General features: G+C 28.2%; 2 protein-coding genes across 17 annotated transcripts in view; one reads left to right on the top strand and one right to left on the bottom strand.

The window, feature by feature from the left end:
- Positions 1-1,296, top strand: part of HUWE1 (HECT, UBA and WWE domain containing E3 ubiquitin protein ligase 1) — a 294,173-nt gene extending 292,877 nt beyond the window's left edge. For all 14 annotated transcript variants that reach the window (XM_087154722.1, XM_087154721.1, XM_087154731.1 and 11 more), the window contains one exon: positions 183-1,296. In XM_087154722.1, coding sequence (XP_087010848.1) covers positions 183-285 — 103 coding nt within the window. In that variant the 3' untranslated portion in view covers positions 286-1,296. The remainder of the gene's footprint in view (positions 1-182) is intronic.
- A 14,409-nt stretch (positions 1,297-15,705) lies between these two features.
- LOC107455457 (L-asparaginase) lies at positions 15,706-60,694 on the bottom strand. 3 transcript variants are annotated; one of them, XM_016073033.4, is made up of 14 exons: positions 59,990-60,694; positions 58,163-58,283; positions 56,397-56,508; positions 51,152-51,277; positions 48,745-48,828; positions 41,325-41,451; positions 37,051-37,163; positions 33,174-33,359; positions 26,962-27,075; positions 23,594-23,704; positions 20,788-20,883; positions 17,940-18,187; positions 17,771-17,870; positions 15,706-17,686 (listed from the first exon to the last, which is right to left on the bottom strand). In XM_016073033.4, exons 1-14 carry the CDS (start codon positions 60,210-60,212, stop codon positions 17,528-17,530), a joined length of 1,920 nt encoding a protein of 639 aa, XP_015928519.1. In that variant the 5' UTR covers positions 60,213-60,694; the 3' UTR covers positions 15,706-17,527. The 3 variants fall into 3 exon arrangements, 2 of the variants coding, with proteins under 2 accessions (XP_015928519.1, XP_042906093.1); XM_043050159.3 differs by lacking the exon at positions 59,990-60,694 and adding an exon at positions 59,215-59,345; XR_001585572.4 differs by having other exon boundaries at positions 16,663-17,686; positions 17,771-17,865; positions 59,990-60,425.
- Between the last annotated feature and the right edge of the window lie 11,395 nt (positions 60,695-72,089).

Raw genomic sequence — 72,089 nt, 5'->3', positions numbered from 1 at the left:
GTCTGTTCACCACTTTATAAGGCAAAGTTAAGATTACATTTAAATTTTGTTTTTCTTTTTTTCTATTCAATTACGTTATGATATACTTAATAAAAATGTTTTTACTTAAATATCATGAATCAAAATGGTAAAAAGGTTTGTTTCCTTTAAACTATTTTTTACATCGTATGTTTTTTTTCCAGCTTCAATCAGCTTGATCTTCCTGCTTATGAGACTTACGATAAGCTCCGGTCCATGTTACTGAAAGCCATCCATGAATGTTCAGAAGGATTTGGGTTTGCTTAATTTTTCAGGAAGGGGAAGCTCTTCAAATTAGAAACTTGTGTATTTTTAAGGCATTGAATATCTTAGGTTAAAATGTCACTATAAAAATTTTCAATTCTTAAGTTTTCAAGGCAAATTATCATTTTTAAAACTTTCTTGAAGCCTAATTTGAAATGATAAAAATCTTAACTTCTCTGCTTATTTGTGAAAGATTGGATCTGGTAATTTAATTCCTCCATTTAATATATCAATAAATAAGTAAATTATTTTTTCCAAAGTGCATTTTATACTAGTTACAATGTCATTTTTATACACAAGTCTTTATTCCTTTTGGTGCCTATGTGATATGAGTACTTGCCAATCTGTTGATTATTGTACTCTAAATAGCCACTTAGTACTATCACAATTTATTCGCTGTAATTATACTTATAGAACATTTAAACAATATGAATGGCTGAACTAAATGTACAGATATCTGCTTAAAGTTTCCTATGATAACTAGCATGTAAATTTCAACTTATTTTGAATTTCAGACAAACCAGAAAGTGTTTTATACTTGTAACTATATTTCAAAAGTGAACTTCATTTGTAAAGAAATTTGTGTGGCTTAAGAAAGGAAAGAAATATTTTATTGATAGAAATTTTAATGTCAGTTCTTAAGGGCAGGTTTCTGTTGTATATTTTTAATATGTTAAGCAATGTCATTTTTATATATTTGTAAATTTCTTTTTCAGTGAATTTTTCGGAGAACTAACAGTATTTATGCACACCTAATTTATATCTATATATTAATCCTATCAAATATCTATCTGGAGTTAAAAGTCAAATGACTATATCATATCTTTAACAAAATTATATTTCATGTGCATTGTTAAAAAATACTATAGTTTTAATTTTACATTTGTAACTTCTTTCTTCAGATTTAATTTTGTTTCAGCATAATTTATTTTTTCTTAAAGAAAAATATGATTAATTAAAAGTTGATTGAATATTTTATATTCTTAAAACAAATATTTTCAATTTTAGCAAAAATGTTTTTCCTCTTTCTTTTTTTTTCTTTTTTTTTTTTTTTTTTTTGTAATTGATCACATTTATTCAAACCTACTTTATTCATTTTTGAAATATATATTCTCTCTTTAAGTTTAAAGTGATCTAAATATTTTAAATTTTTAGTAAAATATATTTCGTATTTTTTAATTTGTATGGTAATTGGTGATAGCATTTGTGTTCTAAGCTATATGGTTTTAAAATTTTGTAAATGTCCCATGTAATTCACCATACTTATATCAACTAAATTTATTAATCTCTAACAAATGGAAAAAAAATCCTCGAAGTTAAAAACAGAATATTAAATTTTTATAAGATAATTTTCATTTAATGTTTTTAAATTAATATAAGAATTGGTGTTAGTGTTTATAAAAAGAAATCTGGTTTTTAAATTTTTTGTAAATTTCTTGAATTAATTATTTTTTTCTTGTTATTAACTGTATTTATATAAAATCAGGTTATCTGAGTGTTAGTAAAACTAAAAATTTATCCTAAAGTCAAAAACAAATTGAATATTTAATTTGACTTGATTGATTACCTTAAATGTAGTTTTTAATTGTCTTTTCTGTTAAGCAATATCATCAATAAATCTGTTTAAGCAATATGGTTTTTAAATTTTATGTTCCATTTCATTGAATTTTTTTTTTTAGTTAACTATATTATTCTCACCTAATTTATTCATATGTAACTAAAACAACTGAAGATGTCTCTAAAATGATAATTTGTTGATAAGAATATTTGTTAATTAGAACATTTAAAATTTGTAATTTATCTTAGTAAAATATATTTCATTTGATTTTTTTTTATAAATTAGAATGCCTATTATTTATCTTAAAGAAATTTTATATATATATATATAAATACTTTAAGGTTGTTAGTGTTTATGTCAACCTTATTTATTTCTGTGCACAAAAAATAAAAATCCTTAAAATTATAATTGATTTGAATATAGTGGGACCCCAATTTAAAGAATTCATTGGGGCTGAAACTTTTATTTGTTAAATCGTGTCTATTCATATTATTGGGGGACAAAACATTTCTGCCCTTATTCTAATAGGAAACTACATAAAAATACCCATAATCTTAAATTTTGTACCCATAATTATGTTTGATTCTATTATGCGAAAATTAAAAGTGCAAGGAATAATTATGCTCTAGTTAATTTGAAATTTTAAAATTTTTTATTGAGTAATGTTTAAATTTTCCAAAATTTCTCACTCTAGAAAGTTTTATTTCGATTTGAGAATAACTCTGCTGTAATAGGTATGTTTACGCTTTCCTCATGTGAAAAATCACAAAAAGTAATAGTTTTAATGGTAGTTTTACTATTTTTTTTACATCATTATTGTTTAAATAAATCAACTATTCTATTGACACAAATTGCACAGTTAGAGGCAGTTTGTCATTACATGTGACACAATTGTTAATTTTAACTGTTTCAGATACGATGAATAATTTAGTCATTTACAGAGCAATCTAATATTTTTCTAACTCAAACTAATAATAAAAAAAAAATTGAAGCTTTTGCAATAATTAAGGTTTAAATAATTTGAATTTAAATAAATCAACTATTCTATTGACACAGATTGCACAGTTAGAGACAGTTTGTCATCACATGTGACACAATTCAAACTAACAATAAAAAAAATTTTTTGAAGCTTTTGCAATAATTAAGGTTTAAATAATTTGAATTTAAATAAATCAACAATTCTATTGACATAAGTTGCACAGTTAGAGACAGTTTGTCATCATATGTGACACAATTGTTAATTTTACCTGTTTCAGATATGATGAATAATTTAGTCATTTGCAGAGCAATCTAATATTTTTCTAACTCAAACTAACAATAAAATAAAAAATTTTGAAGCTTTTGCAATATTTAAGGTTTGTTACTTCATTTATTAAAATGGTTGAAAAAGAAAAATTCATAATTTCGCAAACTTTTGTAAATATGGATTTGTTATTTTAAGACCCGACTGATTTTTGAAGAGCTATATATATTTAACATGATTTTTTAAAATTTCATGAAAAAGAATTTCAACATGAAATTTCAAATCTATTTAAAAAGTAACTGACCAGTTTAAAGTCCAGTTTAATCTTTTTTCCACCTGTCTTTGAAGATTTTTTTTTTTAAATTAAAAATGCTTTTGTAAGTATAGTTCAGAGTGTTCTGATAATCCTTACCTTTATGGTAAAATGTCAAGTTTTAAAAGTGAACATGCATCATGTATAGACTCATTTTATATTTGAACATAAATATCATTTTTATTTTCAATGTTGCTCATTAGTGTAATAAGTAAATCTATTTTTTTATAATTTATTACTTTCAATACAACATTTGTGACTTTTAAACATAAAGGTAAGGAAATTATTATTTTTAGAGTTGCTCTCAATTTCATTACATCTCTGACTATGCTAATGTATATTTGTAAGTATCTTTACGAATGCATATAAATACTTAAAACTTTTTTCTAAAGAAGCAGATGTATAAATCGACATTCAGTACCATTCAAAATTCTATAAATTAAATTTCTTATTTCAATAAATTAGAGCAATAAATTGATTTTGCTCTGTGTAATGATTTGTAGTGTACATAATCTGCTAAGTCTTATTAGTTTCTTATTTTAGTTAAAAATGGTGTGTGCAATGTCTGTTATTGGTAGAATAGTATTTTCCCCCTTTCCTATTATATGTGATGTAATAAAAGATAATACTTATATTTTATGTGAAGTACTTCAATAAAAACTTTTTAGCACTTCACATGCTGAGATTTTCTTGTGCAAGAATATTTTATTTGTGTGTAAAATACTCGTAATAAGTTTTAGGAACTGTAAATAACTATATCTTTTGATAGTTCATAATTTGTTTGTAAAAGCTATAGTAGGTAAACAGTTAAGTTCTTAAGCATGAACATATCTTGTAGTTTAAATTATTTTTTTTTTTATATATATATTTTTCTCCCCTGTGATAGGCATTTTGAAATTTTCTTCATAAATAGTAATGTTTGACATTTTTTCTTTTAAACCACACTTAAATTTAAACCTTGTCTTTGATTTTAGATGCAAATTTGAACGTGGGGATAAATAATTTTTTAATGAAAATTTAGTATTTTATTTTTACCGTAATTAACACTATCAATTTTTCTTGCGAAGTTTAATGTGATATTTTGCATTGTTAGTTTCATATAAACAATTATGTAATTAAGTTAACTTTTATTTCCTCCAGTACTCTTAGCTTTTTGTGTATAATACATCATTGTTTCATTGCTGGAGTTTTTTAAGTTGAGCAAATTATGTTAATTCATTACACTGGCGAAATCAAAAGTGCTCATTTGTCATCTATTACATGTACTGTACTGTATATTACTATATTTCATTTAGTGAACTAAAATGTTATTGTTAAATGTTTCATGTCAAGTCTGCTCGCTTAATAAAAGATTTCCATTTTCAATTGACTGATGAAAGGATTGTGGTGCTGGCATTTAAATGTAAATATTACGTTTCATATGCAATATTTGTTTGGTTGGCTTTGTTTATCCTGCCCGAATTATTGCTTATGTTTAAAATCTCGAAAGAATTCTCAGCATAAAGAAAAATATATATATTGCTTAAATAATTGATACATTTTCCTTTGGTATCATTTTGATGACATAAACAAGTCTTTTCTAGTTGAATTCAAATTGTTAATAAATTTTGTTGTCACATGGGAGTTGTTTTCTATGATTAACATCCATTGAGGTTTTAGTGAGATCATGAAATTGTCTATAGAACGCTCAATGCGTTCATATATACAATAACTTTGTATTGTGCTATAAATTTTATTAAATAAATTATTAAATAAATGTGCTAGTTTGTTTTAAATTGAATCCTTTTTTTAAAATGTGCAATCTGCATTATAATGCTGCTGTTTAGAACATGCTATTTACAAATAAATATGTAAGTCTCAAGTAATGTCTTGAACTTTCAGTTTGAAAAATTCAAGATGAAGTGTGATTATTAAGTATGATATTAAGATGTTTAAAAAAATAGATGAAAATCATAATTGAAATTTATCTTTATAATAGATATTATTAGTCTACAAATAAGTAATATTTTGCAAATCAAACAAGTAAAAAAGTAGTATTCTTTGCATAGGCTTAGGTCCCTGAGGAAGGGAGACTTATTCACCATTAAAATCTCTGTTTTTATTCTTAAACTGTAATTTAATTAATTTTAATTTTTAGAAACTAGTTTTAGTAGTCCTTTTTAGTGAACAAAAAATATACATTTATATATATATGCATAAAGTTTTGCCTAATTTGTTATTAATACAGAGGTGAAAGACAAGATGCTGACAGCCTGTTACGAGAATGGTACAAAATTTTGTAGAAGACGTTTTCAAATTCCCTGACTTTCCTCTATATTGTACAAAATTTTCCCCATGCAGACAGGACCAGAAGTCCAAAAAATAAAATTCATGGAAATTTAATATATATATAATATTCACATGAAAACTTGTCTTTATTCTCCAACTTGCAAAATAAAACAACTAAAATTAACCTTCTAGCATTTTCTTGATAATAGCCTGATAAATAAGGGGAAACGAAATGCTTAGTTAAAAATTCAATGAACTATCAATGATATTACATTAAATATCATTTTAGAACTTGAATAAATTATAGGGGAGAGTCGGGTAGCCCCGCCCACTGTCAAAAGTCAATGAGCCATCGGACATTAATTGTTATATTAAAAAAAGATTATTTTCAAAGTTTCAAGTATTTATGCAGCTGGTAACATGGTAAACAATAGTTTTGAAAATATGTTGAATACAGTAGTCATGAAATTAAGAAAAATTGGTTGAATGTTTCGATTAAACTTCATTTTAATACTAAAAAAATAATTTTTTCTCTACATACAGCATTAAAGTATGTAGTCTTAAGTTTAATTTGCACGAAGAAAAAAGTTTGTTTGTAAAAAAATGTTCGAGTAATTACAAATTTACAAAAAAATTGGATTTCGGGTAGCCCCGATCACATGAATGTCGGGTATCACCGCCCAATTTTATTTCGTCGATAAATGTACGGTTGCAAAGATTATTATTTTATTGCTTCAAATTTGAATGTTATATGCATTTCTAACAACAAATATATGTTTTAATATAATATGAAACATAAATTTGTATATTTAAAAATGAAAAATTTAATATTTTTAAAATGTAATTGATATATCCAAATTAAATTTAATATCAAGAAATCATAAATATTATAAGCTATTTGCTTACTTATTTATTTTCACTTATTTGTGAACGAATCAATCTACAGAAGCATTTGAATGCAATCAAAATGCAAAGCGAATTTGTAATTTTATAAGAAGTATTTTATATTAAGTTTATAAGAAGAGATCAACCAAATAAGTTTATATTGAAAAACAACTATTGTTATTAATTATTGTTACTTAAATTAAATTATTTTCGTTAAATATTTAATATAAATATATATTAATATTATAATATACATTAATAATGATAAAAAGTATGACATTTGTTGTTATTTAGTGATAAAAATGATAAATGAGGTTTATCTATTGTCAATACATTGGTCATTTTCATTTACACCTGAAAAAGTAGCCAAAAAACACAATTTTTGTAACTGGGCGGGGCTACCCGACACATTTTGAAAAGAACTGAAAAACATGTTTTTTTAAATTTCTATTTTTTTAAGTTTAACTATTCTTTTTTGGTTTATTCTTTTTGCATTATTTAATTAGATGATAAAACAATAGAAACATACAAAAATGTTGATTATTACTCAGTATTATACAGAAATCTAAGCAATACTCCTTAAGTGAGCGGGGCTACCCGACTCTCCCCTATATGTTTTTAGTTTAGCTCTAACATGGTGAATTTTTGTCGCATCATTTGAATAAATTTGAACCCCTTTTGAAATTGAACACTTTAATTTTGCAGCATCCTCTCCTAGCAAACAGGCAACATTTTTCTTCAATCAAACTATTTTGTGTTAGCTCAACTAATTTTGCCTTCTTGTCGTTTTTAATTTTAAATAGCATGAATAGAAATTGCAATATAAGATTTTAAATTGTGTGAATACTAATCTTAGTGTGATTTTAAAATCACGTAAATATGAATTAGGATATGTGGTTTTCAAATCGCTTGAATACGAATCTCGATGTGTGATTTTTTAAATTGTAAAAAACTGAATTCAGGGATGAGATTTTTCTGCTTTTTAGCGGATTTCCTCCTTTTTCGCTTTTGTCTCTCGAATTTCAGCCTTTTTATCAAAAACTCCGACTCTCTAAAAGTTTATTATTTTTTTTTAAAAATAAATATTCCGTTTTTTCTGAAAATTCAGCCATTTAAATTAAATAATTATATTTATTTCCGATTTTCAAAGATAAACAGAAAATTCAAACTACGCAGCTGCCAACCTTTCCCCATTTTTAATTATTTTAGCTATTTTCTCCGCTTTTACGCACAGATAATAAGATTTTCCGCATTTTACCAGATGGCTCGTATTTTCGTAATTCAGACATCGCTGCATTTTACAATCAAACATCAATTTTTTATTTACCTGATTTAAAAGTTGCGCATTGCGATTCTTATTGTGATTTCAATATCGTACATTGCAATTCTCATTTACGAGATTTAAAAATCTAATATCGCGATTGGTATTTACACATTTTTAAAATCCTATGTAGCGATTCATGCAAGTTTAAAATCCAATATACGGTTATTATATCAAAAATCGTTTTTCGTAATTATACGTGATTTTAAAATTAGGCTTTGGATTCATATTCACGCGATTTAGAAATTATGCATCGTGATTCGTATTCACGCAATCTAAAAATTACGCATCATTATTTGTATTTTCACGTTTTTGAAATTCTATATCGAGTTTCATATTCACGTGATTTCAAAATCTAATATCGGGATCCATATTCGCACGATTTTAAAATCCAAGATCACAATTCTTGTAAAAATTAAGTTTTTTTCTTGAATTAGTTACTATAAAAGTGGCAGTTGTTCTATCAATGTATTGGTTTGTATATAGGCATTACAACATCAGCAAAACTGGATGAGAATATGTTACTGATACTTTTGCTATAAATCATGTAATAGTATTTATTAAAAAAAATTGAATATTTATGTATATTCTCAGTAGTTTAATGAGATAAACTAGACACTTTTTCAAGTAATAATTAACTCCTTTGTGACTGCAGAAAAATATAATTTCTAGCTTTATTTTTTTAATTTTACTTTTTACTAAATGTTAAGTGATGTAATATTATTCGTATATTAATAAATTAGTACACAATTAATTTTATATCAATACATAGTTATTTATTATCTTAAATTGTCAGGAATTTATTATTAAACGATTGCACGCACATAAGATTTACGCTCGAGAAAATTCAGCTTTTTTGCCAATCTCATCACTGAATTACAGCGTATGATTTTTAAAATACAATAATGTGACTTGCGATATAGGTGAACATGTATACATAATACAATACAATCCCTTCTGATGAGGCAGCTTAAAAAGGTTCCACATGACTCTGTTAAATAGCAAACGTCAGTAAGGACTATATCTGGGAAGAAAGAAAACTTAGTGTCATTCATTGTGAAGCGTCGATTGCAGATTAAAGCAGTTTGATATTACTTGTTTTAAAATTTTCCCTGTTTCATTAAGATTATTGAGAAGTTCCCCGATATTTTCCCAATCGCTGTACACCCTGAATTAATCTTAACTAGTGTTTTTGCTTTGTTTTAAAACATTTTGTTCCAAATTATTAAGTATATAATTGACCATTTTTGGAATTGAAATATTTTTCTTAATCATATAACGTAAACACACCTGGAAAGGCTACAAATAATATAAAAATTTAGTATTTTAATTTTTTTTGTCTAGGTTTAAACCTTTCAGTTTTGTGTATGCTTGCGTATCATTCAGTGATGCAGATTTTTCGCCCCCATACAAACAATGAGTATTATGCTAGTCTGTTATATTGCAAATATTTTTCTTTACATAGAATGAACAAAAAATATACACTTACTTTACTTTAGATATAAAAGTACAGAAAACAATTAAATTTCCAAGATTAATGAAGGAAAATTCTCTGATCAGAGAAAAACATTTTGTGAGCATTTTAGAATCTTTAAAGAGGATTTTCACTGGTAGAAATTAAAATTAAATTTTCTTTTAATATGAGTATTGAAAAGCGCTCCACCCTAGTGTATACGCAGCAAAGTGTATGTTTAATGTGTCCGGACTGAAAGTCCCTTTATTGGTTTTGATGGAACGTGCTCCAGCCTTGGCCATTGAAAGATAGTAAGAAGTATTAAAATCGCCAAAAATTAGTACTATTTTTTAATTCTTTTGCAATAAAATTTAACTTTATTATACTAAGGTTGAGCAGATATATATTTTGGTTGACTGCATGCTTTCTGAAATGATTCAAGTATGTATATTACGTTCCAAAATTTTTTTTGATTTTTTCCTCTGGCCCTAACTTTTCCCAATTACCTAATTTCAATCTCTTGTAATAAATTAATTCGTTACCCAAAATTATCTTAATAATAGTTAGCAATAAAGAACAGAATAAATGCATATTAAAGCAAATGTGTCACTTGATAACTTCCAGAAACTATACAAATTTATCATCAAAATTTATTTATTGTATGGACTAAAAACTAAATATAAACTAGGCTCATTGCCTGATTTGCTTTTTCAGATTTGTCAATTAACATTGATATTTTCAATTCTTTCTGATGTTTCATATTTTTATGAAAGAGATGGGTTTAGAAAAACCTTATTTATGTATTATGATCACTTGTTATTTTAGTTCATATTTCAGGAGAGGTACTACAGTATTTAGGTGCCAATTTTTAATGGCAAATAGCAAAATAAAAGGAAAGAGTTTTTTATTATTTTTTAATCACTACCTTTCCAAAAATCTTTTTCTTTATATCCTGTCTTTTCTTTGAACTTTTAAAAAACTAAGAGTATGTAAAATAGTATAATAATTTTTCTCTACCTAATGATTTCGAAGAAGTTGCAATAACTAATACAGAGTTGTGCAACGTCGGAAAATTATCACATTTTTCAAACTCTCTTCATTAATACCAGAGAAATATTGATTTAACAATTGTGAGAATATAGATTGCGTAGCTCTTGAAATTACTTAATTTATGCATTTTTAGAAAGTTTTTAACAGTAAAATGAGACATAATACATAAAAATCGAAACAATTTATTTTTAAATTTAATACAGCATAAAATAGTAGAGCTCTTAACATTAATAAAAATCACATGAAAATTTAACAATGAAACAAAAACAGTGAGATAGAGTTCAACTTACAGTAATATAACAAGTTATTTTAGTCAAGTAGAGAATGATCTGTTCTAAGTCAGAGAAGAGAAAAAATGGTATAGCATAAAACTGAGGCAGGGGGGGGGGGTATATTATGAAAATGTAATTATAGGCAACATATGGTAGTTCACCTCAGATATGCTAATTAAATAATGTAAAGAATATTTTTAGTCATGAAATAGCACACAAAAACGTACTTTCTCTGAATAAACACACCTTTTTTTCCCACAGGTTTCGATTTTTGATATTCAAGATATTAGGGGCAGCTACAGTCTTGTTGATATACACTGACAGAAAAAAAATCCAACATCAAGAAGTTGTGCAGGACAAAATGCTTGTTTATACAACTAAAACACGATGTCTATTCAAATTTCGCACTTGGCGCATAAGTTTACGCTGTGAACAGGCAAATCAGGGTTGCTATAAATACGTTTCCTACAGTTCGTAAGCATTATTTTTCGTTACATTTTGACGTAGTGAGTTGCAGTTAGTCAAGAATGCATCAACAGCTCATTGACTTTGAATGTGGTCACGTAATAGGGCTGCGAGAAGGCGGAGTTTATTTCTGCAATATTGCAGAACGACTGGGAAGAAATGTATCCACTGTGCATGATTGTCAGCGGCAGTGTTAAGGGAAGGTACAGCTTCAAGAATACTGGGTTCTGGGCAGCCACGCATATTACTGAGGGTAGACTGCCTGCATCAGAAATTCCAGCTGCAGTTTGCACACACAATTAACTGTTACAAATTGACTACTTCAAGTACAGCTCCAAGCAAGTTTTTAAAGTACCAGTACTTCAAATTTGAAATGGTTTTTCTCTTAATTAAATTAACCTGTGAAATTTCATTACTCCATAATAATTTTTTCTTGGTATTGGGATTTTTTTTCCATCAGTGTAGATAGGTAGGCTAATTTTAGGCCTCTATTATTTTTACTTGTGACATATTTCTCCATATCTCTAGAAATAATTGAACAATTTTTATTATTTGCACTAATAAAACTATCGTTTAAATGGTTCAAGTCATCCTATACATACACAGGTGTTAGGCAAAATAATAAGAACACCCTTACCCTCCAAAATGTGAGTTTTTTTTCCCAGTGATAGTTAACTTAGGCAGAATTTTTTTTTTTAACTAACTTTAATCGCAAATTAAAAATAAACACTATTGATTATCTGACCAATATCTCTAACATTATTCTAATTTATTAATAAATTACCATTAATACAAATATTATTTTCTAAGACTTTGGAAATTCCGTTCAAGAGGTATGCATTCTGAAAATGCGTCAAACAATGACCGTTCAATACAGTTTTGTCACCTGTGACAACAGTCTGCGATAGTGGCAGTGAATAGGAAGGCTTCAATCAAGTATTTGATGGTGCGAGTTGTATAATAAAATTCTGTTCCTAGTGAAACACCATAATGTCTGACCTGCCCAATCAGCAAAGAAATGCAATCGTTGGAACGGGCCTTGCTGGAGCATATGTGCTTTGAACAACCAATTTTAGGGTGTTTCAGGGATTACTGTGTTAAGCGTTATGAAAAACCATACAGAACTACGAAAGGTGCTCCCTAAGAAGCAGAACAGTGGACGGTGTAGGAAACAATATCTTGGCTTGGGGACACTTGTAGTCTTGAGAATGAAGATCAAGAGGCAAGCATTATCACAGTATCACATTTTTTATACCCTAGACTTCAGATTGTTCCCTGAAGAACGTCCTTTCTTCCAAAAAAGAAAAAACTATTGCAGATTGTTGTGTTCAAACAAGGTTAGATAAACATAATGATGAAGTGGAACATCTCACCTTGTGTTGTTAGTCCCGATCAACAACATTGATATTTTGTGGAGTTTTTTAGAAAACAAAGTCTGGGTTTTGTTTTCTTATCCATGCTCTGCTACCTAAACTTGAGACTGTTCTGCAAGAGGAATGACTGAATTCCCTTCATCATTATGAACAATGTTTGTCCCAATTTGGAGCAAGCTGCGATTGGGCCAACTCCCCGCTAATAAAAATTTTGCATTCTGTCACAGATTGCTTCAATTATTTTGTCCCACATCCCGTATTTTAAGCAAGTAAAACAAAACATTCTACAACAGCATGATGTGGGTTAGGGGGCCCCAGAGGTTAAGGCTCTGCAATTTTGTGACAAACTGCATTAGAGTGGCTATGTAGACACATAATAAGAACAAATTTAAAAGTTTATATGTCTGATTAACTAACTTATACAATAAAAATTTAATTTCAACAGTTAATAACTTTCATCTGCAATGCCATGTCAAATAACATTAATTTTATATCAAAATGTATAATACTGTAGATAAATATCATAATTCTAATTCAACAAGAATCACGTAAATTTAAGAACAATAGCTTCTATTTCATAATATATTAATGGCTTGTTAATGTAATGGATGTGAAAAAACAGCAGCACTTGCAAAAAAGGTATGTTCAGTATAACTCACCGGTCTATTTACATTTAGGCATACATATATTTGTCATTACAGCTTTTGTTTTGCACGGGGTGGAAATATATATTGGTAATCTGTTTAAATTATCAATGTTCATAATTTTGAAGAAAATTTTTTTTCTTAACACATTGCTGCAAATGACAACTATAGCCATCCTCAATGTATCTACTCTCTCCAACCTTAAGTGGATCAGTTAATTATCACTTCTTTTTTAAAAACTAATTCCTCAATATCAGATTCATTGAATATCAAATTTGGAATAAAGAATTTTTGTGAAACCCTGTTCCTGCTTATTTAATTAATGAAAAAGGATCATTATTAGTATGGAGAGTATTAAGGCATTTATTTGTTAATTATTCAGCAATACATAAAAAAAAGATGTAATATTCAAGATAACATAGTTTTTTCATTTGTTTGGGAAGAGAAAAAAATATGGTGAGCAAATGACAGTTACAGCCATCATAAGTTTCCATTGAAAAGCTGTGACAAAATGTAATAATTTTTACTTTAAAATATATGACTGACGCTTAATTTTATAAGGCAGTTATAGAAAATTGGACACAAAATGTGTTTCTGAGTACTATTGGCATACTAAAAAGTGTGTGGCAATGTTAAGCAGGGCAAAATAAAGAAAGGATCTGTATTTCTTAGGAAGCATAGATAAACAATAGTTCAAACGATATGAAAAAATTAGTTAAATACTTGAAATATAAGCTATCATAATATTAATCTTTATAGAAACCCCAATTTTAGAAAAAAAATACCATCAAAGGCGACCCAAAATTATTATTTGGCTTTCAATTGAAATTCCAATGTTCAATATCTAAACACAAGGACCTTTTTTACTTAATGTGTTGAATTTGTAAACTTTGCACAGTGTTTTGACCTTCAATCAATGCTCAATGGGTTTACTAACAATTTAAAAGTTAGAATGCTGATAGTGAAAAGTAAGATTTATTTACTAAAAAATTTAGCTTTGCAATTGAGTAACTTGCTGTTATTTTAGGTGGATAAACTTTATAAAATTATGTTTACATACACCATTCTATTCTATACAATGTTTCATATAGAATAATTAACAATGCTAGTTTGTTCTGTTGAGGTAATTGTCAGAACGTGCAGGTTTTTCAGTGGCTCTAATGTATAAAACAACTAAGTACACTTGAAAAAGTGGAGAGGATAGTGACACTAAAGCCTCAAGTATATATTATGTTTTTTTCTCATAAGAGAAGGGTAACAGGAATTCTAAATCAACGGAACTGTTATCAATTTAGATCACTTAAAATATCAAGCAGATTTATTAATCATACAATTCATGATTATGCAGATTTTACATGCAAATAAATATAGTAGCTATTCATGTCAGAATTTAACAAGAAAGAGGTATGTTTAATGATAATAATTACGTTTGGTAATTTTTTTTATGTTACACTAAGATCTGTTATTATTGATTGGACTTTTAAAAAATTTAAATCCACAGCTAAATCTCAATTTCTTTTGTGACATGAAACGTTTTGAAAATGCAATAACGTTCCATGGCTGTTTGTAAAATATTATGTAATTGAACAAGAACTATCAAAAGTAACTTCTAGATTGTCGGAACACTACTATATTTACAATAAAATAGTAAAATATTTGCTCAATTTATAAATAAATTTCAATGGAAATTGTTGGTTAACTCAATTAAAAATGTATTAAAACTGGATCAATCATTAAATGTAAAAATTTTCTAATCAAATTTTTTATTATTTTTTTTATGTATAAAAAAAAAATTTCTAATGCGTATGATTTTATAGAGTAAATATTTTTTTAAAAACTGAAAGTAGGAAACGTGCTCCTGCAATTTTTAGAGTTCAAATACTAGTTAGATTAGAAGAAATTTTAAATAACAGACTAGTAAGTTATTACTTCCTGTTATAGTCACTGTTAACATTTGCATCTCACAGAAATAATATGAAGCTTTTTGACATTAAAAAACTGTATACGTATTAACATAACTAGATATTTATATACTAAGATTAGAAAAGTAAAAGTTTTTTAAATTTTGCTTGGCAGTTTTTTAATGGTATGGCTAAAAAACATTTATTTTCGGTGATGAAAGTATTAAAAAAGGAGGATAAAAACAAAATGCATTGATTTAATTAATTTAAATCTAGAAGTGCGTAATTGCTTAATATGCAAAATATTTATGTGTAGGTGTATAATTTTAAAACCTAACAAACATTTTTATTCCGTTAATTTATCCGAAATTTCACTAATTGTTAAGATTAAAATTTTCAGTTTAGCATCAACACCAATTTTATATCAACGACAAAAATATGCCCCCAAGAAATAGTGACTATTCAACTTTACATGTCTACTCTAAACCACCAAAGCTTTTTTACTGTTCTAATCATATGTCTGCTCTCTGCCACCACAGTAATGAGCGATACTTATCTTTCAGTACTGAACATAAGTTATGTTATTATTGTTTACTTAAGTCGACATGCTATGGAAAGATTTAAAATTCAAAATAATATTTTTCAAATTGTGTTTAAGAGTAATAAAGGCTTTCGTCTTCGAAAAAGAATAGTTTTATTTTTCATTCATCATCTTACATATTATGTTTGTCCAACAAAAATTAATTCAGATCAGAGTGCAACTTATATATAAATTGGATACAACTACAAAGGATTTATTTGATTAATTCTGTTCAATTTATAAGTTTCAAAATTAAAATTTCAATAGAGATTTTTATAAATTTTATATGAATATCTTATTCTAAATACATTATTTTTTGTTAAGTGATTGAGCTTAAAAATTCAGTATGAAAGATAGGCTTAAAAAAAAGAAAATCAGGTTTTTTCATTGTCAAGCAAATACAGTAGAACCTCCTAATAAAGAACACGTTTATTACGATTTATTCCTTTTTTGATTAAGTAATAATGTTTTTTTAAATTCTTCTGTATTCTTTAACATATTACATACTTCATTTTTACTTATTTCAAACTTCTGTATTAAAATCACTTGAACTAAAACTACACTTCACAACCTTCACACTACATCACAGCCCACGCAAGAACTAAGAATGTTAGAAATTTTCACAATATGCACGTTGGAATGTTCTTTAGTACTAGCAACCAATCATTTTCATCAGATGGACTAGTCATTTGAATTTTGACCGCTGTTTTTACTAATTGATCCCTATAACCCACAAAGGCAGTTCCTGGGTGGTTATGCATACTCACAATTCTTTGAATGAGATATTCCTCTTAATTGCACCATGTCATGCTTTTTTTCTAATGTATTGTTTTTCTTTCTTCAGAAGCACCAGTCATCAAAAGGGAGATATAAATTAATAAAGAGTATTTTGTTCCTTCAATAGAGGGTGTCTCTTTTTGGAATTGTCCTTAACAGGAAGTACTATTGTAGCTACTCATGTGTTCAATATATTTTTTTTTTTTGGGGGGGGGGGGAATCATGATGCTTAGAATAGGGAGAAAAAGATGAGATATAATAAAATATAGCAAATGCATTGAAAGCAAAAACTTTTTTATAAATCATTTAGATTGATCCTCAGATTCTAAAGGTAAATTTCTTTAGTCTAAAAATACTCAAGCAAAAACGCATAAAAATAAACTAATTAAAAAAATGTAACACTAATAACTGAGGTTAAAAGACATATAATAGACAAATTTCAACAAAATAAGCAAACAAAAACAAGTTTTCAAAATAAATCTTTGGTTCAGATTGTCCCTATAAAGAATATAATATGCCGATTTCACTCATAGCAAAGGGGTGTAAGGAAGCATATGCAAATATGGAGATGCGAACAAAAACCTGATTGGCTAGTTTATAAATCATTTTGATTGACCCTCAGATTCTCAAGGTAAATTACTAGAGTTTAAAAATACTCAATCAAAAATGCATAAAAATAAACTAATTAAAAAAGTGTAACACTAACAACTGGAGTTAAAAGACATATAATAGACAAATTTCAACAAAATAAGCAAACAAAAACAAGTTTTCAAAATAAATCTTTGGTACAGATTGTCTCTATAGAGTAATATAATATGCTGATTTCCCTCACAGCAAAGGGGTGTAAGGGAGCATTCACACACCATGTTAAAAATCGCCTATGCAAATTTGGAGATGCGAACAAAAACCTGATTGGTGAGTTTTTCCTGAGTAAACTTATTTCATTAATCAGGTTTTCGTTTGCATCTCCCACTTCGAATATACGAATTTTTTGCATGCAGTGTGAATGGCAATTAAGCCTGTCATATTTTCTACAAAACTGGCATAGCATATGCTATTTAGTAATAATTCAAAACTGGTAAATGAAAGACGCTTTTAGCATTTTCTGACTAGAGACAAAACTATAGTCATTAAGAGGCAGATCAAATATTAACATGCTTCTCAAATATATCTAGAATCTTATTATGTTTCAGTATTTTTGCAACATCAACACATGTATTACCATATAAATCTTGAACAGAAACATCAACAGAGTATTGTAGCAAAAATGAAACTGCTTCTTCAAAATTCATTTCAGTAGCCTAGATTAGAGAAATTTTCAAGGTTAAAATAGAAAAAAAAAGAAGAAAGAAACAGAAAGTTGTAAAGTATTTTTTAATACTCACATAGTGAAGAGCAGACCTTTTTGTGAAGTCTAGTTCATTTAAATCTGCCCCAGCAAGCCGAAGTGATTCAAGTCGGCGTAAATTATTTTCTTTGGCTGCACTAAAAGAAAATATTATGTTTAATGGGCATTTTTTTACTTACACTCATTTTAAATTAAAAAATTCTTACCGACATAACATTTCTCCTACTGTGGTAGAAGGTAAATTTAGGTAGCCACCAGCTTTAATAACTAATTCAATAACTTCGTGATGATCATTTTCAACTGCATTCATTAAGGGAGTTCTGTGTTCTCGATCCCGCATATGAACACTAGCTCCATGCTTTAGTAAGTATTCTACAATGCTTATATTGCCATCAGCACAAGCAATATGCAATGGAGTTCTGTAATCATAATCACATGCAGAAAGGTATGCTCCCTAGAATTGAATCTTAAATTTAAAAGAAGCAAATAAGCATACATGCAGAAGGTACAAAAATGTCAAAGTTGATTCATCGTAATAATCAATTTAAAAAACTATAAATTAATAGTTTCAACAGTTTGGAGAAAAAACTACATATTGTAGTATGGATAGATTTTACTTCCCGAAGTCTTTCTTTTTCATACAAAGCACTTGAGTATAAATTTCATTGAGCAAATAAGTAAATGGTCTAAGAAAGATGAATGTAGATGTTTTCCTCTGATAACGTATTTAATACTTTTTCATCCCTCCCACAATATTATTAACTGATTCAAATTATTTCCTTTATTTTTGGAACCCTCATATGCTGATTTATTGATTATAATTATAATAGAATGTACTTTACAGTGCTTTTTGGCTATAATTTCTTCCACCAATTACTCCACTTTTGAAATAATTGTGCAGAACTGCAGAAAATAATAATTAGACTTTTTTCAATACAGTTAAAAGAAAGTGCCAATATCAGATGATACTAACAAATGAAAATATTAATATCAGTGGAAACTTTTAAAAGAAGTAATGAATGAAAGTTTTGATATACTTTTCCAATGTCCTTATCCAACTGGAATTGATGACAGTTTTTTGTTCCTAGCTTTAAATATCCTAGAATTAATTTTAGTTAAAAAAAAATAGTAGCATGTTAGTAAGAAAAATAACGTTCTTGATTATTTGTGCATGAATTTTATATAGTAATATCTCAAAAACTTCTCGTCTATATTTTGCTCTGGCAATTTTTCAACACAATGATAATGAAGATAATTTCATTTCAGTAATTTTATATACTCAAAAAAATACTTAAATATAAAATTAGCCTTCATTTAATATAAATAATATTTAATAATAGTTTAAATAAGATGGCAAAATGCTGTCCAACTGTTTCTCTTGGCACATACAGCTATTGAATAATTATTTTAGCCGAAAGATATATATTCATAAGCAAAGGAGAAAAAAAGTAAAATTATGTAGAAGTGAAATAATAATTTTAAATACCATTTTGAGATTCTTTTTCTAATGTAATAATTTTTATATTCACATTCGACAAACAGCCTTCAATTTCAACAAAAAGTGTGTTTCTCAACCAAATTTAAAATTGGTATTTAATTATAACAGTAGAAATCAAGATTAATTCTGGCACAAGCAGGGAAAAATTTACCATTTCCCAAAGACTAAAAATTATAAGGGGGGAGAAATTATCTTACTTTTTATTTCTGAAACATATCGAATCCTTCAGCAGACTATATTTTGTTTGGTTATATACAATTTAAAGTCACTTTGAACTTATCTCTTAAAGAAAATATTAATTAATAGTGAAATATGTGCTTAAAAGATGGATAATTTAAAATTTAAAAACAGACACACTTAGAAACAGATATTTAATGCTTAAAAGATGCATTGTTAGTTTCCTTATTTTTTCTCTCAAATTTACTAAGTAGTCCTTCATAAAAAACTGTGTTGCATATTTTAATTGATAAAAAAATTTGTCAACAAAAAATAAACATTAAACATCTATTTTCCAAGTATGACCAATGAAAAATAAGGAATAATGGATAACATGGTGCGATAGGAGGCGTAGATGACTAATTGAGGAAGATGAAAACAGGATCATAATCATAATAAAACTTTTATTCAGTAGTAATTGTAGAGTTCAGGATACAAAATTAAAAAAATATTTTATCCAAGTAACTTTTGAAGTGAAATAATAAGTTTTACATAATATCAATAAGGACAGGCCCTGGGTGATAAAATGCCCTATCTAGTCAAAAGTCAAATTAAAAGTGAGCATTTAATCAATGCTTCGTAATACAGGAATGATCCATTACCAAAACAAAAAAAAACACTGCCAAAAGAAAAGCCAATTCAGTCAATCACACAATATCTCATGTTAATATTTAAATAATTTGGCCACAGTTTAAACACCAAAAATACCGTGAGAAATTACTTTAACCTAGTAACTGAAGCATTTTTGTGGTTAGAGAAATTAAGCAGCTTAAGGAATAAAGAGTTAAGATTTTGATGTTCGATTTAGTTGAGACGGTGAATTAATGAATTATACATTTATATTGAATTAAAAAGTTAGCCGTTATATTGATTGTTAAGAAGATAGTAAAATATTTATATTTGCTTTTTATAAAATGTAATAAAAACTAAATAATTGGTTTAATTTAATTAAAATTAGATTAAGAATGATTAAAAAATTTTAATTTATGAAATTTAAGAAATTTTAAAAACTAAAAAGCATTAAATGTCTATAATGGCATCACACCATTTTACCTCACTTCAGTTAAAAATAATTGATCAAAAAATGTGGAAAAGAGGATGGTGTAAAATAATTATTCGTTTAAGAAAAATCTCTTAAAATGTACCTTAATGTGTTCTATAAGTATGAGACGCAAAAAGAAAAGAAAAATTTATAATCATTTTCAATTATGTTAAAAATCAAGACCACTATATCTATGTATTTATGACCAAATTAAACACCTGACCTTTATAACTTCAAAAAAAAAAAAAAAAAAAAAAAAAAAAAAAAAAAAAAAAAAAACAGAATAAAATCTACTTACAAACTGTCTCATAATTTCTAACTTCTCAAGATTACCATCAGACACTATGCTACATAAGATAGCAGGAGAAAGCGCATCTCTTAAAGCATCAACTTCCTATTAAATAATTTTACAACAGAATATAGGCAATCTAAAAGCAAATGCAACTGCAAAATAAACATCAGAAGCAAAAAAAATTTAAAAAAAATTTTAGCACTGCATATATTTTTTAAAATGTATGGTATTTAACAAAACAGTTATAAAGAGAAGGTTATAGTGAAAAAGTATGTTCCTAGTCATATATTATGTGAAATATGTCCGAGAAAAGTTTAATAATCATGATCAAATATGGAATAAATTTTAAATATCAATTTTTCAAATCAAAAGTAGAAGGAGGAAATACATTGCACTGAAAATGTTTATCATATTATGAATATATTTCTTAACAAAGCCTAAGCATCAAAAACAAAATTACTAAGTATAATATTTAAATATTACATTAAAAATTATAATAGGACAAAGTTACTTATATAGAGAAATATCATAAATGAAAGGATAAGTGACAATACATTAAATTATCTATTATTTCTAATAAATGAAAAGTAGTATAAGGAAATAAACTGAATAAATATACTTCTTAAAATAAGCTTAGACAAGAATATCAAACTTATATAACTTAATTGCATACCAATAAAGTAATCAACATTTACTTTTAATGGCATTTAATCATATTAATAATTTAGCTATAGATAATTCACTAGCTAAGTTTTCTATTAAATGATTTATATGTACTACAAAAGTAAAAATTTGTATTTGTCAAAAAAAGAAAGAATCTGTATTTGCCAAAAAAAAGTATGTTTAATCAGAAAAATTTATTTTAGTGTCCCAATTTATCGCATAAAATCATTTTGACATTTTAAAAATGTAATTTACACTTATAATATAGCATATTTAAAATGTTTCCACTAAATTGCAAAATTACATCTTGGTACATAAAATCTGTTCATTAGATGAAAAGTAATTCAAGATGTAGAGTTTGTTATTTTATGCTTTGTTGATTTTAATATGCTTACACTTTACCAAACATGTTAAAATTTTCCTAACCTTATAACTTTACCGAGGTACTGGATTCACTTTGTTGATGTTTTATTTCTTAACTTTTTTAAATATACTAACAAGAATATAGCTAATAACTAAAATATTAATTACTAAAATTTATACTCATAATAAATGACTCATAATATATGATGAACACATGAATATTCATACACATACATGATACATACACACACATGAATACTCATAATAACACTACTAAATTGAAAAGCTAGAAAATATAGTACTTCCTGATCTCGAAAGAATCAAAGTTAGGTAAAACTAGTATTTTAAACGTGAAAAACATAGGAAAACTGAATAATCTTGATTTAAACTGAATTATATATTGGAATCTTAATTATATTGGCAAACTCATAGCATACAAAAAATACATCAGTAAAAAGATTCCTTAATTAGATTCCTCAGATTGCACTTAAAAAGTCTAAAACAACCTTTAATGATTATAACTTTTAAATTCTACTAGCTCTTAAACAATTTAAAAAGTGCATGATAAAAAATAATTTGCAGGAGTTATTTTCCAGTCATCAACACTTTCTATTTGATATAGTGTCTTCAACTACATACATTAAATTTCCATAAAAATTTCAAACATTCTATTATTTTCTTAGTTTAACCAACTGTTAAACCTTAGATGAAATGACAAAAATGATATTTTTAATGAAACCTAATTAGTGAATATTTTCCCAGTATACTACTTTGAAGACTTTAAATATTCAATGATAAACTTTTCTTTTTCCATAGGTAGGAATAAAGTTTTGATTTGATTAGTTTTTAATATATTTCATTCAGTGAATGCTTGTAAAAAACTGTGAAAAATAACAAAGTAACAGAAAAAAAGGTAAAACAATAAAAAACAAGAAATTGATAATAAATGACATAATTTAATAAAGTAAAACAAAAGCTAATTTTAATTATAAAAAAGAAACACTAATACAAATATTACTTGGTAATAACAGCCAATTCAACAAAAAACTAAGATATTTATTATGAATTGCCTTGTTTTAAAAAATTAAGTGTTTGTTTGTTGTAATAATGAAAAATTGGTGTGACAAACCCTATAACAAACTTAGTGTGCAATGTTTGCAAACTGATTTTTACTGAGAAATAAATATAGGTATGCATTTTATTATATAAAAATACCAAGAAAATGTTTTAGTCATATGAGAACTAAATATATCAGAATAACTTTTAAAGCTCTTTTATGAAATCCTATACTATATATCTAAAAATTTAAGTTTCATTTTAAAAATATAATTTTAACTTTTCCTTTTTAAAATAACTTATTTTTAATGCTAAAAATATTTGAATCAATATTACAATCAAATGCAATTATATCTAATGAAGTCAAAAATTCAAACGTTTAATATTTTTGTATGTTAGACTCTTTTTTTCTTTTTTTTTTTTTACAAACTTAAAAGAAAAACATAATTCAAAGAAATTAAAAATTTTTATTGAAAAATGAGTTTTGTATTTAATTTTAAAGTAATTTTTTTTAATATTATATTCCAGATAACTAATCACATACCAAACTAAAATTAATTTTCTTCAATAATTATTAACACAAACATTTTACTGACAGTTCCCTGAATATATAATAATTCAGTTACAGAATTTCCCACAATATTAAAATCTTTTGTTGTAATCTTATAAACTTGAGAGAAAGTAAAATACAACTTTAAAAAATTAAATAATACATAAATTTAATAGCTACCTCAGAAGATGACAACCGTAATGTTCTAATCACAGCAGTAACAACATCCAAATCTTCAAATTTCATTTCCTTGTAAATGGTAAGTTCACCACGCAAGTTTGTTTTCATCATCTTCACATAAAAGAGCAGAAAAAGTATCAATTCAATATCTTTGCATAATCACTATTTTAAAAAATACAATAATTTAAATTGGTTATGTATTAAATTTTTATGAAAATAGCTTCATATAATGAAATAATTGAGGGTATGGGTTCTAAGTGACATTTTAATAATTTTAGGTAAATTAGCTTTAAAGTTTATATTTTGACAATAACAATGAAGACTATGTTTTTTTTTTAATTTCTTGTCCATAAGCTTCTAACTATGAATAAACTATAAATCTATAAAAAAAAGTTTGAATAGATTGATATTCAATCACAGGGATGCTACTCGCAAAATATCAAATTGTCTCACCAGAAATTGCATTTCGTCGTAGTTAAAATCTCTTTTTGGCTCAGTTTGTCTCAGCTAAAATTATTTTTTTCACTCAGTTTATCTCAGCTAAAATGATTATTAATCAGGATAACAATATAAAGATAATTTTCAGGATCCATAAAACCATTAATAGCATACTAGGAGTACTACAATTATACATACATTCACTATTGCTAGGATTTTAAAAAACCTGCATATGATTGATTATAAGAGTCCACAAAATTGTTTTATGGACTCTGTTGTTTTCATATATATTGCATTTATCATTTATGCCAATGAATAGTATCTGTTCCAAAATTTTAGAAAGTAAATTTTAACTTTCTTATTTTTTAAAATATAATGGTGTTAACTTTCTAAAAAGAAATATCTATTTAGTTTCAGTAATTCAAAAGGGAAAATACCCATTTTATTTTAAACTCAAATTTCATCTCAAAATATATAACTATTCAGTTACAATGGAAGGTCTACAGATTTCAATAATTAAAAGAGAAATTCAGTAATTAAATAATGAGAGTTTAAGAAAATGCAAATAACACAAAAAAAAAAAAAACACTCTTTGATAGAATTCAGGAGGTGCAGTGAAATATTTTAGGTAGGAATTTTTCAAGAAAATTTTAGGGAGCACTCAATAGCCAAAAATTAGCATATATACATTTTTATATCAAAACAGAAATATATTGTTGTTGTTACTTTACGTCGCACTAGAGCTGCACAATGGGCTATTGGCGACGGTCTGGGAAACATCCCGGAGGATGATCCGAAGACATGCCATCACAATTTTGATCCTCTACGGAAGGGATGGCACCCCCGCTTCGGTAGCCCGACGACCTGCGCGCGAAGTCGAGCACTTTACGGTAGCACAGTTTAACGAGGACCAGCAGAAATATATAAAAAATGCCGAACAGAATTATATAAAAACTATTATAAACAATTTAAAAAGACACATATAAATATAATTTTCTTTCTAAAATGACTTGCATCCCTTATTAAGTATAAAAGTAAACTTTTTACTTAATCGGCATTGACTAGTAGATTGTACTTTCTTGCATTCACAAGATCAGTTAGTTGACTATGTTCTTTTAATTTATATAGTTAAATATACAATCATAAAATGTGATTATGAATGCACTTAGTAATTGTTTAAATGCAACAACTGTAGAAAAATATATCACATCTTTACAGTAACTAATTCAAGAAAAAACTTAATTCTACTTCTTTCTAGAATCGTGATAATGGATTTTAAAATTGCGTCAATATGAATTGCGATTTGGGGTTTTAAAATCGCGTGAATATGAATCGCGATATTGGATTTTAAAATAGCGTGAATATGAATCGCGATTTGGGATTTCAAAATAGCGTGAATATGAATCACGATATTGGATTTTAAAATCGAGTGAACATGAATCGAGATTTTTGATTTTAAAATCAAGTGAATATGAATCACGATATCGGATTTTAAAATCACGTGAATATGAATCGTGCGGTTGGATTTTAAAATCGCGTGAATATGAATCGCGATTTTGGATTAGAAAATCATGTGAATATGAATCACGCTGTTGGATTTCAAAAACACGAAAATACAAATTACGATATTGGATTTTAAAATCGCGTGAATATGAATCACGATTTTGGATTTTAAAATCGCGTGAATATGAATCACGATTTTGAATTTTAAAATCACGTGAATAAGAATAGCGCTGTTGGATTTTAAGAACGCGAAAATACAAATAGCGATATTGAATTTTTAAATCGCGTAAATAAGAATCACGATGAATAATTTTTAGATCACGTGAATACGAATCGCAATGAGTAATTTTTAAATAGCGTACAAATACGAAAAACGAGATCTGATATTACAACTCGTGATAACGAATCGCAATATTGGATATAAAAATGCGTGAATACGAATCGCGACGTTGGATTTTAAACTCGCGAGAATACAGATCGCGATATTGAATTTTTAAATTGAGTGAATAGGAATTGCTAGCACGATTTTTAAACAGCGTAAAAAAAATCGCAACACATAAGTTTTAAATCAGTTAAATACGAAAATCGATGATTGATATTAAAATCGTCTGATTAAAAATCGCGATTTTAGCATATTCCTGCGCAGTTCCTAATATTTAAAATTCCGAAAATCAGCCAAACGAAAAAAAAAATCAAATATCGGTGGTCGAAACGAAACACTTAGACTCCTTTCCACTCTATAGCGGAAGTCGCGGGACTATCGTTCCGGCGGCTTGGGTTTCTCTAATTGGACTCCCTAAAAATTTTAGTTTTTGGAACATGGTCGAAAATTTTAAAAATTGGGAGAAAAAAGCGGATTTCCGCTTTTTCGTGGAAGTCTTTCATCCCGTGGAGACGTGAACGGCAAAATGATCTCCAATGACTCACGGCAATGCGGATTAATATTTGAAACTGAATTCAGGTTTGCCAAATTTTGGACGTTTTGTCTCAGAAAGGCGCAGCTTTGGCAGAAACTGAGCTGAATGTCGCAAAATGGCGCAGTTATGCCGTTTTGTCTCAGTTTGTCGCAAATGGCGCAGGCGTAGCATCCCTGCAATCATGCATTTTGAACCTTCATTCACTGACATCTAAATTTAAAGACTCGGCAAAACAAATAAGTGTTGTATAGTTGAATAAAACTTAAATATGATGGATCTTCCTGTGAGAAAATTTTTTTTTTAGATATGTCAATAAAAACCATCCTTCTCTACTCAGTTCTTAAATTAAGTTCTAGACATCTTAATTTTACATTATCAAGTAGGAATTTAATTATAAAATAGGTTTATCAAGTATTATGTCTATAAATAAATTAATTTTTAAAAACAGATTATGTGTTGAATAATACATATAATTGTTTAAAAATTTTTTTATAAGTAAAGTGCACTTACATTACGCTTAGTTTGAATTGACCACTCTTTTTTACTCAAAACATAACTAAGTTTTGTCAATGCTGCTTCTGGAGTCATATCGGACCCTGGAACGACTCCTACGTCAACAAATGCCTAGGTATGAAGGTATATAATCAGTACAAACTATTATAAATTACCCATGTATTAAAATATTTTGTAGCTTATTGTAAACAATAAAATTGCACAAAAAACCAAAAATATTATAATTCCTAATGATTTTTGTCCAAATGATTGAATTTTAACAAACTAAATACCAATATACTTCCTCAATATTCTGAAATTAATTATGGCTAACTATTAATTAAGTTACAAAATCAGACACAAATACACACTTTTTCTAAAGAAACATATACAGTGAAAACTTGGTTAAATGAACACAGGCCGTAAAATTGTATGCTTACGAGAGTTTATGGGAAGAGTACACTAATAAAGAAGTTTAATGTCGTAAACTATTTTAAGAATAATTGCAATGATATAGAAAGAATCTATAATAACTATTCACAATGATATTTATTTAAAGTTTAAAAAATACTTTTTTCAATACAAAAAGAATATATGAAAAAGTTGGACATATATACATAATTCTAGATGTAGCTACAGAGAAATTTTTTTTTTTCTTATTTACACAGACTAACAATTTAAGTCATATGATACCAAATAGGAGCTTTTAGTCCTATGTCACTTGCTCAATCAGTTTAATTAATAGGTTTACACTCCCCATCACTTCATTGGAAATGGGACAATATCTCCTTGAAGGTAAACCTCCCAGGATGCACAGATAAAATAAAGCAGCAATGCATAACTGTAAGGTAGGACCCCAAGTTATGTTCACAATGGATCATTAGTCAAATGTCTGAATAAATGTTTCATGTATATGAACACTTCAATGACTGGATTTTTGCTCTCTTTCTTCTTTTACCCAGCTGTGTTAAACAGTCTCCAAATTGATTAGAAGTAGAAAGGAATTCTCAGTGGGGAAGAGGGATTGAGAGCATTTAAGGCATCATTTCAGCTAGTAAGGTCTCATAATCAGTACTGACAAGATGAAAAGATCAAAAAATACTGCTGTTCACATGAGCAGTATCATTTTCTCTTCTTTCTTTGCAAAGATAAAGGAAGGCGAGAGGAGAATGATCGATTCTTTAGTAGTGAAATAACTTAACAATATTTTTAGTGGTGGATGAGGCAAACAATTAACATTGCATTTTTTTTGTAAGAATTTAAAGTAATCCATTTTGTAGGAGTGACTGTAACATGAGGTTTCACTGCATTTCTATTTCTCACTAGATTTGAATTTTTGGTTACGCCACAATCAGTAAAATTTGGCAGAGTTGACATAAGTGTAAAATGGCAAACAAGTGTTTCTTTGGACTAAGAAAGCAATTAAGATCAAGCCTAATCAGTCGAAAAACCAAAATTAAAATTTATAAGACTCTTACTCTATCTGTATTGCTCTATGCAAGTGAAACATGGACACTAAACGCAGACACTCAGCGTACTCTTGGTTTTTTAGAAAGGAAAATCCTTAGAAATATTTTTGGCCCAGTATAGGAAAGAGACTGTTGGCAAATCAGATACAACTTTGAATTATATAGACTCTATGTACAGCCACAAATAGGGCAGGTCATCCGAAGGAATTGATTAAGATGGCTTGGCCATATCTGGAGAGGTCCAGAAAACAATGCAGTACGAATCGCCACCTTTAAAAGTCCTTCTGGATCTCGGGCCAGAGGAAGACCTCCAACTAGATGGCTGGATGACACTACTAAAGATCTCAAGGTAATAAAGATTAGCAACTGGAAAAAAGTCGCCATGGATAGGAGGCGTTGGAGGCTACGCGCGGTTGAGGTAGCCAAGGCCTGTAAGGGGCTGTCGTGCTGAAGAAGAAGATGGACAAAAGTTTCTGGCTTTTACTACTAGTTTCACGCTTTTGACATTTCACCATACCTGTGGAACTTTTACAGTGAATTGATCACTTTTTGCACACAAATATAAAATTCCAAATCCAAAAACAAACTTTCGTAAAAATAATTTTTAATGATTATTTATTGTTATTTTCCCTAATAATAGTAAAAAAAAATGAATAGTAAATTATCTTATCAGGTATAATGTGTCTTTATGGTGTGAAAATTTGCAAACCTTACAACTCAAAATATTTTCAACCATTATTAAATGAAATAATTATTAATTATTAAACTCTCTATTTTACAAGAAATTATCCATGGAAACAAATTTTATAATGGTGGGTAAAATGTTTTTGAATAGCTTAAAAGTTCTGGAGACCAGGCAAAATATCCAAAATGCAAAATTAACATTAAGGGGCCCTAACATTCAACCGCTCTCCTGATTAAACTATTAGGACCATTTTTTCCATATTACAATTGTGGCTGCTCCCCATATTTTGTTGGTTATAAAATTAAATCCATTGAAAAAAAGTAAGCTTATTGAGAAAAAAAATATTTTTTATGCCTAATTACAGAACTTAATAGTTAACACTAATTAAATAATATATTTAAAGTCAACCCGTTAAAGCATTAAACTTGTCGATTAGTGTACAAAAATCTGATAATTACAAAAGTTATTCAGGATATTTTTTCTCTCAATGTAAAACTAGCATTGATAGGCTAAAAACTTAATGTTAGGTTTTTAGATTTTAAATTGTAAGTACATACTCAACTTGCAAACTTAAAAATAAAATCTTTCTAGTAAAAAGTAAGAAACTAAAATGCATATTTAAAAAAATTGTTTTAGATTGCTGCATATGATTGATAATTGCTTTAATTTATTCAGAAAACAAATTATTTTAACTAAATTTAGAAAAAGAGACAGTTCTCAACAACCATTGACTAAATATATTTTAATATTAAGAATTTATTAACACTATATCATGCTTTAAGCAGATTATTAAATTTTATATACATGTTCATTTCTTTTATGTTGTGTAATTAGCTACCAATATTTTAAAATATGAACTAACTTTATTTTAAAAGATTTATACACATATTTTCTCATGTAAGATCTATACACATATTTATATTGAAAAAATTAAATATAATTATTAAGGATGTATGGGGTACCTGGCAATATCTTGGTATTCTGACTTTACCTGGAGCCAGAAAATGAATTCCAGTACCTGGTATCCGTAACCGGCAAATTTTATATTATATCTACTGTCAGGTAATACTCATTTAAGATAGACACCCCAGCTATATTCAGATTTAGAATAACCACAATATTGTTTACATACATAATAGATTTTTTAAACCTATATATATATTCCACCAGTTTCTTAATAATCTTAACATGAAATTACTGGTTTGGGCATGATATATTTTTGATTTAAATCAATGCAAAAGTGGAATAGTTTAATTTGGTGCCAAAAGTTTATTTTGGTTTCATGGACACGATATCCACTTAGGAGGAAATGCTATTTCAAAAATCTAATGTTGTGAGCTATTTTTACTAAAGTAATGTAGCTAAACAAATATAAAATTAAAAACAGGATATTACATAAAAACTTATTTTAAGTTTATAAAATCCTAATAAATAAAATTTTAAAAAAACTTTTGAAATATGCTACATTGTTAAAATACCCTACATTTAACAGAAGCTATAATAATATATGGTATTGAAACTAAATAAAACAGGTAAAAAATTTGTAAATAATAAAGTCCACTACTAGCAAATATCTCTATAGCAAAGTTTTGTGTAAATCATTTTACATCCAACTATTATTCCCATAATTTTTTAGAAACAATTCTTTTAAACATAATTTAAAATATATCTAAATATAAAAAAACTTATCTGTTTTAGGCTTGTAATAAAAATTCCTTAAAACTATATCTTGTCAAACATTTGTTAGGAAGAAAATCATACAATTTTTACACTGTTTTGCAAAGTTGGTATAATACTTGGAACCAGCTGGATAAAAAAGATTTAATTTTCACTGAGTACTAGATACCCAGACTCGGCAAAATTTTAGGACTTGGTGCATCTCCAATGAAATCATTTATTAAGTTTTACTTCAAACGAATAAGGAATTAAGATATATTGCCTCTTGCATTGAATAAAAAATCATCAAATTCTTTGTTCAATGCAAAAAAGAAGATAATTAAATATTATAAAGAAGAATTTTGGGAAACAAAATAAACCATAAACCTCAATGTCTAATGGATCGTATATATAAAAACCAGCACAAGATCTATACAGAAACAAAACACTTACCCTTTGAAAAAGAAATAGCCTATAAGAATTCAAAAATGGAAATTGTTACATTACTGCTATTGAAATAAATTTAGAAGTTAAACAATAAAAAATTCATAAATTCCCTTCATAAATTAATTTAACTTCCGATTTTAAATATTTGCATCATATATACTTAAGTCTTTGCTCCACAAATACACATAAAAGTTTGAAAATATCCAATTTTCACCAATTTAAAAATTAAGAGTAGTTGAGAAATCTATATAATATTTTCAGGTCTTGATCACTTATATATCCTATACTGAAATATCAACTATTAATCATTAATTTTTCGCTTAATGCAACATTTTTATAAACTAATTTTTTATGATTTCAAAAGACATTAAAAAAAGTGGTGAAATGTGTGGAATTGAGTTACAAAATATTTTTTTATTTGAGCCTTTGACATGTACTTAAGTTTAAACACATTTTCAAAAATACATTCTGATGTTTAATAAATGTTAAAGTTTGAAATACAATTGAGAAAACTATCCAGAGATTCATGAGAATTTAAAGAACATAAAATGTAATGAAAGTAAAAGTGTTCTGGGTTTTCAATTTTCAGCTAAAAATGAATAAATTTAAAGATATTTCAGAATACATAGGTTTTGCTAATAAGGATTAAAAAGCATTTATTACAGAAAAAAACTTTTTCTCTAGTGCATAGCTTTCTCTTAATGCATAGTTTATTACAGTTTGTATTAATTAAAAGTAATTCAAACTTATTACTAAAACTTAAAAATTGTCAAAAAAAGCCATGACTTATAAAAACTAAAAAAAAAAACTTATAATAAGAATAACTGACAGCCTTAAAAAATAAAGAAAAGTCTGATTTATTCGAAAATAATTTCGACCCAATTAATTTGGAATTTAAGATGTTCCCATAGGCATTCATAACATAACTTACTGAGAATCTGAATTCAGAAAGTCAATGAGCTAAAAATAATGCATTGGTGTTACTTTTCTATGATTTTCAGCAAAAAATGCTAAGAGTACAATAACATTGATTTTATAGAAATAATGAAATCATTTTTAATGCTAAAGATTCCATAAAAACACAACTAAAAGCGTATTTAATCTTATTAATTTTTTGACTATCTAAATAATAGTAAAATATGGGTACAACTGTAAAAATAAGGGTAACAAATTATTGATACATCTAAAAATCACAAAGCAATTCCCTTTTCTATTAAAACACATAAAAAGTTCAAAAAACAAAAATAAACTATTTATATGTTTTCAATTCATAGTTGATAAATTTAATGCTTTTTGTCAGAATAACACTGATTAATTAGGGCTAAATTACATAATAACTTTCAAAAATACAAGAGTTCTTTTTAATTTCTGAATATATTCTACACATGCAGGAAAAGAAAATTATAAAAAGTTTTAGTTATTAGAAATTACAAAACATGTCGACAAGAAATGGTGAAGTATACAAATTAAGTTTTTTTTTTCAGTTGAAGTTATTAACATTTTGCATCCCAAATACTTAGAAGAAAACTTGCAATTCCATGTGTAAGTAATTTTTTTAAACTTATATTTTCTTTATTAAAAAGTTTACAAATATTAAGTTTATGAAGAAAAATAAATTCTTTCCTAATCATTTGCTTTAATCATGTAGAGTTTATTAATTAAAAACATTTAAGGGTTTTTAATCATGCACTTATCTTTAGATTAACCAGCCACTGTTTTATTCATTTTCTTTAAAAGATGGAAAGTCTAAAAATAGTTTCAATAATAACAGAATATTGATTTTGTCAAGACAAAGAGTAGGAAAGCTAGTTAAGCACAGCTAGTTAAAAATCACAAAAGAGAAAAAAAAAGATAAGCAAGCTCAAACATAGTAATGAAATTTAAATCATATCTGAATAGCAAATTTTTAAGAAATAACAAAAGCAGTAAGAGGCAAAAAGAGAACTCTTTCATTAAAACATAACAATACACACACTTCCAGTTTCATATGATGGATCCACTTGACCTAATGAACATTGAGTACAATTAACAATAATCACACCTCTTCTATGAGCCCGTTTTAGTTCATCAAAAAGGTCCTTCCTTTGTGAGGGACCATTTCCAGCACCATAAGTCTGCAACACAACTCCTTCTATAGGTGGACTTAAAAATGCCCTAACCTAAGATAATGAAAAAGTAATTTGAAGCTTTAAAATTTAAAAGCCAAAGCATAGCATTTTTAATAAAGCAAAATACAGCAATAAAAAATATATTTATCAGCACAAAATATAAAATGCAGCTACTAAATTTAAAACACAGGTTAATAATAGTTCCAGTAAATATAAATTAAGATATTAGTACCTTAGATTCTTTGTGCAATACTTTTCATGCAAATTATACTCTTCTTGATTACTTACACTTAGTTATATTTCCATTAAAATCATTTATTTATTATACTGCCATTTTAAATTTCATCTTTTGTGTGTGTATCTGAAAAATCCTTTGAATGTTACTTCCAGCTTTTTTTCCACTTTTAAGGTAGGGGTTTTAATGAACCCATACACTGGCATTTGTCATGCTATTCAATAGAAAATTAAAGTGTGACATAGCCTGGTACAATTTTGTCCACAAGTCTCTTGGAAGGTTAAAAAAATTAAGATTATTATAATTAGTAATACGTTTTTGGAGGTTTTTCACAAAATTAAAAATGGAACAGTTAATAGTTTTGTAAACAGAAATTAATTAAGTATCTTTGAATACAAAAGAATGCATTTGTTAAAATATTTTCCATTGTTATGCAAGAATTTTTTTTTAATATCTTACAATTTTATATTTCCAATAACAAACATTACATCAAACATAAGATAGCATTCCATAAAAAATAAAAATCTGTGTTCTTAGATTCTTTCAACAATACAAAAATTTTATTGTTATACAACAATAATTTTTAATATCTCACAATCTTATATTTCCAATAATAAACATTGCGAGAAACATAAGGTTACAAAAACTAAAAATCTGTCTTATTAGATTCCTTGTAAATTTTCAAATTCATCAAGTGGATATTCTCATTATATAGTAGAAATGCTAGTCAAGTTTTCATGTTTTTTTAAAAATTAATTTGTAATTACAGTAGAGCGCCAATTATCCGAACTGCTCGGGACCGAACATGGTTCGGATAATGAAAAGTTCGGATAATTGGAAAACTGTTTAAAATCTAGTGTACATGATTATTATTTATGCACAAACTTCCCTTCGCACCTTTTGTAGGCTTAGGACTGGTAGTATTATCTAAAATAGCTTTGGCGTGTTTAAAAGTTTTTTTTTCTTTAATTTTTAAATATTTTTTATTAACTTTTTTTAAAACTTTTTCAGTTTTTTATAATTTTTTTGTCAATTACTGATTTTACCATATTTTTCATTGAAAAAGAAATCCAGCAAAGATTTCGTTTCAAAGAAGATGCGTTTTTTTTTTTTAGAAGCCATATATCCCTTATTCTTTTTAAATAAAAAAAATTGAACTGGATCAACATCATTTTGACGTTCTAGCCAATTCATTGCAATATCTAATGAATTGCATGCTTCTATCTTGAACTTGATCACTTACTTCTTCATCTTCGTCTGTGGAGTTCCGATTTTCATTAAAAATCAACTATTTCATCATTGTCATCCGAAAGATCGACTGGTTCAGAAACTTCAGTTTTTCTGTTAAGAATTTTATTCCAAGATTTATTATTCCAAGCACTGTAATCACTAATCATTAAACATAAGTGACAACTACCCATTCCCCAATTATTAAACTTCAGCACTTATCTATTCATAAACTCCTTCTGCATTCCAACCATTGTAGACTATCAAAATGAAGCTCGCATTCTTGGAAGATAATTTTCAGTTGTAAAGGGGTAGGTAGGTTTAACTGTATCACCATACATGTATGTATGGCTGCTATAAGAAAACTGCTAAAAAGGTTGTAAATTAAATATGTTATTCGGATGTAGGGGATATTATTTATTCTAATTAATTTAGAAAAATTGTCAAGATCTTAAAAAATATTTTAAACTTTAAAAAAAAAAAAAAAAAAAAAAAGAATTTAGACATAGTTTGGATAATTGGACGTTCGGATAATCGGCGCTCTACTGTAATGCCTTTCAGATAAGTGTTTCAATGTCCTTTCGTAAGGTCTTAGCAACATTTCTATGCCAATGTTCTGCTTTAAACTTAACACTTTGTTATTTAGTTTTACACATAACAAGACAAAAACTAAATTTTGGTTCCATATGTACAGTGTGAAAAAGAAAACAAACAGTTGAATACTTTTGCCGTAATGATCAGAGCTTCATATACTAACATGCAATATTAAATAGACATGAAAACCTACTTTCTTTGTCTGATCATAATGTTTTTTCCAACTAATTCAAAATTTTCACGATCAAAAAATAGGTTGTAAGCTGTATTCTTGAAAATATAGTTTCACTAATGCAGTCAGAAAAACGAGTTGAAAGTTTAAGGCACTTAATACTAATCTTTGCATGCATGGACATGTCTCTGCAATTATTTAAATAATTTTAAAAAAATTACACACAACTTTTAAGCATGTTTATTAAAAAATTCCATGTAAAGATTATTTTACAATTTTAAAATACGTTAATAATAACAGAAAAAAATAAAAATTTCGAAAACAAATTTTCTCATTTTAAATAAAAAAAAGTTTAACGTTTGAATAGAATTTTAAAAACAGTTTTCCAAATATTAAAAATCCAACATATATAATTTTTATTACTCAGTAAGCTTGACAACCAATTTTATTCAAACTTTGAATTTCATCAAAAAATATTTTTAAGTGATATCCCTTACAATTCAATCATTATTAAACAAAATACTAAAAAAATAATGAATTTAAATTTTTTTTAATTAAAATATTTTAGAAAAGTTACACAGATTGTGTGCAATTTTTTTTTTATTAGCTTAAATTATATGGTGAAATATCCAAAAAAAAATTACAATTAAGGGGTTCAAAATTTTGACTGCTTTTCTCACTATACAACAGGGATCATATTTTCCAAATTGAAGGTAAACTTGATATTTTGAGGGACAAAATTTCAATTACTTGAATAACAAAATTTTTATCAAGGTAAAATACAATTTTGTAACTTAAACATCCACACAAATTAATTAGCATAAGTAAAGGTTAACCCTTAATGCATTAGGATTGCATCTCAGTACAGTAGACTCTCAGAAATTTACATAGCTTTAGATCAGACTATTTGCATATTTTAGAATTTTGCTGATTTTAGATCAGTTATATTTACATCAAAATACATAGAAATTAAGATTAGTATATTAAAAGTAAAGTCCAGTACAATGGATAACAATTTACATTTGGTTATTAATTTTCATTATTCTTTTTTCTAGTTTGCTGTAAATTTATCAGAGATCATAAAAAAATGAGATAGATGGGATCATTCACAAATGAGTATACTTATAAAAATTGATTTTTGTTAAATAAAAACAAAAATAATGTTTGAAATGGATTGGATTACCTATTTTTTAACAATGATATTAGTTTTTAAGATAAGAATTTCAGAATTGCCTTTTGGAAAGTCAATTTTAACTGGCAATTTGTTGTTTAGATTCGGGTTGAATTAAATTGTTGTTAAATAATAATTTTACACACTGTACATTATAATAGAATAGGTTTCGAGCTTATTTTACTTTGATGGAAGTAATGGAATAAAATCTATAAAATAAAATCGTACACCATCAAATATGTTTTAAAATAAGTTTCTAAAAAGTATAAAGAACAGTAAAATGAAAAATCACAGGCAATATGGATATAAATACAAATTCATAAAAAATATACTAGTTACAAACCACTTCAACAGTTATGCTAGGAAATAATCTCAACAATCCAACATTTCGATTTAATACATTGTGCACACTGAACTTTTCAATACTTGATGGGCGGAAAATATTTCTCCATTCCACTGTAAGAGAAGGTAATGCATAACAAAAGTATATTAAAATAGTCATTATATGACATGCGTGTATACATATTTGCATACACACAGAAATGTACTTATACATGCATACACAAATGGTAAAAAAAATTGTCCTATGATGAAATTTTGAAATAGACTGAAAATAAATATAAAGTTAAGAATGTAAGAGTATAAATTAAACTAGAAAAAATATAAAAAAATGCTAAAATGAAGGACTTCATAAAAAAAACTTAATTGGGAAACAAATATCTTTTTTTTTTTAAACATTCAGTTGCACAAGATTTTTTAACGCATCCTGGATATTTCCACATTAATTAGCAAAAAAAAAGGATTTTAATTAAAAAAGTTCTTATGCTTTTAAGCATTTTAATATTGATGTAGTGGCTGCTATAGTAAAATTGTAAACACTGTATCAGAGTGCATAGCTAAACTTTTCAACAACAAAAAAACACCTTTTAAGCACTCAAAAAATATTTTTAAGCACTTTAAAAAAATATCATAATCAGGATATGCACACTAATAAAAGTTTTTTCTTCCTCTTGTTGAAAATTCTTCATATACACATTAACAAAATGCAAAATACTTTTAATGATCATGATAAAAGAACTAGTTTCTGACAAAGAACTCTTTTTCTTGATTATATTAATCACCATAAAAACAATTTATGCAGAATTTTAAATACTTCCATTTAACGAACTTGCATTTTGCGATTTTTTTCAAGGAACCAAGAACATTTTGGAAATTTCTTCGTAAAATAACTACCAAATGGTGAAGTGAATTTTCTATTTAACGAACCTTTTTTTAAGATACACTTTCCTTATTTCCCAAAACATTTCAAACTTGTAACAAACTTGTTAACTTAAGAACATTTTGGAAATTTCTTCGTAAAATAACTACCAAATGGTGAAGTGAATTTTCTATTTAACGAACCTTTTTTTAAGATACACTTTCCTTATTTCCCAAAACATTTCAAACTTGTTAACGCATTCTATGAGGGAAATGATACCTTAATTGATTTTCGCAGCTGCTTAACTTTGAGAGAAAGCGGTAAAATCCCTTTCGCTTTTTGTTTGCATATCATACAGGAATCCAAGTCAAAAGTCAATTTACAAGAAAGCATAACAGAAATTTCTAAAGCATGGAACTATGATGTTACAGATCATACTATTCATAACAGTTTTGCTGAAGCTGGATTCATAGTCAGTGTCAGTCTAGTTCATAAGTCAGTCTAGTTCATAAGTCAGTCTAAATTCTTAGTCAGTACAAAAAATTTAGAAAGTGTGGAGAAGGAGGTTGATATTCTTTCAGAAAAATTTAAAAAAAAATTGGGTACAGCTAAGAGAGAACCACGAAATTAATGATGATGTACTGATTAATGATTGTCTTTTTATTGATTCTGAAGCTGAAAACACAGAAACATTAACCGAATCAGATATTTTGGACAGTGTTGAAAATAAAAACAGTAAGGAATAAATTGTGATGAAGATGAAGATGGAAATGATGAAGAAATCACCAAACCTTCATATGATAAAATGTTAAAATCATTTGAAACAATTGGATAATAGATAATAATTTACAAAATAAAGGTGTATCAATTGCTATTTTAATTATCTCTAGTGTTAAAGAATTTTAAATCTGTTTCGTGTTGTTTAAGTATTTCAACTGGAGATTTTCTATTTAATGAATTTTCCATATAACGAACTTTTTATCACAATTTAGAGACTTCGTTAAATAGAGGTCAGACTCTATATTCAATATTGAGTGGCTCATTTTATTTTTTAAATTCACAATAATTTTATTTAATTATACAAAAAAAAATTTCAAAATTATAATTAATTGAACTATTATTTAAATTGGTTATCGGATGTATTTTTTAGATATAAATAAAGGTTATTTATAAAAGCACATTCAATAAAACATTAACAAGATTAATATTAATCATACTGAATGGCCCTATTAAATTTGTGTTAACATTTGTTACTTGGTTCATTATTTCTTTAATAAAATAATAAGAAAAATTCAAATGATTTTGAAATGTAAGTACAATGAGTATTGAAGCTAAACATTTTTGTTAGAGGTAAATTATTATATGGTTCCTACACTCATATTATTTAACAAATCTGAGATAATTGAAGTTTTATTTCAATTGTTTTTAAATCAAATCATTAAATATTTTCGGAATGACAAATCTAAATAACATAAGATTTTTTTTTAACTTAAAATAGTGAAAGCTCTTTACTTCATACTTTTTTAAAATCTTGCATCTAAATATTGTCAAGCTTTTTCATAAAACAAATTAAGAGATTTTAAAAGTAACTATAATAAGTAAGAAAAAATAATAAAGTACAACAAAAGTATACATTTTTTATGCAATTAGTGGACAGTCCCTCAGGTGAGAATTCATACTATTAAAAATTGCAATTAATTCCTATGTTTATTAAATAAAAGGGGGTGGAAATTTTGAGGGAATGAAGCTTTCGAATTCTTAACTGATCTGAGGACCCACATGAAAATACGTAATTGGTGAATAATCCCCAAGTTAAGTTAAAGGAATACAGTACTGATCAATAATTAGAAGAGCATGAGAAGGCCATTAGCTTGCCAATGATGAATACAATGGCACTTCACTAATGATGACATTAAGAAGGAAAATAATATTTTCGTTTTCTAATAGGGAATAAAACTGGCAATGTTTAGTTGGTCCCCGAGAGATTTTGCAGTTTGATTTCAGAGGGCAGAAAATAAAACCTGAAACTAAGAGTCTCTTGCAAAATTCAGCAGAGTTGCACACGAGAGTGCAAGAATCCTTCCTACTGAATCCAGGTCAGTATAACACACATGCAAATCCTCAAGTATTTCATCAAACATCATAAAATGATTGGTACTTTCATATGCTACGGACCGACGGTATGCCGTAATTAATTGTGGGTGAATGAATTGTAAAAACGTTGAATAGAGCAATGTGAAAACCACACGTTTCACATAATTTGTGGCTAAAATTGACATGGTAAAGAAGAAATATGTTACTTTGGAAAAGGGAAAATTAAGCACTTTTTAAAAGCACCTTTAAGGGCCTATAAAAAGGAAATTTGAAATAATCACCTTTAAGCACTTTTTAAAAACGCTATGCATCCTGTATATTACATTACACGATTTTTAACTTTTCGAATTTTTTACAGTACGATTTGTTCTAGAAAATTTAAAATTAAAGTGAGGGCAAAAATAATATTATTAAATTTTTGATGAAATAATGTTACAATATTTTTTACTTTGTTACATTACTACTTCTTTTCCTAATCATAAAATATTTACTTTTTAGATATATATTTAATGTGTTGATTTACATTATTATAAATAGGAACCCCAATTTAGTAAAAAAGGACCAGAAATATGGAAGACACAAGTTCTAAAGACTCTTAGTTTCCAAAGCCTATTAGAATCACTTGTATATATACAGTCAAACCTTGTTAACTTAAACTTCAAATTTCTGAATTTTTCAATGCCTCAAAGGAAAAAAAGAGTCCTATACACTTAATGTTTTTTTTATCGATTTATTTCTTAACTTGAACCAATTTATTCCTATTATGTATGCACTGTTACACATATGAAGTTTCACATTTTCTATGTATGCAAATAATTACCACTTGTGTCATAGAGCCATCTCTTAAAGAACTTTTCAATTTTTGAACTAAAATTTTTCATTTTCATAAATGCCAAGAACGCAATTTGAACTGTAGTTGAAACCTAATCTCATTTAAACCATTTTAAAGTATTTTAGAATGTTCTGAAGATGGAAAATAATTTCTTTGCCAAATTCAAAACCTACATTTTTAGTGTTTTTATATATTATGATGCCTAAAAAGAAGTTTGTAATTTTTGTTAATAATTTTAACATCAACAACACATTTTCAAAAACTAAAAGGAACTTTATAACATCTTTATACATTTATAAAAACAGAAGTATTTTCACACAAAAATGTAATGAAAATGGCAATAATAACTTTTAGTATCATCATTGTAATTCACAGCATAAAATTTAACACTGATAACTGATAAGACAATTTTTACAGAAATTAGAAAAATTTCTTATAGTTTAGTATTAATAGAAATAGTTTAGCAAACATAAAAAATTATAATGATATATACCATGAATTCCAATTCCCATTTTGGCAAGAGGAGGTAAATTAGGAGAACTAAAGGCATCAAGACTAGATGTACTAATTTTACTTGTTCTGTTTCCTCTAAACAGTTTGTTATTGAATAAAATTGTTACCTGAAAAGACATATATAAATAGTTAAGAATCTTTGTGATCAAAAGAAATTCATACAATCATTGAATAAGTTGAGTCTTTTATATTTTAACATATTTTTGAATTGGCATTGAACAGCCAACCCAGTCTTTTATCTTAAAAATATTTTTAATTTGAGATACTTTCCATGCTTTTCACTCAAAGCATAACTAAGCATTTAAGATTTGATAACAATTAAAATTGACATGCATTGAATATTTTCTTAGGGGGAGGACTAAGTTCTATGTATCAGTCAAAGTTTAAGCTTTAAAAAATTATGGATGAAGATTGTCCCCGTTCAGTGGTAGAATTTCTAATTTTAGTTCAGACTTAATTTCCGTTTAAGTACATTCTGTTCTGACAACACTTTACAATTCTAGTTAAATAAAAATCTCATCTCAACCAGTTTGAATAGATACCAAAAAGAAATTTTTTATAGAGTAACATATTTTATAAATTAAAATTGCAACAGTAACAAAGTGAAAGTATAAGTTAATTTGTTTTTTAAAGTTAAGTTCTTTTTTAAAGATTTTTTCACTTAAAATTTCTTAATAATAGAATGCATTTTTTATCAAGAATTTCTTAAATTAATTAAAGATTATAATAACAAACTTAAAAAAAAATCAAAGAAACTAAAGTATACACAATAATTTTTTACAGGTGCAGTCGAACTTTAATTATCTGAATCTGTTTCACGGGGATGAGAGTAGTCCGAAAGTAAAAAAGAGGAAATCCAAAATATATAATATGTAGAAGCTATGATATCCAAAAATTTGACAAAAAAGTGCGATTTTTAAACCATGTGATTATAAATCCCGATGATTAATTTTAAAATTGTATGAATATAAATCATATGCATATTAAAATTGTGTGAATAATTATCGCAATATTTGATTTTAAATTGAGAGAATATGAATCCCGATACGTGGCTTTTAAATCACATGAATATGAAACTCTATATTGGATTTCAAAAATCCGAAAATATAAATCATGATGCATAATTTTTTGAGAGCTTAAATACGATACGAATCACGCTGCATAACTTTTAAATCGTGTGAATATGAACCATGATGCATAATTTTTAAATCGCGTGAATACAAATCCCACAATGTCTACTTTTAAAATCACTTATAAATACGAAAATCGAAGTTTGATATTACAACCGCATAAACAAATCCCGACATTGGATTTTAAATTCTCATGAATATGAATCGCTTCATAGGGTTTCAAAAATGCGAAATAGAAATTGCGCTATTGGATTTTTAAGTCTCGTAAATAAGAATAGCAATGTATGACATTTAAATCACCTGAAAGGAATCACAACGAGCAAAATTTTAAATCAGGTAAATGTGAACATCAATGTTTGATATTAAAATCTCGTGAATAAGAATCAAGATATTAGCAAATTCTGGGTTAGAGATTTCTATATAGCTTGTTTGTATGGTTTTTGTTTAGCCATAATAAACAAAAATGTAAAAGATAAATAGAATCAGCAAATAAATATTTTTACCGCAAATCCACCGCTATTTTTTTAATTATTATTATTTCGTTTGCTTTCGCGGCGGCAAACACGAAGCAGCGATGCCTGAGTTACGAAAATATGAGCTACCTGGAGGGCAGGGCTAAAGAGAATAGAAGGGCTGGTTCACTCCTTTGAAGTATCTCTTGCCGCGCCGATCCTCCGACGTCACTCTAGTGACGTCACTTTGGCGCAAAGCTCGCACTTTTACTTCAAGAACGGAGCGTTTGGCCTTACTAGCTCTAACTAACATTGGATCATTTCTTTTTGCGAGATATTCTAAGACATTTGTTATTTTCTATAATGACTTTCCTCAGTTTTTGCAGTGAATTTACAAGAATTTAAAACTATTATCGAAATGCCAGTTTGCGCGATTGCAACTTGCAAAAATTCTGATATAAAAACAAAAGGAAAAAGCATAATTTTTCGCGTGTTCCCTAAAGTAAATGAACAACTATGTAAAGAATGGATTCCGAAATGACACAGTTAATATAAAACCGCAATACGTTTATTCTGTCGTAAAGAACTTTTATAAAAATTCATTATCTAAATAGAAACCGCCTCGCTACTTCATAAAGAAAGGCAGGTGAAAAGAATTAAAAAATAGATAAAGTCAAAGAAAATTAAAATGTAAGTAAAAAGTATAAATAAAATATATAGTATATAGTTGAAATTTTCCTAATTTCATAACATATTTTTTAATGTAGTTATTCTAAATATTTATGATTTTTTTTAAAAATTATATTCTCTTCAATTTAAATATCTATATATTATATCATCGTAAATTTAAATGCCTATAAACAATTGTAAAATTTCTGATGTCATTATGAACCTAAATTATTATTTTGTTTCAGTAGCGTTTAAGGTTGATGTTTCCTAATGATTAAGTATGAACAAATTGCTATTAACGACATATTTTAAAATCAGGGATTCTAAATTTAACTTAACTTATCTTTATAAAAGAATATGTAGATAAAAAAAGTGTCGATATATGCCTTCATTTTTCTTAATAGTTAAAGTTAAAACTGAACTTTTTAAAATAAAGTATTTATCGTGTCATTTTCACCAACTAGCAAAACGTTTTTATAAGTTTAAAATGGTATTTTTTTAATATAATAACCAAGAAAGTTTTTTTTGAACTATGTTTATGAACGGAAATAATGTGTTAATTACGTAAAGTTTGAAGGTTAATAACCAGAAAAAGTCTAACTTATTTTTACAAGAGAAAGATGCAAAGCTATCATATCTTTGCTTGCGATCTCCGAGATCTGTAGACACAGTGACGTCATGAGGAGGGAAATCGTAGCTTCAGCTCTAAGAGCGGAGTGAACTAGCCCTTGTATTCTCTTTAGCCCTGCCTGGAGGGAGGGCAAAATTACAGAAAATTTATTTTCTGCGTGTATAAGCGAAGAAAATAGCTAAAATAAGTCAAAATGAGTAAGAGTTGGCAGCTACCTAGACTGAATTTTCTGTTTATATTTGAAAATCGACAATAAATATAATAATTTTATTTCAACAACTGAATTTTCAGAAACAGTGAAATATTTATAAAAAATAAAAAAATCGGAGTTTTTGATAAAAAAGCTGAAATTTGAGAGACAAAAGCGGAAATCCGCTAAAAAGCAGAAAAATCTCATTCCTGGTTTCAACTACACTTTTTTTTCTTCTCCTTTTCCAATAATGTGTGATCATGTGAAATGATCTATCACAAATCAATAGAGATTTTTTTTTCAGGTTCATTGTGCATGCATTGCAAATAATTTGCAAACTATTGCATTTCAGAGAGTAATGAACCAGCAAAAACCCTTTTTGTCATTAAAAGAAACTACACTACCACCAACAATATTAGTATTGAACCCCTCAAACTGTCTTAGTCATGATAAAAAAAGTCCTCAGCTGCACTTAGTAGACCATATTTTTTTTAGTGCATAACTTACATAGCACCAACCAATTACATGCAGCAACTAAACTTTAACAGTGGGTGAAACTGGCTGCCTTTGATTTAATAAAGGAATTTAAAAGTTATGATTTTTGTTGCTTTTTGTACCTTTCCAGGGTAGCTTACTAATAGTTTTAAATGTATTTGATAGCAAGCCATTTATTTAATGATCAGAAAAAAACTAAATGAACAGTGCGAAATGCAATATTTACTTTTTTAGTAAACACAATTAAAATTAGTGAGTATTAACACATTTCACTTTTTAAATAGCGATGAAAAAAAGTATGCATAAGTATAGTTTTAGATACCTAATTTACAATTTTGTCTTCAACAAATTTAATCCCTTCCTTGCCATTAAAACGCCTGTTTGTCAATCACTCGTTTTGGAGTTCCCATTTTCGAATCTAAACAAGCCAGTTTCCTCCGAAATAGAAAGATAGAAATTAGCTCGTAATATTAGTTTTTTGTATTATCCATCAAAAAAATTCGCAAACACAATCTTTTTCAAATTGTTGTATAGTTGAAACAATTAGTTTAATTTGATCTAAGAGTGATATTTAACTTAAACTTTAAAAATTTCTAAGAAAATTAAAAATTCAGTCCTTATAATACTAAAACTAATTGCTATTTTTCTTCTGCTATTGAATTTTTTTACAATTATCTACTACAGGTCTGGCTCTACAATTTTCCAAATTATTGCTGTGGTCCTCAGGTGCAAAAGGTTGAAGACCCTTAGATTAGATTTTAAAAAATATGTGTGTTTGTTGATATTATGCTACAAAAATCATACTTCATTTCTAAACTGCCAACACTTGCACTTTTCCTAAAGTTTTTTTCTGGTATTCTGCTAATGAACTAAAAATTGCAATCACTGTAAGCAGAAATTTCTTTAGAACTTAAGATTAATCACTGATTATCAGATAGTTTATATGTATGTTTAAATTAATTACCGTATTTTTCGGCGGAAGAGCCGCGTCACTATCGAAAAAAATGTTGTTTTTTTCCTACATGCGGCGCTTCCGACGAAATATTTTTTTGTAGCAAAAAAATTTGTCAAGGAAAGTTATTTAAGATGAAATAATTTTCTGAGAGAAAAGACTATTAAAAAAAATTAATAACTAAGTCGACGAAATATTCGTCCGTATTGCGATCTGCTGCAGAACATCGCCAATTCTTAGCAAACTTTCGGCAGCAGCCTGTAAGAAAATAAATAAACGAAATAATAATTTTAAAAAAAACATCGCATAAGGAAAAAATTTAAAAGGTATGCATCTTATATCCACCCCCAGCTTAAGGAAAAATCGCAAGCTAGAAATCTATTTAACGCCTTGGCAATAGTAATTTAAGCGAACAGAAAAGGAAGAATAGGACCCTAAACCCGACACTCGCGGGACTGGCGAAATGCCGAACTTCGGATCTCTTTCGGAAATTCCAATATGGCCCCCAAATATTACTATAATTCAATTCCACTGTTAATTTCAGAAAAACCAATAAATTTAGTCAAATTTCGATTGTAGATTATGATGGAGTGGGGTGAATTTAAAACTGGCCCATCTTAAGAGAAATTTTACTAATCAAAATAATAATTTATATAATATAATCAAGAAGAAATAATCAGAATCCTATGAAGAAGAAATAATCGTTTCTTCTTTGGAGCGAGATCATAGTTCTCGTTTTTTCTTTTAGATAACATTTTGTTTTAACAAAAGACGCTTACCTCGCAAGAAGAAAAAAAAAGCTAACAGGGAACTACCAAAAAAAAATTTTTTTTTAACAATTTATGCTAAGAAACTAACAATGAATAACAACAAAAAACAAGCTAAAAACTAATAACGATAAAAAAAAAACAAGCAAGCAACAAAACCGCAAAAGGGATAGAATTCATTTTGTTGTCCACGTGGTAGTTTCAATGTCAACTGGGTGTGGCCAATTTATGGTCAAACAGAAGAGGGAAATTTGGGGGTAAAGCACAAGCACAGCTGTCAAGATTGATTGATCAGTTTTTTCTAACTTCCATTTCTTTATTTTGCTCAGTGGAAATGCAAGTGTTTTTACTTTTCACTTTATTTTAAACTGCTTAAGAAACAGATGTTTCTTTTGACACAGATTTATTTTTTTTTTCAAGCTTCTTTTTTATTTTTAAAAGATAAAATAAAGTAAGTTACTTCAACAGAATAAAATTCCAAATAAAAAGAATATAGCTGATTTTTTTTGTCTTATCAATATAAATTTCTTAAAAAAAAAAATTAAAAAAAAGATTAGATCAGATTAAGTGCCAAATTTTGGAATGCTGGATTAGGGGTCCCATACCCTTTTCTTTTCCCCAACCCCTTTTAAATATTGAGTCACATTGGGTTATTTCCATTGAAGGAGAGGGCATTCTACTCACTAAAATTCCACCCTCAAAGATTGTGAAAGTGAAACTTATTTCCCGTTCGCTCATTTCTTCAGAATTTTTTGGGGCCTGCTTAGTTATTTCTTACTCTTGTTATTATTAGTTATTTCGTTATTATTAGCTGTTTCGTTATTATGTATTAGTTTTTCCTCAAATTGTTAACGGTAATAAATTTTAAAATCTTTTTATTTTAAAATCTTTCTTTTAATAAATTTTTATTTTATTTTTCTTATTGCATTGTTTTACGGATTCCTGTAATCAGTTCAGCCTTAATTCAGCTACTGAACATATAAATATTCTTTTTGCTGTTCTTCTGTTTTTTGGCGCGGTGCCAACTAGTAAGAACAACTTTATTTTATATAGTTTTGTTGTTTTCTTTTTTTCTTTTGCTGAAAGAGAAAACTTTTTTTGTTGCTTTTTTTTTTGCTGAAAAAGAAATTTTTTATTATAATTTAGAAATTAAAACTTTATTTTATGAAATGCATAAAAAAATGTAATTTTTTATTATACAGATATTCTAAATGTTAATTTAAAGGTCTCTTCTGAAAGGATGCTGATATACGCGGTTCAGCGCCATTGCGGCGCTTACTATAACTTTTCTTTTTAAAAATTCATTTTTATCGAGGTGCGGCGCTTGTGACGAAGCAGCGCTTGTGACGAAGCGGCGCTTTCGCCGAAAAATACGGTAGGTATAATGGTAAGCAAGATCATTTTATATCATATTTATGAAACACAGAGAAAAACATTGCAGTATAAGTTTTGGTTACAAAAACATAAAAGTAAAATCTCACTGGAAAATAGGAAAAGGTGACAACTACATTATTTATAACTAATACTTACTTGTATCTTAATCTGCTAGAAAATATTTAAGAGTTACCCTTGATGTTCCTTTAATGCAATATGTAAGAATATTTCTAGGTGCAAAGTTATTATTTGGTCAAATTATAAACTTGGTTTGGCTAAATGGAAATTTCCATCCTCCCAAAATATAAGCTTGCCGCATCGTTGCTTGTTTGTAAAATACAACAAAGGAATTTTTATGAATTCCCATACTAAGACCAAACATTATATACAATTATCACTTGCCTGTTGAATTTAGATAAAAATTTATGTTTCAAATTAACAAATTTCAAAACAAAATATACACAATTCATTCCTCATACACTATTGATCACAAAATATTCTTTGGCTGGAAGATCCTAAGAGAGAGCAACGAGTCTTATCATTTGGTCCTCAAAGCAGAAATAAAACTACACAATTCAATTTAAAAAATGGGCATGTTTTTGAGGAGAAATTAGATATGAGGAGAAATTAGAGATGCATTAAATACTGATAAAAATATTATACATATTATTTTAACTATCTGCAATATTCTGTATAATTGGAATATAATAATTCTTGAAAACTATATTGCAATTAGTTACCTCAGGAATACAATAATTTCCAGCAATGATAAGTGCATTCATAAGATTATCACGACCATCACTTCTAGCTTCATAGAGAGGTATCTAAAAATTTGTGAGCAACATCATTTATGAGTACTAAAATATGTTTATAATCATATAAAACTAAACAAAAACCATGTAAAAATCAAAATAAATTATAGTAAAACCTGTTTAGTCTGATCACTTGAGGTGCATTGGTTTAGCAGTTAATCTAGACAGGCGAACAACTTATAGAGGGGAATTAGTTGCTGTTCTTTTCTATCATTTCTTATATCATGTTATGCATATACTACATTATTTATGCGTTTCTTATATGGTATAAATCAAAATAATGATAAATAAAATTGCATTTTTTAATTTTAAAATTCTATTTATCATACACATCTAAAGAAAGCACATTAATTGCTAAAATAAATTACAAAAAAATATAAAACTAAACAAAAATCATGTAAAAATCATAAGAAATTATAGTAAAACCTGTTTAGTCTGACCACTTGAGGTGCATTGGTTTAGCAGTTAATCTAGACAGGCGAACAACTTATAGAGGGGGATTAGTTGTTGTTCTTTTCTATCATTTCTTATATCATGTTATGCATATACTACATTATTTATGCGTTTCTTATATGGTATAAATCAAAATAATGATAAATAAAACTGCATTTTTTAATTTTAAAATTCTATTTATCATACACATCTAAAGAAAGCACATTAATTGCTAAAATAAATTACTATTTGTTAAATAAATTTAATGTTACATTCATAAGTTTAAAAAATAAACAAATATGTTTTGTTAGAGATGTATCCCAGGAATTTATAATAAATAATTTCTTAAATCAGTCACAAACATTTCTTCTCACATAGTAATAGAACACATCTTTTCACTAGAAGATATATACACTATTTGAAAATACATTATAATTACAGTAGAGATCCAATTATCCGGGATGCTCGGGACTATCGCTATCCCGGATGCCTGAATTTCCCGGTTTTCTGGATCGACCAAAAAGTGTCGTTAATCGATGTTTTATCGAACCCGAATTACAAAGAGAAAGTGTAATGCATAAAGTAAAAGAAAAAAGAAAGGTACTCCTAACTTTAAAAAGAAAAAAGAAATGGTAGAAAAATAACATTTAAAAGAATAAAAAAATTTGCAAGTTTAGACAAGAAAAACAAGTTTAAAAAATACAAAATTCCCGTATTTATTTTTAAAAATAATTACAATTCCTAAATTAACTAATATAAACAAAACCAATGGTTAAATAATGCAATGTATTTTATACCTAATTATATGGGGGAAACGATAAAATAAAAGGAAAACTTATTAATCTAAATAAAAACTCTTGAAAATTATCGAACCGAAAGTTAAAAAAGGCACTAGCATAAATATTAAAACCCGAAACAAGACAAGATCGACGGAATTTTAAAAAAAAAACCTAATGATAAAATTTATGAATAAAAAGAATTAATTTATTGAGTGCGAAATTTATCGTGAAAAGAAAAAAATATCAAACGTAGTGGAATCAGAAAAACAAAACTGCAATCTGCTTCATAAAATAATCCTATGTTTAAATTAATAAACAATTCTCCTTTTATTTATTTATTTTTGTTGATAAAAACACGATATTTAATTACAGCAGATGTGATTCCACATCAATAAAAACTTGCAAATGATACCGCACTTCCAAAGAATGAGAATTTATTCAGAAGAAAAAGATTTTATTTTTATTAATCGATGTCATATAGATAAATATATTTTTCTCTTTCATCTTCTGTTCACTGATATGCATGCAATGCATTTTCCCCACCCCCCTCGTAAATCTAACAGAAAACGAAATCAGCATGCCACACCCTTGAGCTTGATTGATGGCCTAAAGGAGAAAATAAAACATTCCTCCCTTCCCTGCCTTCAAGGTCACAAAGGAAATGACGTTTCTCTGGGTAAACGGGGGGAAAAATTCTCCCCTTCCTTACATTTTCCTCTACTCAACTTCAAGGATGAGTACAATTTCCGCTTTTTTCATAATCGTTCTAGTTTAAAATGGCGGGAAAACCAATCAAAATTTTTCCCGGTTTTCTGGTTTCCCGGTTATCTGGATACCGGATAAATGGTTCTCTACTGTATTTCGATATTTTAAAATTTATTTTGTTACATGTACCTACAAACCTATTCGCTATGAAAACCCTTAATTATTTCCCCATACAGTTAATTTACAAAAGAATTTAGGTAATCTTTTAATGCTATTTTACAAATTCAGAAAAATTGTAATACACAACATATTAGCTTAGAAAAATTCCTAAACAAATTTTCTAAACTTGAAGACATTTAACATTTATAGCAATTTTACCATAACTACAAACTTACATTTTATTTATTTATTTATTTTACCTGGGAGCCAGTAATAACTACTGTCTTTCCTAAATTTTCTAACATAAATGACAATGCAGAAGCAGTATATGCCATTGTGTCTGTTCCATGTAAAACAACAAATCCACTAAAAGCCTCATATGCTTCCTAATTTAAGGAAAATGAAAAGGATCAATAAAATTTTTAAAACCAAAACTAACATCATTTTAATAAAATAAAATTCCAAAGAAATTAATATATAGCATATAGAATTATAGGAAAATTTTTCGTTGATAGAAGAAAAATAATCCCTCAGCCAGTTGTGGATTAGGCGATGGAGGTAACGGCTTCAGAATTCTTAAGACTAACAACAAAAATGGTAGAAATGAGGTAAACATTGTGCATTACCTGCATTTACCTCCTCAACAAGTTAGTCACCATTAATCTAAAGCTGAATAAGCATTAAATACCAAGCACCCACTAGAGATAATTTAAAAAAAAAAAAAAATGATAGCAATAAATAGTAAAGTCTATAATATAAGTGAAACAATATTAGTATCTTATAAAAAGACAGATGCACCATAATTAATAAAAACTGCTCTTCAAAAAATCACAGGATGAATCAAGAGAAAAATATGAGTTCGTAAAAAAAATTTCTCGTTAAATCAATAAGCTTTAGAAATACCTTGAGTATGTGTTGAAAATGCTTATAATTGTTTTATATTTTTAGAAAAAAAACAGCATTATTTTATCTGGGAATAAAGTATCTTTATTTCCAGACAGATACAGTGATTCCGCTTACATGCTATAGCATGTAAAATATGCCAAAAATTATAAATCAGGACGTAAAAGAATATATGATATGTATCTAGGGATGCATACATTTCCATACTTAGTTATATGAAAAAGAAAAATAAGAATTAGTGCAGTAAATTTATATTTGGCCTGGTAGACAAATTAAAAAAAAAAACTTTTTCTTTTTTGATATTAATTTCAGAGAAAAGGTATCAAATAACACAACGGATTTCCCTTGGTGCCACTGTTCGATAAGTTGTAATTAAAAGCCTGAATAGCCAAAATATAACTCTCATGATTTGATTTGTCTTTTAAAAGATTAAAAAAAAAATATAATTATGCATATTAGCATACGGATAAAGAAGTAGAGAATTTATCATCTGCTCAATAACATAGATCATTTTGTCTTTGTTCATCTCAGAGACCCCTATTTCCCTTCTTCTCTGCATATTGTTTTAATTCCTAAATCATTGTTTGAAATAAGAGTTCATTTTATTTTAGGCAGAATTTTGTGAATTCTGAAAATTTAGAATGTCTTACATTTAATTCATTTGTTCAGTTTATCCACTGTATAGGTTGGTTCCTAAATATTAGAATACAGAAATATTTAGGGCTATTAGAAATTATTTTAGACAGAATTTTGCGTATTCTGAAAATTTAGAATGTCTTAAATTTAATTCAGTTGTTTAGTTTATCCAATAGGTTGGTTCCTAAATAGTAGAATACAGAAATATTTAGGAATATTAGGAATTATTCTAGACAGAATTTTATGTATTCTGAAAATTTAGAATGTCTTAAATTTAATTCAGTTGTTTAGTTTACCTACTATGTGTGGGTTGGTTCCTAAATAGTAGAATACAGAAATAATTAGGAGAAAGCTAGTATATCTAAAATTGGTACAATAAAAACAGTATAATCAAAAATTGTACTTCTTTATACCTTAAAACTTACTGTTTTATACTTAGTAACTTCCAAACTTCTCATCAACTTAATTTTGGTCTCATTCGATTCAATGTAAAATATCACGTATGGAACAATTTCTAACCGGTTTTAATAGTAAATTTTAACCCCCACATAAAAAAAATTTCTAGCCTTCACAAATGATTCTTTGTCGAATTCACTTGCATTTTTATTCTAATCATAAAATAATAACTTTTCGGGCATATCTTTAAAAAACGAATTTAAAAAAGGATTCAAATTATTGGTCCATTGGATTATTAGAAATAAGACCCAGAAATTTAAACTAACAGAATCACTTTAGATACCTTTTCAAAATTAAAGGGGTAAGATGCAAATCACACAAAACTTGTCCTATTTTTTGCGCTCTCCATTATTTTGAATATTAGGTTTTGCTCCGTAACAATAGAAATTTTACAGATAAATCAACAACACTCCGTCTTTTTTAAGTAATCACTACTCTAGCATTGATTACCAGCTTTTACAGCAAGTTACTCACATATTCTAGTTTCTTTAATTTCCCAAAAAATCCTATATGTTAGGGGTGCACAACCTGCGGCCCGCGGGCCAAATGCAGCCCGCCAACACTCAATGTGCGGCCCGCTACCGCAATCTGAACAAAATAAAAAGTAAAAATTTTTTTTTTAAATAAAAAAAAATTCGGAAATTTGAAATTTACGCATTTAAGTTTTTGACGCACCCAATTTCACTCAATGTAGTTTTCGATGGTTACCTCTACAGATTTAGGCATAGTTTTGAAAATACCATTATTTTGAACACATCATTATTACGATACACGAATTTCTAATTTTAGTTATTACTTTTGACTCTCTTCGAGTGTTCCGATTTTATCGTAAATTCAATGACTTTCCGGTAGTTATTGCTGCCCATTTTCACGTATTTTCTGAAATCGCGATTTTTAAAAAGTTATGAAACGCTTTATTTGTGCAAACTTCATGAAAAATCTAATCTTTTTCGGCAGTTGTTGCTACGCATTTCCGCATGGTTTTTAAAATTTTGATATTTTGGCACGATATTATTACGAATCGCGATTAAATAATCGCTCATTTAGATAACCATTTTTTGACGTGGTTTATTTGTGCCAATTTTATTGCAAATCAAATTATTTTTCAATCGTTATTTTGGCAATTATTGTTACACATCTCTACAAGATTTTGAAAGTCCGATATTTTTTATACGCTATTTTGATACTTTAATTTCGCATTTAAATACATAAAATTTTGACGCGTTTTATTTACACCAATTTCACCGCAAATATAAAGGTATTTTGATAATTTCCTTTGTAGGTATTACTACGCTTTTTACCCGTGATTTAAAAAAAATTTATATTTTTCATATAATTTGACAGCACGCGAGTTTTGAATCGCGCATTAAAATAATTACTTTTTATGTGCTGTATTTGTGTCGATTTTCACATAAATATAAGAGGTTTTTCGAACGTCTTTTTACTTGTAATTTAGAATATCCTGATATTTTAGCACAATATTACAACTCTTAAAATTCGATACTGTTTTAATTTTTTTTTGGAACTTAAAAAGTAATTATGTATTTTAGCAAAATCGATACCTTCCTAAAAAGAATAAAAATGAAAAATAAAAACAAGTTGTGTACATTTCTATTAAACGCGTTCCCCTTTGCTAAAAAATAATTCAAAACACGTGTATATTTCTTTTGTCCCATGAACAAGTGCAAGTTAGCATCACACACTCAACCTATTCTTTTTGTTGTTACATGATTTAAAAATCACATGTCGAGATTCGTATTTATACGTTTTAAAAATCATACGTTTTAATTCTTCGCGTAATTTAAAATTCACACATCGTAATTCGTATTTACGCGATCTTAAAATTGCGCAGCGCATTTCGCATTAAAAATAACGAGATTTAAAAATCATCCATCGCGATTCATATTCACGCGATTTAAAAACCATATATCGCGATTCATATACACACATTTTAAAAATCATGTGCTGTGAGTAGTCTTTTCGCAATTTAAAATTGTACATCTCAATTCGTATTCACGCAATTTGAAAATCACACATTGCGTTTTATATTTGCGCAATTTAAAAAGCACACATAACAATTAGTATTTAGGCAATTATAAAATAACACATCGCTATTTGTATTCACGTGATTTAAAAATATGGAAATGAAGAACACCATCTAGGACAAATTCCAAAAGTGCTTAAGTTTTTTGCCCTAATTTAATACTACCCACAACAACAGCTTCTGTCCCAAGACTGTTTTCCAGAATAAATTTGGCCTGTTCAAAATTACAGAGCAGTCTTTTAACAAATTCATTTAATGGCTCGAAAAAGCATGATCAAGTGAATCACATGATCAAGTGAATAAAATTATCCCAATATTCAAAAATTTTGCAAATTACAGGATAACCATTAAGAAAATTTTTTAACCATTTTCTTATGCTATACTTCCACCATTTCATATCATTCATGATTGTACGCTGGGAAATGATTTGTATATCATTAAATTTTAACAGTAAAAAATATAATCAAAATAAGTTTCGTTAAGTAATGTAAATGTTACTAATTGTTTATGCATATGTATATTAATTGTAAATAGAAAGTGTCATGTTAAAAAAATATTCGCCATAAAAAATTTTAAACAAGTATCTTAATAGTTTTTTATTATTACGGAAAATAGTTTATTCAAGATTAATGCTTTCTTTCTTTCTTCCCTCTCTCTGCCCCTATTTCCTATCATTAATTTAAAATAAATGTTTTAAAGTTTAAGTATATTCCCCTTCTAAATGCTAAATCTTATTTTCCGCAGATGGGGTTTTGTTTCAATTTTTATCATTTTTAACCCTATAAACTTTCTTTAAATCAAAGTATTTAACTTGTATTTATTTTAATAACTAGAACATTTTTTTAAAATTTTTTTCTATGAACAAATTTTTTAAAGTTAAAATTTATGTTAAAATGGACTTATGCATTATGTAATATGACTTTTAAGAAACATGTATTTTCCCATAGTTTTTTAATTATTTCAATTTATCTAAGTTTTCTTCTGATTAACTGATTCTGTTTTTTCTTAGAAGGCTCAGTTTTTTCTTAGTTTAGAAGTTTTTAACTTTAAACATTTAAAAGTATTTAATTTTATGCTAAGATATTACAAGGTTAACTTAGAAAAAGAATTTAGTGGTTACAACAATGTTTTTATAACAATTACTATCTAAAATTGCTATGAATATGTTTGTCTAAAATACTTTGGGTGTTCCCTTTGACATGCGGCCCTTCATTAGTCAATCTGCTGCGCATGTGGCCCTTCACTCAAAAAGGTTGTGCACCCCTACTATATGTTTAAAAGTTTTAAGTACACATTTAATCATATTCAAAATATAAGACTCAGTTAGTCAGTAAGAGTTTTTTACTTCTTTAATACTAAAAAATTGTCTCTTGATTTTTGAAATATATTTACTGCCAAGCAAAATATTGTTCAAATAAAATTGTTGTCAAAACTTAAAATAAGAAAAAAATGGATATAATCTATACCTTAATATCCATTGCTATTCTAATCCAATCATCCATAGTCATATTTGAAGAATCTAATAAAGGATTATATTCTTGGACTGTATAAACAACTCTGGAAGACTCACCAGTATCCCTTTTTGTGAATAAATAAAATAAACTTTATTTACTAACAAAGTTAGCAGTGGGTAAATTTATAAATGAAAAAAAAAAATTGTTACTTTAACACATTTAGAAAAAAAAAAAGAGGAAAAAATAACAGAATCAACAATGTAATGCTTCAATTAAAATTTTGTAAAAGAAAAAACTATAAAAATAGCAGAGAAAATTCCAATTTGTCTTTCCTTTTAATGGTCCAAAGAAATACTTAAGCAATTTCAAGACAATTTCAACAAAACTTATCTTTTTAAATTCTATTCAAAATGAAAGTACAGTACAGAACCCGTTATCCGGAAATCAGAAAACCAGGAAACCAAAAAACCGGAAATAAATTCAATGAATTTTCCCAACATTTTTTTTTAAAAAAATTTTTTTACTCATAAGATTTTAGGATTTTTCTTTCTTTTTTGAAATATGTTTACCATACCATCACTTTAGAAATAATCATTACTGTATTACTTCATCGTTTTTTCTTCTTTTTAAGATTATTTCCAAATATTTTTTTTTTTTTTAGTTGGGTTTAACAATAAAAAAAACAGCTTTTTGTAGCGATTCAGAAAACCAGAAAAATCAGTTATCCGGAATAGCGATGGTCCCGATTGTTCCGGATAATCGGTTCCCTACTGTATCTTTGACAATAGGTTTAATTTTATTTCGTAATTTTAAAAATTATAAAATTTGCAAGATTCTTAAATATTTCTAGAATGAAAATCTAATTTAAATATTGATAAATCCTTTAATAAATAACAATCTGAGAACGGTAAAAACTAGTCTGTGTATAAATAGAGAAGATAATGAAAAACATTTTCAAACAGGTAAAAGCTTGTTAGAGAAGCTGTTTAAATAAGCATGCATAATGTAAAGAATTTTTTTTTTTCATTTTCTCTATCGTCAGCTAAAATTAACAAATTTTTTCTTGCTTAAGATTTATGAAAATTTTCTTTGGATGAATTACTTTTATAATCAATTTTAAATGCTGATGAGTTAGAAATTGGCAAACTAATATTCTTTCATATGGAGTCCCTAATTAGTTATTTACACATCAAGTTAAATATGTTATGCAAAAACTCAGTAAAATAAAATAAAAATAATAATAAAATAAAAGTGAAAGAAAGTCTTTTATATCCAAACAATTGTAACTTGATATTTTGTAACAGAACTTGGAAAATAAGTCAAGTAACAAATATTTAATTAAAAATATCTCAGTATCCTCAATTTTGGATAGTTTATAAATTCAAAATGTTTTTTTAATAACGCTATTTTTTAAATGATTTTAGAAAAATTTACAGAAATTTATTGGAATTTTGTGCGTCTAGAACACACTATTAAACTATTTTTAATTGCTTATTTATAAAATTTTACTTCAGAATTTAAAGTATTTTTCTGGAAAATAATGAATTTTAAAGCCTTATTTTCATGCAAATAACAATAATTCTATTTTAAACAAGTTATCAAGAAATTAACAAATGCCTTTTTTGTAATAAAAGTTCTTGATAAAGGTGAAATTTTAGATCTCCAAAATATAAGGCTCTTAAAATTAAAGAATGAAAAATTCAAATTAAAACAATTATTTTGAGCTTTAGATTGTTAAAAAACATAAGATTAAAATTATTTATTAGATAGATACTCACGGAAGAACTAATACATCTTCTTCGGGATACTGAATGTGATATTCAGTAGCCCCATTCAAATCATTAAGTTGAGGATATGTTTTAACTTTTTGGCCCATAACACATGGTTCAGGAACATAAACTGTTAAAAAAAAAACTGAAAGCTACTTAACAGGAAAATATTTATGATATTTTTCAAATACATATAATTATAATTTAGGATAGGATGATAATAACATACAGGTATAGAAAAATTCTGGATTTCTTATCTTCATAGCCAGAAAATGCTATTTACATACTTAATGTGAAGACCTCCTATATTGCGTCACCAAATCATCAACTGGAATATAGTCTTATTTAATACTGCTAAATTGTTAATTAGTTGGTTTTAATATAAAAGCAAGAATATTAGAAACAAACATCAGTGGTTCTTTTAAGCTAAATTGTTAACTAGCTAGATTTAACTTAAGAGCAATCCTAATAGAAACAAACATCAGCATTTTTTTTCTTTTCATGCTAAATTGTCAACTAGCTAATTAAATTTCAACATAAAGGAAACATTAAATATAAAATGAGCATTTCCTGTTCTTTATCTTAAAATTTAAATTGATTCAGTTGATAAAAAAAATTTATGTTTTATAAAATACAATTGACTCTCATACAAAAAATTATATAATGTTAATGCAAAACATTAATGTAAACAATGCATAAATATGATATTTTCGTATAAACTGACAAGCAATAAAAACACCACTCTTTTACAAGAAATACCTTTTAATGATTAAGTCACCTTTGATTTGGGCTTAAAATAGTATATCACATTCTGGGCTAAATAGCCTAAAAAATCTGGTTTAAGCGACAACTAAAAAAAAAAAATTTACTTTCTTTTAAATGTAACAATTTCATCTATTAAGAAAAAAACTCTTAACTGCTTGGATTCTTACATGGATTAATGGATGATAATCAAGATTCCCTTAAAACTATAAATTGTGGACTTGGCAGGATTTTACACACAATATCTGATATAATTGTATTGTTTAAATATAAATATCTAAGCAAAATAATTCACTTACAAACTTTCTTTTACCATACAGAGTTGCAAAAAACTTGATTGTCTCAGTAAAATACCAAATCAATTTTGATACAATAATCAGTATGCATGTACTTAGATCACTGCAATTATACTCGAATGTTTTGGATAAATTTTACTTTCATTGCACACTTTTCATAGAAAAGTTATTTTACACAGAGTACACCTAAATGACAATTAGCACATGAATATTTTGGAGAAACTTCACTTTCATCCTAAACTTATCACTGAAAAATCTATTTCACAACAGTGTTTTACAAGTTTTTAAAGACTAATACCTTTATCAATCAAATTAATTTAGCTACAGTTTTCAGAAAGCCTTCATAGAAAGTTATTATCTGCAGTTATAAAACGCATTTGCATTTAAATTATTGCAAGTTTACGTTTTTAATTGATGATGCATTTTTAAACAAATAATACATATTACATTATCATCTTTTATTTAAAAAAAAAAAAAAAAAAGTAAAGGAAAGGAAAGGGATGAAGCCATTGAAAACTTATTTACTTCATACAACTATTGATCTTATTAAAATAAACGTAGAAATGCTCAATATTAAGTGCAAATTAACTTTTCAAGGATGACGCAATCACAATTTTTTTCGAAAAATATTGCTTTAATTGAAGCAATTCCTTAATTTTAATTACGATATACTTATATAAGCTGTATAAATAATCGATTAAAAGCTCGCAAATAGTTAGAGCTTCATTTACAAAAATTGAAAAAAAAAAAAAAAAAAAACAAATATCACTTATTTTACCGTTTTCTTCAGTACGCATCATTCCAATAGTTCCACCAGTATAGAGAACAAGAACTTTGGTGAAATTGTTTTCTGCTTTTATTTTGTGAAGAGAATTGCTTTTCTTCATAGGTTTACTGTGGACAAGATTTTGTAAAAATGATGCTTCCTTATTTTGAAAGCTTTCTTTTGGGTTAGAACTACTTGTAGTTTCACCATCGAAATCTATATTTGCAGAAATCATCTTGCAACAGTCTTCCAATTTTTTAGTTAAAAATAATTCCTTACAACTTGAATAACTATTTTAGAGTCATAAATAAGACTGCAAATAATAATTATACGTATAACAAAATAAACAACGAAATATCTGCAACCTCACTGACCACTTTCTCAGTGGAAAACAGAACTACACACCGACAACAGACCGAATTTCGAGCGATGTTCGGAAGGACAAGAAGATTTTCAATGCGCTTGTATCCTTTGGCGCTAAAAAGCCCGATTGAAAAAAGAGTCTTTGCATAAGGCTACGGTGGGTTCCTGGAAAAATAAAGAATTAAACGCCACCTAGCAATATTATGTGTAATTTTGTAAACGAGTAAAATATTGATCGTTCACTCGTCCATTTGACACTTATGACGCGAATAATTCACCCATTAAAACTTACGGAACAAAACATTTAAAATTATCAATTTTATTTCCGTCATTCATTTAGCCAGTATTCGCGATCGCAACACTCGAATACGCCATCTGGGGAGAGACCGGTTTCATGCCTTTAGCCCTTCTCCCTTCCCTCTCCTCCTCTTTTCAGTTGTATAGGAATGTACTACGCTATTTTCCCTTTTCTTAATATTTTTCCTTTTTATTTAAGAAAAATATTTTTTAAAATAACCATGATACTTTTCTTTAGAACTATGTTTAATGTAGTTTTCAGTTCCATATAGTTTCTCAAGTTAAAAGATTTTAATCTATATGAAAATCAAGAGAGAAACTAACGTACTTCCTTCCTCTATGACTTTCCAGACGCTAATGGGGAAAGCATGTGAAGTGTTGCCATAGGAAAAGAGTTCTGCTCTACGCCACCTGCAGCCCATTTCGATCGCCAATTTCATTTTCGCGGATGTCACCTCGCCAATTATTGGAGCAGATTTTTTTAATGCATTATGTATTACTTGTTGATCTGAAAAATAAACATCTTATTGATTCGAACACTTCTTCAAAGTCAGGCTGATATTTTGTTAATTCTTCTCAGTGCTCAGTTAAAACTATACCTAATAGTATGCATTTTCAAAATTTATTACAGAATTCTCGAAGATTACTAGCCAATCACAAGAAAGAAAATCTATTAAACATTCCACAGTTCGCCACATCAAAACGACAGGTTCACCATTACATTGAAAGCCACGTAGCTTACTTCCCCAATTTTTAGAAGCAGTTAAGAGTGAATTTTCAACTATGTATGAAAAAGGTATTTGTCGTCCTTCAAAAAGTCTCTGGTCTTCCCTCTGGTCTTCATGTTGTTATTAAAAATTCTAATGTAAGACCAGTTGGAGAGTATCGAATCTTAAATTACAAAAAATTTCCCGGATACATTTGGCACTACATATTTGCATGATTTTGCACATGCTCTCGATGGAAATCAATATTTTAAAAAGTAGATATCGTTCCAGCATACTATTATATCCCAGTTAATGAGGCTGATATTCCTAAAACCGCAATAGCCACCAATTTCGGCTTATTTGGAGCTTCCTTTTCTAAATTTTGAACTCTATAATGCTGCCCAGACATTTCAGCGTTTTATGGATAAAATATTTCTAGATCTACCTTTCTGCTATTGGCACTTAGATGATATTTTAGCCTTTAACAATTCAGAACCAGAGCATATTCAGCATCCTACTGAAGTTTTGAAAAGACTCCGAAATCACGGTCTCACATTAAATGTCTCAACGTGCATAGATCGTTATGCACTCTGGCCAGAAATTTTCCCTGTATCAGACATGTCAGTAACCACAATCGCACCAGCATTTTCCTCGGGTTGGATTGCCCGTTTTAGCATATCAACCTACATCACAACCGATAGAGGGACAAATTTCGAATCATCATTGATCCATGATCGGATGAAGCTGCTTGGAATCGAGTGTTGCCAAACGGAAAGCTTTCACCCATAAAGCAATGGCTTGATAGAAAATTTTCATCGGCAGCTCAAAGCTGCTTTGAAGTGACATGCGACAACAGACTGGACAGATCGCTGAATATACCAGTGGTTCTCCTTGGTTTGCGTTCCGCAGCTAAATAGAGCATCGGTGCAACCCCAGTTGAACTAGTCCATGATGAAACTTTACACTTATCAGGTGATTTCTTCATTCCAACTCCAACTGATGACCCTCCACAAGGATTAGTCGAAACATTATCCCGACTTACATCACACCATGATAATCTTCGTATCCTGAATTAAAAACTTGTTTTCACGTATTCGTTCGTAGGGACTCAGTTAAATAACTCTTACAACCTCCTTATAACGAACTATTTAAAGTCATCCGGAGAAATGAAAAACATTTCACTCTCCTCGTGAGTGAAAAAAAAAAACAGACTATTTCTATTGACCATCTCCAACCAGCATTTGGAATATTTCCATCCCAACAAAACAAGATCCCAAGTCCTCCCTCAACAGAACAGAATCTACCAAAGGAGTCTTCAAACAATTTAAAGAAACCCGAACAACGGACTCGGTCTGGCCGTCGTGTTACTTTCTCCGATCGATACGCATCAGTTCCCTAATACTGGCAGGGGAGTGTGCTGCTACTCAACTTAATCGTAACAGGGTCCCGCAGTGGACTGATCGTTAAGACACGGTTCCCAGCAGATCACCGAAGTCAAGCATCACTGCCTACGGTCAGTGTGCGGGTGGGTGACCACTTGGATCAGCCTGCGTAGGGATCGAGGGTGTGCAGTATTGGTCCTCGTTAAACTGTTCTACAGTAAAGTGCTCGACTTCGCGTGCGGGTCGTCGGGCTACCGAAGCGGGAGTGCCATCCCCTCTGCAGAGGATCAAAATTGTGATGGCATGTCTTCGGATCATCCTCAGCGATGCTTCCCAGACCGTCGCCAGTAGCCCATTGTGCAGATCAAGTGCGACGTAAATGAACAACAGCAACAACTAATCGTAACAGGATTGGTTACGATCAAGAACTTGTACTCTCACTTTTCATTCGTAAGAACGAGCTACACATACTTACGTCCCCTGAGTATCAACCAGCCTCCACATATGTATGTTGCGTCCCGAACGTCCTTAGGAATGTTTCCCAGATTGTCACCTATAGTATAGCTCGTATCCATTGTATAGCTCGAGTGCGATGTAAATAAAAGAAAGAAAGAAAGATGTACTACAGATTTAAAATTATCATTAGAATAAAATTCGTTATAAGGCACTTATTACCTTGTCAACAATATTCCCACTACGAAATTTAAATCTTAAAGATAATTTGCAAAGTAAACTTTGTCTTACTACGTTGTCTACTACTAAATACTAACACTAACGTATTCACGATGTACTGCTTGCAGCAAAAATAAATCTAAAAAAAGAGGTTAAAAGAAGCCAAATTAGAATTGCCAAAAAGCGAGCTCTTTCTAAATATTGCTACCATGTCGCCTTTTTTAACGATATATCTATAAGTATCTTAAACAGATTTTCACTTCAAACTCATCAGAATCACTTAAAATCATTAAAATCTAATGAAATGTAGCAGATTTGAGCTCAAAAATGATTCTATTTACTTCTTTTGTTGAAAATAAAATGATCCGTTTCAAAATATCGCCTCGCGCAATAAGCTGTAGTAAGCACCTGTAAACTTTCTAACCGGAAGTAGTGAAAACAAGAAGCTCGAGATTTTTTGTTTACATTTGTTCTGAAAACACCTTCCATTTGAGCAATACTTCTGAGAGTATTGGATAAGAGATTGACCGTGCTCTGGTTCAGGTCAAAATTACGATGAATGGATGGCGTAAGAATGTGTCCTCCCTGTAAAACGGGATGTGACGTATGTATGTTGTCTCCGGATCATCCCTAGGGATGTTTACACCAAACTGTCGCCAATTACCCACTGTGTTATGTAAGAGCTACGTAAACTATCTTGCCATCGTACCTTAAGAGAGAGTTTTCAAGGTAGCATGGGTAAGATATCTCCAATGCGTAAAAAGTGCTTTTAAACTATTAAACGAAGAGAATATTTTCTGCGTTGATCAACCACAAGTTTAAAACGAAATCACATTTGCTTCATTACAACTATATATGTTACCGTGAATGACTGAATGTCAACTTTCACCTTTGAAAGAACATAGTCGCTTTGATGAATGTCAGTGGCAATTAACTAGACCTAGTATATATTTCGGACACTTACCAAAGCTACAATTTCGGTCATTTACAGTAACATATATATAAAATGAATGGGATACTTCCGCCAAAGAGATATGATTCGGATTAAAAAGGTAAGGTCCAACAAGTTCACTATAACGACAATTCCAGTTGCTTTTATGAATTGTCGTTATAACAGAGTTTTACTGTTATAACGACATATATCCCTCATAGGTAGCTAGCTTTACTATTTCGTTGATATGTATTTAGAGGACCCCTCCCCCCTTTTTGCCTCAATGTTACATATCAAAATGATATTTTCATTGAATATAATCTGAATTTGCGGTAATCTCATGCTGCATACCCATTGGAGTATCTTTTGTGTTAAACATTAACTTCACTAATTGGAGAAATTATGAATTCCTAATTTAAAACTTGTTATTAGAAGCAATATAATATTTTTGTTATTTTACCGAATGTTGGTTTAACATTTTTGCAATAATGAAATAATTGCAATATTTAAAGTTATAATTATAATCAGGAACTTTGAAATTTCGTCTAGGTTCGAGACCTATGAATTTTTCTTCCAGAATAATATATTTCTTAGACAGAGGAGGGAAGAATTACTTCCCTCATCATTTATATTATTAGCTGAATCAAGGATTACTACATGCTTGCTTGGTCTTCGCTCCCATTTCAATGCCCGACAATTCAACTGGCAGTATGAAAAATCGATGCATTGCAGTTAGGGGAGCAATAAAATTTTTTACAAGAACTCCTAACTGCATAATTTATTAAACGGGAAATTTTTTTAAACAAAAATCCAATTTTGACAATGTTCCCATGAGATCTTTTGAAATGAAACTGGGATGTTTTATTTTCCCTGTGATGTATCTATATTTTTCTGCCAAGTGTGCTTTTTTTTGTTATATTTTGGTTTTAATTGATCTAAATGTCACCCATAATAAGGAACTGTTTTGAGCATATTACCTTCAATTTCCTTGTTTTAACGCTTATTCTTATTTAAATTAGACACAAACAACTTGTGCCTTACCTTTTGGTAGTGGTAGTCTTACTTTATTTACGTTACACTAGAGCTGCACAATGAGCTATTAGCGACGTTCTGGGAAACATCCATGTGGAAGATCCGAAGACATGCCATCACAATTTTGATTCTCTGCAGAAAAAATCTCATTCGTGAGACCATTACCACAATTTAGACTTGGATCTGAAGGGGAAGGAAGTTTCCTCCAGATTCCTGTACGGATGGTACAGCTCAGTGATCGATGACAGGACTTTCGACTCCACGGATTTCATAAGCATGCATATCGCATGTATTCGATGAGTCTTAGCGGAGTCGAAGATCGAACCCCGAGTCCTCTGGACCGAAATACGATTCTCTAAGTAATGGGCTACCAAGGCCCGGTTTGGAGGTCGGTGCATTTTGATTTATATTTTTGCTTTTAGTTTTCCTTTACAATTTCTTAGCGAATTTATTTTCTTCCACTTTTTTTTACACTCTTTACGTATTATTTTTTTTTACATGGAATTTATTATTTACATTATTATTTTTTTGCTTTAGGATTATTGATATATTTTCAAAATGCACCATACAGATGCATTGATGTAAATAAAAATGACTCGGCATCATTAAGTGTACAATTAAGTTGCAAGACCAGCCTTCTTCTTGAAAGCATAAAATTTTCAGGGAAAACAAATTTTCCGCAACACAAAGTCCATGAAAAAGGAAGCATAACACCTTGGTTTCAAATCTATTAAAGACAGTTCGTTCTAAAACATAATGAATACAGGAACATGTTGAAAGAAGGGGTTATTCATTTTCGTTTCTTCCTTTTATTTTGGATTTGGCTGGCTCTGCTACTTATTTTGGAGTTGGTTGCTTTTGCTGCAAACCAAAACTTAAATTTTGTTAAATTTAATTGAAACCTTGCAAATTTTAAGGTTGCAAATTGACAAAAATATTTAGTTCGACAGAATTATATTGAGCAAAAGTATAAGTCATAGTTTAGGTGCAATATTTTAAAAAACTTTTATGCTATAAGACTAGGATTTCAGAATAGCGACCAATAAAAAATAATTTTGGAAATCACAGCTGATTTCAAAACTGACTTAAATATAACGAAAACTCATAATATTGAATGATGAGTTATATAATAGTTGTAAAATCTTTAAATTTAAAAATAAGATATACAAATCGCACAAAAAAAGATACAAATTAAGGGTCGCAAACTACTATTTAAGAGTGGAAAAAAATTAGGAAAATTTTAAGAATCAATATTAACTCATTAGTGCCCAAATTATTTCTACCTAATATATTTCAATGAATCTTTCAAATCTATTTTATTATGACCTAATAAGAGTTTTAAACTTAAAATTTAAGCATATTTTGTATTAACTTTAAAATTGCTGCCCATCCTCATTTGAGGACACTGGACATTCCAGTGAGAAAATAATCTTTCTTGGATAAGCATGCAAATATTATGGTTCGTTCTTATTTTAAATGTCTATTTAATTTTTTGCTATAGAATAGGCATACATTGCATCACTTCTTAAAACTAAATATAATTTTACACTTTGATAATGTTTGCAAACATTATTATTAGTATTATTTTTCTTAATTTTTGAATTACAAAAAAGGATCAATATGAAGATAACTGATGCAAGTAAATGAATGATACCATGTAATTTCCTTATACGCATATAAGTATAGATAGATAGATATTTAGTATATTTATTAAAGCGAATATAAGTACTTAAGTACATAAAATAATTAAAAATACATAAAATATTTAGTATATGAAAGCATTTAAAACATGCACTGAAGTATATACTAAATAATTGCTCAATTTTCTTTGAAACTTTGGAAAACAAAGTAGGCATAAAGTTACTTTGCATTTCTTATTCGTGGTTTTGAAGTACAATTTTCCATCTGACAACGTCTTTGCCTCTCCCTTTTTGCTATTGTATGTCCAATAGGATCGTACTTCACTGCAACAGTAGAGGTTGATTTTATCATTTGCCGTCTACTCGATCTAACAGGCCTTTTTTTAAACATGCTACGACAATCTCACCTCGAACATACTTAATTGAAATCTGCTTCTTACTCCCTTTTTCGTTAACAGTTTTATACAAAATGTAAACATTCACTACCTACATGTCTATCATTCTTGTAAATAAACACCAATTCCATTTTTGCCCCTTATTGATTTAGTGTGCATTTCTAAGAAAAAGGTATGTTGATCCCCACCCCCCATGAAAGTGTTGTAATCACGTATGATTTTTTTTATTGCGGCATAGGTACTCTTTCCTTTTGCACTTTTCACCACCACATTGTTTGCCGGCATAGAATTTATTTATTCGAAATTCGTTGCAATTGCAATTGATTTATTGTCATTCCATCCGAATCCTGCTCATCAAGCGCAGGAGGAATTAAAATGATAACTGCCTAAATTTGTTTGATAGCAAATATCTCAGAGCTATTGTAAGAAATCCTATTGTAAGAAATTTATGGGATATAGTATTGCATTGAATTTTTGAAGAAAAATACGAAGATTTGAAAAACACGTACAAGCGGAAATAATTTCCTAAAATAAAGGAAATAATATTTAAAAAATGTCTGTTAATTCTATAATTCACTTTCTCTATCAAAATACAAACAAGAATGCATAATTAAATTAATAAAAACAAATTATGGAAAATTCTTTAAAATTTGCCTGTAACGCCCAGTGTCCTCAACTGAGGACAGTAAAATATAATGTTATATAAAAAGAAAAGAAACTGTGAAAGACAAATTTATTTAGCGTTATATGTTGTAATATACTCTTAAGAGAAAAACTGTAATAAAAAAAATAATTTGCCTTTATTTTATTTGATATGACTGCATAAAAAGAATACTGCATAATCTTGTGTGAGGCTGAAAAAAATCCCAAAATTTCGATCCAAGTAACAAACCAAATATTGCAACATATTTATTAAAAATATTGCGGATGTGTTGATAGTTTTGCCAACTATCTTCCCAGAAAAGAAAAATTATTTTTAAAATTAAAATAAAAGTTTTACATAATGTTTTATTGACTGTCCTCACTTGAGGACATTTTTTTTTCTTCTTTTCTCCAAGCTTTGGACATGTACCTAGGTCATTATGGACCCTTTACCATATAGCCCAAAGCTTGGCTACTGGTCCGGCTCCACTCCAGCCTAGGAACGAGCCCATTCAGCAAGAATTTATTAAGAATTTAGATCAGTACAAAGTCACAATATTTTAAAAAAATACAAAGATTAAATATGGTGCAAGTTAATAACACATAATAACAAAAATAATAAAAGAAGTATAAAAGGAAAAAAAACTTAAAGGCCATAAACTATTTGTTATTGCCTTAACTAAATAAACAATTTTGAAAAAGATCCCCCCCCTTCTCTTTTTCTTTGCTTTTTTGTATACAGAAACTGAGGTTGAATACTATATCAAAAAAGTTTAAGAGGTTATAAACACTATCAAGATTACTTAAAAAGTCCGGTTTGATTAAAATTTTAATAAGGAGTCATTTTCTGCTAGAAAGTTCATTACGTTAATTAATTTAGATTTTAATGTTTTATTTGTAAGAAAGTTTTTTTGCCAAATATATAAATTATTAATGTTTGGAAGGCGTGTATGCCAAGATATTGTGTAAAGACAAGTTGATAAGTAATGCTCTGGTGTACCTGGATGACCACAGGTACAAAGGTTTGTATCCGAGATTTGCAGGTAATGAAAAAAAGAAGGGAAGGGACCGTGACCTGTTAGGAACCAGATGACTTGTTTAATTGGAATTGATTTGAAGAAGTTGACATTATTGATGATGCTAAACAGACGTCGTCCTCTATCGGAATTATTCCATTGGTTTTGCCAATTACTTGATAAAGATTTTTTAAGAGATTGTTTTAGGTGTGAAACAGGGAGAGGAAAGGAGTAATTTTTAATGTTTTCTGTTGCTTTTTTGGCCAATTCATCCGCTCTCTCATTACCTTATCTATTGTTATGCGCTTTAATCCAAGAGATTTGAATGGCGGTGTCCATTAGTGCATGTTGAATGTCTTTGGTTATGAGGTTGGTTGATCCTGTGTCTTTAATTGATGTTATTGAGGCTTTAGAATCTGACCAGATTATGTATTTTATTTGTCTATTAAAGTTTAAGTTATTTTTGATGTGTTTTACACATTCTAATATTGCCAATTGTTCGGCTTGGAAAATAGAATTGTTAATATCCAAGGTGAAAGTTTTTGAATGAGCTTTGTTAAGAAATGCGAATGCAGTGCCTGTTTTAGTTTTGGAACCGTCAGTGAAGTAGTTAGTTTCTTTTCTAAAATCGTAGTTACCTTGTTCCGTTAAAGAGATTTTGTTTTTAATATAATAAGATGGGTGATAAATTGGCCTTCTTAATTTATTTTCATAGTCCTGATGATTATAACTTATATGATTGAAGATTGCATTTTTTTTATTTGAGTTAATGTTGTTGAGCATGACAAGAGCATAATCTGGTCTGGAAGAGGGGGAATATTTGTTAAAACATGAAGAGCTGCGGTGGGGGTAGAGTGGTAAGCTCTGGTAATATTCAAAAGGAATTTGCGTTGAATCGAAATTAATGTTCTAGATATACGAGGTGAGATGTTTTTTGCCCAAATATTGCAACCGTGTGCCAGAGAAGGGACTATTACTGTGTTATAAATGAGTTTTCTTGCTTTTTGATTTATTCCCCAAGATTTATTATTGATTTTGTAAAGAGATTTGAGAAGAGAGTTTGCTTTTTCTTTGAGGATATTGACATGAGGACCCCAATTTAATTTCTTATCGATTACAGCTCCAAGGTACCTAAAATGATTTGTTTGCTTAATTTTTTCGTTGTTAATTTTGAAGATTGCTCCCCCTTTGGTGTTGTAAAAATGTATATAGGCTGTTTTATCAATTGAAAGAGTTAAAGAATTGTTGGTGAGCCAATTGTGAATACGATTTAGAGTTAGATTCGATACTTGTTCTAATTGCCTCCTAGAGTTGGCATATGAAAGAATTATCAAGTCGTCTGCAAAGGCTTGTATTATGGAATCTTCAAACTGAATTTTCAAAAGGTTATTAATTACTAAATTCCACGCAGTCGGTTCTATGCAAGACCCTTGGGGACAGCCTTTTTTAATTGTTTTTGTTACATATCCCTGATTTGTTGCTAAGATGGCTTGCCTGTTCATATTGATGCTCTCTATTATAAAACAAAGATTGGATGGGATTTGGTACATTGATAATTCTCTATTAATTAGATCGTACTGGATATTGTCAAACGCCCCTTTGATGTCAAGCGAGATTGCGGCGACGTGTTTGTGATTATTTTTTAGATGTGTTAGGTTATCTTTGAAATTTTCTAGTGCAATATTGACTGATTTACCAAATCTAAAACCGTATTGTAAATCAGACAGTGCGTTGAGTTTCTCTAAATGAAAAGTTAGTCTCTTAATGATTAATTTCTCTAAGAATTTGCCCAAGCAAGGGAGTAAAGTTATAGGACGATAAGAGGTCAAGACATTGGGATTTTTGGCTTTTTTAAGAAAAAGTATAACTTGCCCTTTTTTGAAATGGTCAGGGAAGACTTCTAGGGTGAGGCATTTGTTGAAAAAATTTAGGATGAGTGGACCGAAAAATATGAATAAGTTTTTTACTATTATATAATCAATGCCATCTATGCCTGGTGCTTTTTTATTGTTTAGTGTATTAAGTAGACGTTGAAGTTCGTTGTGGTTGAAGGGAGGATCTGGACTTTTATTTTGATAGTTGTATTTATTTTGTTGGATGACATTGTCATCCGGAAAAAGATTTTGAAGAACATTCTTGGCCTCTTCTATTGGACAGTTCGTGTCATAAATCTGAGTTAAGATGGTCGGATAGGAGTTAGTTTTAAAGGAAGATTTATAATGAGCTCCATGGGGGTTTTTAGTACTTTCACAGAGATATTGCCAACTGTCGTACTTTGCTTTGATAATTAGTTTTTTGTATTGTGCTCTTTTTTGTTTGTAAATAGTTTTGTATTTTTTTATTTCTTCATCAATATTTGATCTCTGAAAACGTCTTTTAATTGCTTGTAATTCTTTTTTGTGGATTGAAAGCTGTGCTGTCCACCAAGAAGTGTTTGTAGGACGATTGAAAAGTTTAAGTTTGTAGGAGTTTTTGCAGCTTAAGAAAATTTTACTTATGAGATTATTTGTGAAAATGTTAAGATCCATAGGATTTTGTACGTTGTTTAGCTCAATGTTTAGATCTGGAATGAAGTTCAAGAAATGTTTTTTAAATTTATTATGATTTCCAAACTTAGTTTTAAACCTTGTGAAAGAGGAGAACGTATACTTGTTATTAATTTGTAATAAGATATATTTGTGGTCTGAATTACTTTCTATATCCAGTACATTCCAATTAGAAAAAGTTAAAATATCTAGGTTATTAGTAAGAGTAAGATCTGGAAAAGATGAGCATAAAGTTGTTACGAAAGTCGGTAATGCTGGTTGTGAATTTAAAATTTTCAAGTTGTTGGATATAATAAAATCTAATAATACATCTCCTCTTGCGTTGTTGTTGGAATAACCCCAAAAACTGTGATGCGAATTGAAGTCTCCACAAATTATTGTTGGATAATTGTAGAAGTTTTTATTACTGTAGTAAATTAGATCTTTCATTAGATTCAAGTCTGTATCTGTTGGAGAATTATAAAATGAGATTAGAATCAAAGGGGAATT

This window comes from Parasteatoda tepidariorum, chromosome 11 (genome assembly GCF_982258835.1).
Source record: "Parasteatoda tepidariorum strain Cologne lab strain chromosome 11, Ptep-v5.0, whole genome shotgun sequence".
Taxonomy (NCBI): domain Eukaryota; kingdom Metazoa; phylum Arthropoda; class Arachnida; order Araneae; family Theridiidae; genus Parasteatoda; species Parasteatoda tepidariorum.
The sequence above is the reverse complement of the archived record's forward strand: the minus strand, read 5'-3'. Positions and strand labels throughout refer to the sequence as shown.

Coding starts and splice junctions, on each gene's coding strand:
- LOC107455457 (XM_016073033.4), bottom strand. CDS start 60,212: ATGATTTCTGCAAATATAGATTTCGATGGTGAAACTACAAGTAGTTCT. Junction 56,509..58,162: donor GAAGATGTATTAGTTCTTCC/GTGAGTATCTAT, acceptor ATTCACAAAAAG/GGATACTGGTGAGTCTTCCA. Junction 27,076..33,173: donor CATCATATGAAACTGGAAGT/GTGTGTATTGTT, acceptor CTTCATACCTAG/GCATTTGTTGACGTAGGAGT.